We start from the raw sequence: 72,089 nt of genomic DNA, 5'->3' as shown, positions 1-72,089 counted from the left end.
CTAGACCTATTTCAATGAACAAGAAACTCGTTGACATATATTATAAAAATAATATTTCTGTTCTTGAATAAATACAAATATCAAAAGTACATTTATGAAGACCAAACCTAGTTACGTTTCCTTCAACACTCCCTCTTAACTAGGGAGGTATTCATACAATATTCCAAGGTGTTTGGCTATTATCAATCTTGAAGAATTCACATAAGAGAAACCGAATTTGCAATCCATCTGTTATAGCATCATATCCATCAGCATTGTCATAGTGCAAGGCCTTGACTAACAACTCCATCTCTTTACAAGACCATGAGCTACAATGCCGGCGAGACCTCTCAAGGTACACACTCACCTGGGTGTTCTCTGAGTATGACCTTCTAGGACTATTCTTATCTTGGGTTCCCAACCCTCAAAGAATATCGGTCCTCTTGCATAATCTTATCTTGGATGCCCTACACATCCTCAAAGAGTATCAGATACCAGATGATTACCTAATCCTCCCATTCTTTCTTCCCAAGTGAAGACAAGAATGTTGTGTCTATCTTGTGTCGACATTTCCATTCATGGTCTTCATATAGACTTACGATTGTTAGTCATGTTCTAATGCATGACTTATGAGATGGAAAACACAAATGTCACTCCTTTGTAATTAGGGGTGATCCAAAACTCCCTCTTGATCGGGGACTTGACAGAGCTCCCTCTTAAATAGGGGCTCGTTCATTCATCAACAACTTCTTCTTTGTGGGTCCTTCAGTTGCTTAATCTCCTTCCTTTCTTTGATGTCATGAAGTCTTTGTCCGAACTTCTTCTAGGTAGGGCACCATCCATCGATCACTTTCCTTCCTGGTTTGTCATGTCTTGCTTCCTTCGTGGAAAGTGGCTTTATTGTCATTCATCAGGTTTTCTTGTCATCTTGGCTACTCCTTTGTCATTGTGTCCATGCTTCAGAATATTCTTCTCATGGATGCTTCATTGTACTTACTTATTTACATGCTTTGACCTAATAGCCCATTATGACTTCATCTTGATATTACTTCAACATTGCCTTTTCTTTTGTTGGATGGCTTCTTGATCACGACATCTTTGTAGAGTAGAATCAATTATCTGCACCTTTTATATCTCCAAGGCCTTCATAGGTTTCAAGGGTCCTTTCTTCCTTTGTCAAAGTTGTCATGTCTTCTTTCAGGAGATATCTTCAAAGTATCTTGTCAGATAGTGATTCTCGGTGATCATGGTGTTCTTCACATGCTTGATCTATTTCTTCATTTGCTTCTCCTTAGATAGATAGGTCAACCATCTTGTGCTTCTTGTGAGAGCATTCCTTCATTTCTTGCTTCCTTGACTTGTCAACATTTCTTCTTGCTTGTTAGTCAACAATCTTATGCTCCTTATGTGAGCATATTCTTTTATTGACCTTCATTGCAATGTAGTGCATGCCTTCGAGCATGTCCTTGGTGAAAAAGATTCTTTCATACTTGATCATGTTATAGAACTATTCCCGTGACTTAATAATATACAAATGATAACATGACTTAAACTTTGATGCATACATACCTCATCTTGATTCTTCTTTGATCATCTTTTGGTGTGGCCCTTCTTGCTTCACCTTAGCTTGCCTGTATATCATCCTTTTCTTGAATCCCAGGAATGGGATTCCCAATGAGACATCTGCTTAGGTCCATGAACCTTCTTTTGAAGATTCTATCATAGGATCTTAAATATCCTTGTCTTGCAAATGTTTCTTTTCTTTTGATGATGGAGGTCTTTTAAGATTCTTAATCATGATCAATTTTCTTTCATCGTGGATGGGGTCCTATACTGGGTATGCTTCTTCTACATGAATATCTTGAGCTATATCTGCCATGCTCCTATATTCTAGAGGATATTTCTACCCATGCATTTTTATTTTTATTATAAATGCTACATCTTCATGAGTATCTGGAACTCTATGTACATCATGCTTCTAGATTCTAGAGGATGGTTCTAGCCATGCAATATTCCTACATGCTCCTATACTACTAAAAACTTTGAAAGAAGTCTATAAGTAAAGAGTTTGACCTAGTCATAGTAGAGATCCAGAGGATCTTCCTTCTTTTGCTTCTTTCCTTCTTCTTTCACTTCTTGAGTTATGTTGGACACCTAATCCTCTATGGGTTGGTGTGGAATGTGAATAGCCACTGGAGTCCAAGAGACCACTTGGAATATGAATCCAAGGGTCGCACCAATGTACTATATATATGTATCGATGTGAATAATAGATGCAATGAATGTTTATCATTCATATTCTGTCTTTGCCATTGTCATGTTTAACATGGTATTATAACAGGCATATTCATGCCCTGCACTAGTGTGAGCCACTGGTTTTGTGGCCTTTCCTTGCCTCTGGTTGTCAGTCCTCACCGTTCTTTGCCACACCTGCCACATTGTAAACCTTGGCATCGCTTCATGTCATTGAAATGCTCAATGCAATCCTTGCATTTGTCATAAGGTTAGTCTTCCTTCATTGTCAGCAGGTGCTAACCTCTCACATCGTCTCATTACTGTACTACAAATCATTCAAATGCTTCTCCAGTTTGCGTTATTTGCCAACCTGCATTGGTTACTCTATTCGTTGGTACACTTCAGTGATTTCTAGCCTGACATGCGTTTCATATTTTTCCTGTGCCCATTTCATCTAAGAGCCATTCTAAGAGGAGTCTTGCTCGTCATTGTTAGAAGAAAACCCCACACAGGTTTCACCATGACGGCCTTTTAAAATACCTCATCTTAGAAATATTTAGCATTCATCTCGTTATGTTGAACGTTTAGCTGTTTCCTTCCATTCAAATCCTTCAGTTTCAACAAATGCCTACTTATTGCATTTGGTGAAAGAGTGTCAACGCCTCCTCGACAAGTCCATGCCTGGCATAAAATGCAATCAAGACAGTCCATGAAAAGACATTAGGTGCAGGCATTTGATCGAAAGCTCTACGAGCATTTGCGAGATTCCCACATTTGGAATACATATTGAGAAGTGTGTTCCATAAATAAGTATCAGGAAGAATTCCCATTTCATTGATGTGGACATGAACTAATTTGGCATCCAATATTGCTTTCTTCTGAATGAAACCTTGCAAGAGAAATGCATATGTAGGGGAGTTCGGATTGAAATCCATGGCATTCAAAACGTGAAACACTTCTTTCAATCAACCCTGTTTGTAAAGCGTGGTGATATCGTGGTGTGAATTAGTACTGGCAATGGCTTGTATTTTAAAGCCAAAACTGGTAGTCCTTATGGGGCAAAGGCGAGCCGTCAATTCACGTAAGGAAGAGAATCAATATTTAAAAAAAGAAAGAATGGCTGGTCATATTATTGTTGTTCAACGAGCGTGTTAAAGAGTTGGGCAGGTGCCAATCACCAAGTTGAATCTTGTGCATTGGAATATGAGCCCAAGTTGTGTGATGTGCGTTTGATGACCGCACTATATGCTTGTAATGGACTAGCTTTGTTTGGAGGAGGTATCGATGTATTGAGGAACGAAATGTGTGTTGGTCCATGGAGTAATTATGTTGTTCATTGTTTAATTCCTGGTTGTGCGTTGGACATTCTTGTTGCCTTGCATTAATTCTGTCGCTCTTCACATATTTGAAGACAATTTGTGGGATTGTACATTGGTGTAGAATTCACAGTGTTGAAATTCTGTGTTGAAGCAGCGATGAACACTTCTGAAATTCTGCGTTGAGGTAAAATTGATCGTGAGCTTCTCTGTGCATTTATCTCTGGAGGTGCATTCTACATTTATCTGAGCATTGAATATTTTTGAAGAGCTGCTTTGTCTTGAAGTCAGTGAGCTAGTTGATGAGTTAATGACATACAATGAAGGTGATACACGCTGCTATTATGTGTATGCTTTTCGATGTCTTATGCTGGCACTAGTCAAGTCTTTGATAAGTCATTGAATGATGGTTGATATGGTGAATCGTATGTTGTTCAGTGCATTGTTGGAGAATCTGGACATGTATGATACTTATAAAGAGGAAGAAGCAGTGTGGCAATAGTGTAAGTGTTTTTTCTCCTCAAAATTAGGGGATTCGGTAAACCATAGTTTCGTCATGCTTGAAGTTTATTTTGCTAGACCATGGTTTCCACTTACTAGCGGATGGTTTCAACATCCAACATTATTTATATTCATATATTCCTTAGATCAAGAGCAACATTGTTTTTTAAGTTATTTTAAAGACAATTGAGCCAAGACTTGGTGTAGATTGGAACCGGAGCAACTTCTAATTTAGGTTAAATAGGTGCATTTACAAAGTTTGATTTGTTAATAAAATGGACATAATTTATGGAGTATTAGAGTTACTAGATAGTCTAATACATTCTAGTGTGGACAATACAATTAAGATTGACAAATTCATTCTCACAGACATCCAAACTTGCTTGCAAAATGCAAAAGAAAATATAGAATTTTTGTAGTTAGAGTCTCAACTTCAGTAAGAAGAATTACAACAGTGGAGTCATCATTCTGAACCTGTTTCTGTTCAGAACATTGAAATAGACTCCCATAAACAGCAAGTCAATCATGTTACAGTTGATTCAGATGTAATACCCATTTCAGGAGCAGATGTGCAAAAAGATGTAGAGGTTCAGTGTGCACTTCCGAAGCCAATTATCAGACCTTGGGAAGACCTTGTCCATAACAAGCACAAAAATGGTCTTGGATATGACAAGGATGTGTCCTTTCATATTCCAAATTACTCAAAGCCCATCCAGTTTCAAAGTGTTGGATTCCTTCATGACAGTTCACCTTCACCTGTTCCAGATTCTGCTCCTCCACATTTGTAGCCAAAAGTTGTTAAATGCCAACACTGTGACCGAGTTGGCCATATGAAAGATCATTGTTTTGATCTTCATCCATGTGAGCACTGTCATAAAACCACTCATTCTTCAAACAGATGCTTCAAAAACAAACCTCCTGCAAGAACAAAGATTCATCTTGGATGGATCGCTTCTTGGCAATGGACTTCAACAACCAAGAAGATATTTCAGTCATATGTCAAAACTTGTTCTAGAGTATTGAACAGTCTTGCAGTTGAGTTTTCTCCATCATCTCACCTTGTATCTGACAGGGGGGAGTGATGGTCATCTACAAGCTTCAAAGTTGCATCAAGTGAGCCTGAGCCACAACCTTCCATACTAGATTCAAAGTTGTATGCAAAGACAAAGATGCCCCTGAGCGTGCCTTCGATTGGTGATCAACCTTAAACCATCTATGCAGGGTTAAGACATCTCTTCAAAGAATTGGGGACACTTCCTCTAGAAAAATATTTCAGCTTCTTGCTAGTTTTGGAAGAGTTCCAGGAATTGCATTAAGCATTCCAGAGTTGGTGGTCATCCTTAAACCATCACAGGTTGAGACCTTCCTTTTCAGGTTGAGGTTCTCCCTTTTTATGCGGGGTGAGACCTCCCTTTCAAGGTTGAAGGTTTCCCTCTTCAAAACATTAGGAACACTTCCTCTAGCAGAAGACCTCAGCTTCATGCCAGATTTGGAAGAGTTTTGGGAACTGCACTAAGTGTTCTAGTGTTGGTGGTCATCCTTAAACCACCCCCTTATACCAACATTTCAGAGAGCACATTCAGCCTAGTGCTACCATGCATTTTTTGCACATTTTGTATTACAACTCTCTTCTTGGACTCATACATACCCCTTCGGATTAAGGGGGGAATGTTGGACACCTAATCCTATATGGGTTGGTGTGGAATGTGAACATCCACCGGAGTCCAAGAGACCACTTGGAATATGAATCCAAGGGTCGCACAAATGTACTATATATATGTATCATTATGAATAATAGATGCAGTAAATGTTTATCATTCATATTATGTCTCTTCCATTGTCATGTTTAACAAGTTATGTGAGCTTCTTCCCTCTTTCTTTCGTTGTTGTTGTCCTTATTAAGCTTAGACAATTCCTTTTGTAGTGTCCATATTATTGGCATCCAAAACATTGGATTTTGGACATGTCTTTGTTGTTTGTTCTTTGTGGACCAAACTTGCCAAATTTACCCTTTCTCTTGGCCATGGTAGCAAATGCTTGCTCCTTTGATCCCACATCTTCCTTTGCTTTAAGTCTGGTTTCCTCTGTCCTGCATAAAGACCACATTTCACTGAGAGTGGTTGCTTCCTTCTTGGCATATATACTTGATGTGAAGTTTCCCCACTCCTCAGGTAGATCATTGAGTACTACAGTTATCATCTCTCTGTCAGACATGACTTCCCCAAGCTCTTGAAGTTGATCTCTCATTTCAGAGATTTTCATGAAGCGGGGAGTTAATCCTTCCTTTGTTACCTTCATCTTGTATAATTCATTCCTCGTAGATATCGCTTCTTCGGTTGTGGATACCGAGAATAACTCTACTAGCTTATCATAAATTTCTTTCGATGTCTCAAATTTGGAGACATAGGGAATGAGAGAGTCTTTGATTTGTTCTATCAGAATCCTTTGAGTTCTTGTCTCATCCTTATTGTACTTAGCTAAGGCTTGAGTTTGTTCCTTAGCAGGGATAGTGATATTCCCTTTAACATGTTCTAGGAGTTCATTCTCCTTGAGAAGTAGAACAATCCTCTTCTTCCACGCAATAAAGTTATTGGTACCTACCAATTTATTGCTTTCTTTGCAAAAACACATTGATGTATATTCAGAAGGGGACATGTACTTACTTGATAGATTTTGAGATGTAGTGGATTTGCTTCCTCTTTGGAGACTTGATGGCTTGCCTTCTTTGGATCTTGATGTTCTTCAAGTTGCCTTCTCTAAGTGGACTTTCTTGATGATGAGATTTTCTTGATGACTTGTAGCTTGATGTAGGTCCTGCTTCAATCTGCTCTTCTTTGTAGGTGACTTTATGTAAGGCTCTTCTTCTAGCTTTGTAGACCTCCTTGATGAATGATGGATTGTGTACCCTTATTGTCCTTGAAGTGATTGAGACTTCTAGGCTTGATGCTTCAACTTTGTAAATGCTTCTCCTTGATGAGTGTTCTTGTCCTTGATGTGTCACCTTAGCTCTGATACCATGTTGAAGAATCTAGGGTAAAGTAGTGTAGTGTGATTCTTCGTTACTTGATAACAATTTGTGGAGTATTTTTACTTTTCCTTATTAGCTTAATCTTCTTCTTCTTATTATTAATGCATGTGTGTGTACTTCATCAAACTACTACCAAAACATAAGAACAAGAACACAAGATGTTGGCTCTCTGCCAGGGCCAAAACCTCTCTTCTCTTGAGAGGAAAACCCTTTAGTGAATTTCTCTTATTGAAGCTTCTATTGATTAATGCCAAACCCTAGACCCCTGACAAGAGTATCCTCCAAGCACAAATCAAGTCCTTCCTTCTTCCCGCACCTTATTTCTCGGCACTTCTTTCGACACTTTGTTCTCCGACACTTCGTCCTCCTTCTTCCGACACTTCGTTCTCTTACTATGATTCTTGTCTAGAGATAGACCTTCCTTGAGTGAGTCTTCTAGATGAGGTGTTCCTCTTCTATCCCTTGCTCAAGTATACTTCAACTTTGACCAACTAAGATCCTTCTTGAGTGTATGACTATTCGGTTGTTCTGTTGCCCTAGTTTTCCACGTGTGGAGAGTACCCTTAGTGAATTAGGGTCTTTCTTTCTTCGCTAGAGAGAGGGGCTTATTCGCTTGTCTTGGGAGGCCTTGTGAGCCTAGTGTCAAACCCAAACAACACAAAATTATGGAATACTTCTCCCTGCTATCATATCTACAGATTTCTCCTCCTCTTACTTGCACGTGTGACTGTTTCTAGCCCTAGCTGTCCTTCCTTCTTACTTCGTTGCACTTTTGGAGACCCTTTGGACTTCCCTTAACTTCCTTTTCTCGGCTTATCTCCTCATTGATTTCAAAGCTTACTTGGGTGCGTTATGAAGGAGTGGACAACCTCTATATATAGAAGTTTGTCCCTCCATTTAGGCCGAGTTGTCCACTGTTTGCAAGCCGACTTGTTAACTATTTGTAGGCTGACTTGAGGACTGCTAGGAGGTTGATTTGTTGAGCAAACTTCAGATAGTTTCCATGGTGGTGTAACATGCTTGAAGGAGCTTCTTGATGGTGCCATTGCATAGGAGTAGACTTGACTTTGCTTGGAGGTTTTCCCTTTGACTTTAATATATATTTATACAAGGTGTAACATGCCCTTAAGGTCTTCAACCTTTTCTTTTGACTATTTGACTCACCTATAGCACTTTAAATAGTGCTATACCTATTTTAATGAACAAGAAAATCATTGACATATATTATAAAAATAATACTTACTTTCTTGAATAAATACGAATATCAAAAGTACATTTATGAAGACCGAACCTAGTTACATTTCCTTCAACAAACCCATTCCATAATACATGTATGAATAAAATAGTTCATAACTCAACGTCCGCTTAACCAAATTGGGTGATCTTTAGGTCGATTTTGGTCCTCTCGAAAAGAGGAATCTAATGAAATCATCATCTCAGTTTTGAGTTGTCCAAGGTGGAATTTGACCGCATTTGCAAAATTAACATACGATACATACCTCAATAACTCCAGGAACTTAGTTGTGTTATCCTCATCTGTCATCGATCCCATATTTAGCTTAGAAAAATCCTTGGCATTTCCATCATACTACTTCTCTGATAAGTAATTGTTCCTGAAGAGTCTCTTGAACTCATGCCAACTCAACTCCTCTATCCTGATGCCTCTGACACATTTCACATCTTCCCACCAAATGTTTTCTTTCCCTTTGAGGCTAAAAATAACTATCTCGACCTTCATATTCTCTGTATAGTAATGCAACTCAAAGAACTTCTCCATTCCAAGAAATCATGCCTCTGCATCTTCAGTGTTCTTCAACTCTCCATCAAATGTAGGTGGCTTGGATTTTTGAACTCATTTGGCAAATATCCCTTGTCACTCCTCTTGTAAAGATGATAACGATGATGACCACGATACCTGTCTGAACCACAACTAGAGTAGAATCGGTAGCCACTGCCTCTCATATCAAGTGTATCCAAGAATCTACCATATCTGACTGTGTCATCCTTGTCCGACTGGTCCCCACCATGAGACTTGCTACCATATGCCCCATTAGTCCTGTCCTCCTGTCCATAACTGATCCATGGTTGTCCCTGTCTCTGCAAGTCTGACAAAATCTGAAGGATGAATGCATTGACCTCTACTTGTTTTTACTGTGCCCTGGCAAGTCTCTCTTGTGACTGAATGATTCTGTCATTATCTGCCTTGCAACTTCTAATCTCTGCCTTTAGACTTCTCAAGGTTTTTGCTATGTCAAAAGAGTACCCATCTCTTGGCTGCTCATTTGATTTGTAAGGAGAGTCTCGTGAACTATAATCCACCATTTTGCTAGTCAATTATGATCCTCTTCTTTCGGCAAACATACCATGTCAGATAAACTAAATATAAACATAATCAACATACCTCAGTGAAGTTTAGGGGAAGATATCTCGTCTGCAAAATCAGTCTAGATTAGCACGATACATGTGTATACACAATCATGTCAATATATCGACATCATGCATGATAACACCAATTGCATATCACGACCTCATGCAGACAACCATAACCATGACAATGCATGCATAACAACCACATAGACATTGACATGCATGCATGACGAACACATTCCGCCCATCCAATCCAAGTATTGAATCATGCTCTGATACCAATCTATAACCACCCATCCCACATTTACCCATTTTAACTGGCTTGTAGGGGTAAATGAGAGTTGAGGGCTACTATAACATGACCCAACCTCCTAAGTATAGTTAAGGAAATGGAGTTGACAAACTAAAATTGTAGTGACCTTCCCGAGGAGCTACAAGACACCCAGGAGCTAAACAACCACTCCAAGTGCCCAAAGCTTGAGTTGGATTTCCTTTTTAGTGATCTGTGCCCACAACCGAATGCATGACAAGGCCTCCATGCAGTTATAGGTTTCCAACTGCATGCATAATCCTGTAAGGGTATGGTTAACACCCAAAACTTCCAGTTCAGAGGGTGCGGTCCCGAATTTTGAGCCACCATTTCAGGCTAGCCTTTAGACCACTACCCATAACTTAATGAAACTTTCCAGAATGATAAATAACATCAGGACAAAGCCATCCATATAGAACTTGATCAAGGACTCGACCTAACCAGGCTTAACCATGATAGTCATTTCATCAAACATATGGTGAACATGTAATCTACAGGTCGTGAGTGCATATCTGAACATAAGAGTCTGAAACTTATCTGAGATTCACCAAGAAGGTCTAATGCCCTCTTATAATAGTTGCAATATCATTTGTTAGCTCATGCATTCATTAACCATTCATTAAATAATCAAAACATATCAAGAGGCATAGTTAGAACCTATTATGGAACCATGCTTATAAACAACATATAACCAGAATGATAACCATAATAGAACAACCATCAAAGCCATATAATAACAAGTACAAGTACTCATAAATTACAACAGGAAAAGAGCTCTTAATAACATATGCAAAAGCCAACCAAGTCAGGGACTTCCACATACCACCTGACCATAGATTGGGTCGAACCAAATATTTATTTCATCCAATCAACCCTGTGCCATATTCCAAGCATGAATGTGGGACTCAAGACATAAACAACTAGGGCTTCCTGGAGATTAAACCACCTCCACCCCCACGCTCCCGCGATCTCGCCAAAACCGACAAGAGATCACATAAGCAAACCAATGCATAAACAACCAAGGCTTCTCGGAGATTAAACCACCTCCATCCTCAGGCTACCGTGATCCCACCAAAACAAGTCAAGAGATCACAATGCCCAAAACAAGCTTGGATGTCTTAAATTTCTTCACCAATACCTTGAGGAATTTGCTTGTCTCCACCCACCCGTCGAGGGCTTCTCGGAGATTAAACCACCTCCACCCCAACCCTTGGGAATTTTCCTAAGACCACCTCACCTGGTTCCAAAACCACTTGACAATCCAAAGCTCAACCAAATAAAATAACCCCATCACACCATGGCTATCTGGAAATGGCAAGGCAAGGCTGAAACCACTGTCACACCCAACAAAACCCATGCCAATGACAATAAAAGGACCAAATTCACATATGCATGTACCATGCATTCACAAACCAGCTAGGAAATCACACATGCAACCTGTTACCTACAAGTCTTCATACTGAAGTTGCTTGATCCAACCTTCCTTGCTCATCCTTTGCTTTCCTTGTCCTTTCTTTTCCTTCCTTTGCTTGCTTGCTCCAATGCTAGAGTGCTCCAAGAATGCTCTAAGTGTGCACTAGTATGAGAGAATAGAGAGAGAGAGCTCTAAAACTAAACTGACAAAAAGTTGTGAACTGATCCTCATAAGCCTTTTTATTATTGAGGCCTCTTTTTTCTTTAATTTCCTCTAATTTTCCTTCAATTTTCCTCTCATGCAAACATGTGACCTTTCATCTCTCTTTTCTCCTATTTTCCTATATTTTCATAAATAAATGCAATTAATGCCTCTTTGCCTTTGCCAATTTCCTCAGCCATAATAAACCGAAAGTGACACCCACTAGGATGTTTTGCCTACCATTCAACTTGGAATACATGTCCCATGACCTTGGTCTTATTATTTTGCCTTTATTAACTTTATTACATGAACTTTTAACCCGAGGCTGTTACACATTGTTTGTGGGATAAGGAACTTGCCTCTACATATTGATTTCATTGCTAAACTTTACGAATGTGTACACACTCTATCTCACTCTGGTTTTGAACCTATGATCTCTTAAGAGGAAACACATGCTGTTAACCACTAGGTCCACTCAAATTGTACATATTTCCACATGCAACCTTTTCTAGTGCCCAATAATCTACTAAAGAGCTCCTCCTTGTTGGATAAACCCACTTAATGGTGTCATTCCAAGACAACACCTTGCCACATTTTAACTTCATACTAAGGAGAATAAAGTCATCACTATTATTGTGTTAATAGGTGCTCTATAGCCCAATATGAAGGAGATGTGGTCATGTACACAACATCACATTACGCTATATACATAGTGTTACATTAAAAAATAAAAATAATTAAAAAAACTAGTATATATCTATCTTAACCCCAAATCTATTAATTGCTAATAAAGATCAAATCTCTTGAAATGCAAACCTCTTTTAAAATGTCAAACATAAAAAAAATGTTTGCACCCAGAAACCATTAATCCTTATTGATAAATTTAAAGTTAAAATGCATGCTAATGGATTTAAATAAAATGACAACTCTCAATGACCACTCCGAAAAGATAACTCATAAGAAGGTGGAATTTAATTCATAGAAGAGGTTTAAAAATAATATCTAATTATTCAAGTGATAATACATAATGATTTTTTTAACAATAAAATAAAATTCCTCGCGGATTCCTAAAAATAACGTATTATTCTTCAAGCGATAGTACATTTAATTTAAAAAAATTAAAAAAATAATAACGACTAGAAGGAGCTGTCTACGCGAGAGGTTTTAGGTTTCTTACCCATTCCCTAAATTTAGCATTTTTTCCCGCTCCTGTTTACTGTTTGAAATTTTTTGTCCATTTGCCAATCAATGTCTGCTCCCTTGGATTCTGCTACTTCCCGTTAGACCGTTGAAAATATATACTCCTCTCCAGTCTTCCTGGTTTTGTATTTTCTTCAATTCTGCCAATCCTTTCTATGCTTTGGCTGCCGCATTATTAGCATAACACGATATATATGTTCTTATCAACATGAGGAACGGCGGTCTCAGACAATCTGTTCTACTGCAGGAGGGCAAGCGCCAACTAGAAATGGAGAGGCTCTGTTTAATTGACGTCTCTGCTGAGGACGATAGTCTCATACCCTCTGTCTCAGATGATCTTGGAGAAAAAGCGTTACCAGGTCCGTTAATTATTTCTTAAATCCATGCTTTTCATATTAGGTGATCTCGGGATCCATTTATGTTTTATTACATTTCCTCATCCTGTATTGGGTATTTAAGTATTATAGGGGTTCCTGCGAGGTTGCTGGCTCGATGCCCATAAGTGAATGGTCCACCCATCGATAAAACCCTTCTTAAACCCTGATCAAGAGGTTGAAGTTCTGAAAAAAACGATGGAGCTTTTCTGTAGCGGATTTATGAACTTGTATTCTTTTATCCTTTCATCTATGAGAGATGTGCGTTTTTCATCTAACAACAACATAATTTACCCTACTCGGCAAGACCTGGAAATATCCCCTGTAGGCTGTAGCTCAGCATGGATGAATTTAACCTCCTTTTAGATTGAATTGATCTATAGAATCTGAATATATAGTTCAAATCAATTAGTCTTTCTACCTAGTTACATTTTATATTCTAGGATTTCTATAATAACATCTGTCTAATTCTGGACTGTTTGCTTTTGGTAAGCAAAACATTACAGCAATTCATGTTAATTGTCTATGTTAGATTTACATAAAAAAGTCTATTTTGCCTTTATCTTGTTCTTTAGAATCTGGTTGCTGCTTGTCCCTGCCTCACTTACCTATGCGCACTATAATTTTGGTATAAGTCAGGCATTAATCTTCATCTTGGGTTGGCCTACATGGAAAACCCTAGTGTTGGCTGTGGCTTGTTTTTTATAATTTTCAATTGTTGTTTACACGTACACACTTTTTTATGCCCCATCTGGTATATCTTAAAACGCAACCATTTATCTTCGGGACTGTGCCTCATTGGGTGGGTGCTTTTTTCTGATCGAAGGAGAATACTGAAATTGGCATGGCATACGTTTGATAAAGAATATACACGATCAGAACATCATTGTAAGCAGAGAGGGAACTCCGTCAGCATGCAATGACAGTTATAAATTCAGAGTAAATGTTGTTCTGAAAATATGCATTATGATAGGACCGGCTTATTGCCCGGAGTCAATGTGGAGGGGGTGGTTATGTTACAAGAATATGGTTTGCAAATCATGTTCCCATGTATATTTAGGTTTTCTCTGCTGGACTTGCCCTTAGAGTTACTGCATTTTGTAATAGTGCCAATGCCACTCACTTTCATTGCCATTTTCGGGAAAGTAACTACAATTTGTATCAAGGCCATTGAAAGTTGCGTCATTGGTATTTTGGAAATTGTATTTTTAATGCAGGGGGAATTTCTCTGCTTGGTTGCAACTTTACATCTTGGCCTTTCTTGCTGAAATGAATTTTATTGGTTGCCTGCTACTAGACATTTTTGTGATTGTTAAAGGCCAACAAGATGCATCTACTCACCTTGTCACAAAACAGCTATCACTTAGTTTTTTATTAAGTCATTAGACTTCATCTTGGCTCGACTAGTTGAGGCCTTTGCTTAGGACTCATTTTGAAACTCGGCCTTTAACTTGAACTGGGCTGAGTTTATGGGCAGGTTGACGTGTCAGGTGACACAAACTTCATTGAGTCGCGTTTTGTTTTGTGCTGATTCGTCCGAGTCAGGCCAAGTCAACTGTTGACGCGGTCTCTTGCCAACTCAGAATCTGAGTCAAAACCAGTTTAGCCCAAAACATGGTCAGACTTGGGCAAATTGAGTTGATTCAGCCTATAAGTTTGCACAATTTTCTTTCCCAAATTGACATGACTGTCTCCCTTATGGTTGAAGATTCCAATTGTTGATGCCAAATCAAAATATCTGTACCCTTTTATCGATTTAACACAAATATTATGTCAAGAATCTACTTGGTGGGCATCCTAATAGAGCTTTTATCCATTGTTAATCATACTTGTGTCATTAATAATTACATAAACAAAATGGTAATATATACCTTTCTAGTGCGGAGTCCATAACACCTTTTCCAAGGGAATGGTTTAATTGTCCTTGTTAAGGAAATATAGTAAATGGTCCATATTCCTGTCCAGCAATCAAATCGGAATGCTTCTTAACTGTTATTCTTGTCCGTGAAATAAAATCTAGCGGTAAGCTGAAGGAAATTTCACCCTTTCCCCATCTTGAAATACTGAAACATGTTTCAAAACGTTCGAAAAAGGCCTTGAAATGTTTTGGGGCTTTTTCTAGGTTCAGAAATGCACCCAAAATGCAGGGCTACGTTTATATTGAATTACAACATAGGAAGGCTTCAAGCCTCCCAAAGCTCTACAACAGTGTGTGGGATCTGCAACAAGCAAACAAATGTCCAATGGCACTGAAACAATGATAAATTAACACTAATGGGAAATAATGTAGACACAATTTTATTCCTAAATTGTCATTCATGTGTGTATTATTAATTTTTTTTCATTTTTGTACGACCATATATATAGCATTTTTTATTTTTGAATTTCCAAATTTGGTTGGGAGTTTCATGTTTCCATGCCATCCTCCCAATTGAACCATGTACCCTCTCCCATGTTTTATGTAATTTAGGTTTAAATTTTAATCACTCCAACATTTCAGAATAATGGAATTGATTTTTTTATCGATTGATTAATTATACTTGTGTCATTAATAATTACATAAACAAAATGGTAATATATACCTTTATAGTATGGAGTCCATAACACCTTTTCCAAGGGAATGGTTTAATTGTCCTTGTTAAGGAAACGTAGTAAATGGTCCATATTGCTGTCCAGCAATCAATTCAGAATGCTTCTTAAGTGTTATTCTTGTCCGTGAAATAAAATCTAGCTGTAAGCCGAAGGAAATGTCACCCTTTCCCCAAAACACAGGGTTACGTTTATATTGAATTACAACATAGGAAGGGTGCACTTCAGGCCTACCAAAGCACTACAACAGTGTGTGGGATCTGAAACAAGCAAACATATGTCCAATGGCGCTGAAACAATGATAAATTAACACTAACACATAATGCTGCTTTTGGATATTACGTAATGTTCATCTATGGGAAATAATGTAGACACAATTTTATTCCTAAATTGTCATTCATGTGTGTATTATTATAATTATTTTCATTTTTGTACGACCATATATATAATATTTTTTTTTTTGAATTTCCAAATTTGGTTGGGAGTTTCATGTTTCCATGCCATCCTCCTAATTGAACCATGTACCCTTTCCCATGTTTTATGTAATTTAGGTTTAAATTTTAATCACTCCAACATTTCAGAATAATGGAATTGTTTTTTTTTCTCCTCTTTTTCAGATTTAATATATATATATAATTTTTTTTTTCTTCCCCTTGGAAAATTTGTAATTTTCATTAGATAAGGAAAATTACATATTGTAGATGCGATACGCATATGCTGTATGAAGGCTGAGTGCCTATCAGAAAGAGAAAAAAACAAAATAGCACAGTGGACTCCACGCAGGGAGGCTCTGTCTTCAATATTGTTCATGATAAAAGTAATAAAAAATCTCTTTGCATAGAGTTAGTATGTTTGTCATCTATATACATCTGATAATTTAAAAGCATAATACTATTAACATTAGCAAAAAAATAAAGCAGGCTCTTGCTGAGCCAGTTAATCTGTATAATCCATGTATGGACGGTGATAATAATGATAGTGTGCATCGTCCCTCTGCTCCTGGATCAGTCATGTGCCACGAGGTCGGATCGCTGCTTCCTTGGATAACAGGTCAGCAGCTGAGTTGCATTCCCTGTAGATATGACGACAAACAAATAGATCAAAATGTGTGATGAGTCTGTGGGCCTCGTCCAGAATAGGTCTCAGAGTGTAAGCAGAATAGATTGATGATTTGTTAATCCAGTTGCAGACTAGTTTTGAGTCCCCAAAAATTTGGAGATTCCTGCAATGTTTTTCCAAAGCAAATTGTATGAGATGTTTGGCAGTGATCAACTCAGCAAAGTTGTTGGTCCCCCTACCTAGGCCCATTTGGATTTGGAAGTGATGGGAATCAGACAAATATAAAGTGGCACCTCCCTCGCACCCGACTTCCTGTGCTGAGCCATCAAAATATGCCCAGGGATGAGTGTGGTTGATGTCTTCAGGAACAATGTGTCTAGGTGGAGGGTTGTCATCAGCTTCAGGAATGGAGTGATAGTCTGCCAGAAGGAGGGCAGTGATGGAGGGCCAATGAGGAACTATGTCCTGAAAGATGCAGTGATTTTGGGTAATCCAGATTGCCTAGCAAATGAGGAGAGGAAGATTTCTAGCCTTGGTTGGGGTTGCAGAGCTCCACCAAGTGTTCCAGGCTTGAATTATAGTCAAGCCCTGCCATATGCAATGGGTGGAAATTGTTGAAAGGATAGAATTCCAGAAGTCCATAGTGATCGAGCAGGTGAGGAAAAGGTGGTCTGTGGATTCAGAGTTGTTTTTACATAAGCAACACCAAAAGGGTCCATGCTGTGCTTGTTTGATTAGATTATCACTTGTGGGAGCCTTTTTTTTCAGAACTGTCCACATGAATAATCTCGATCTGGGAGGCGCTTTTAATTTCCACAAGTTTTTCCACCAGTGTTCGATAGTCTGTGGTCTATGAATAGATGCCAAACAGAGATATCCCTCCTTAGGGGAGTATATCCCGTTTTTAGCATGCGCCCAGATAATCTCATCATCCCCTTCAACAATTCTGATTTGTGAATCTATTAATGCTGTTATATAATTTGCCCAATGTTGTTGCTAGTTCCGAGGGATGTGCAGGTTGCGTGCAGTTTTCCAGGCCTGATATAAAAAGGTGGAGCGCTCCATGTTTGCAATGTGGCAGAGATGTGTAATACCAGAATTAGAAAGGTGGAGCATAAGATCGTCGGGCAACATGTGGGCGTTACCGCACTCGATCCATGGATCTAATCCGATGCACACTAAATTGCCCGATTGGATTCTCCAAATGAGCCCTTCTCGTATAATAGTCATGGAGTTTAGTACAACTTTCCATATGACTGAGATCCCTGTTCTGTTCCAGTTTGGCTGTCGGAGCCAGTCCATCAGATTTAGGGGGGCTATATATTTTGAATAGGCCTCCATAGTCCATAGGCTGTTCATAGAGATCAATTGCTAGCCTAGCTTGGCCGCTAGTGCAGAGGAGAAATCTTCCAGCTTTTTAATTCCCCAGCCTCCCCATTTCTTTGGGAGAGTGAGCGACTCCCACTTGGCCCAGGCAAATATTCTCCCTGACTGTTTCCCTTTCCAGAGGAACTTGTAATAGAGATTTTGAATTCTGGAGAGGATACCTCTGGGTATCCATGCCAGTGACATCCAATATACTGGGGTGGCTTCAAGAACTGCTTTGATGAGTACAAGTCTCCCAGCTCTGGAGAGGTACTTATGATACCAGATGTTGAGCCTTTTTTCCATCTTGGAGAGTAACCATGTCCAATCTGCTATCTTGTAACCATGTGGTTTCAGCGTGTATCCCAGGTATCTAAGCCCTTCCTCCAGACGAAGAAGGGTGAAGGGGAACCTATGGAGTGCATACTGAGTCTCATGAAGGGTGCATCCAGTGGCTGTAATGGTGGATTTATTGTTGTTGATGACCATTCCTGTAGCAGTTTGAAACAAAACAATGGTGTGCTATAAGATAGTCAGATCCCCAATATTACCATTGAGGAAGATCAACACATCATCCACAAATAGTAAGTTAGTCAGAGTGCATCTGTCTGTGATCTTAATTCCCTTGAGATGTCCCTTGCTATGATCTTCTTTAATAAGTCTGCTGAGCCCTTCCATGATAAGCAAAAATAATAATGGGGACAGAGGACAACCCTGTCTGAGGCCTCTTTTAGAGTGAAAGAAGGGCGATGTCGCTCCATTGACAAGGACACTGAAAGATATATTTGTTATACAACACATGATCCATTTTATATATTCATAAGGGAAACCTAGATGAGTTAGGAGCATCCTAATGTATAACCAACTTACGCGATCAAATGCTTTTGAGAGATCTACCTTTAAGATCATATCTTTCAACTTCTTTGTCTGAATAGAGTGCATCACTTCTTGTGCAGTTCCAACAACTTCATGGATTTGTCTATCTTGGAGAAAGGCAAATTGTTCAGAAGATATGTGGGTGGATAGGATGGGACGGAGGCGATTGGCTATGATTTTGGCAATAATTTTGTAGATACAGTTACATAGGGAAATGGGGCGGAAGTCATCAAAGGAGATGGGGTTGTCTGATTTGGGTATGAGGGCGATGAAGGTGGTATTGAATGCATCATACATTTTCCCAGTGATCCGACAATCTTCAATGACCTTAAGTAGATCTTCTCCAAGAATGTCGAAAAAGGCAGTATAGAACTCCACTGCCCAGCCATCAGGTCCTGGGCTCTTGTCTCGCTTGAACCATTTCAGGGTAGCCTCAAGTTCCCCCATTGTGACCTCCCTGTTCAGTTCCATGGCGGTCTCTTGGTCCACAAACTGAGGGAATAATTGTGCCACTTGGATGACTTCAGCAAGAGTGACATTGGGAGGTGCCTTGTAAATCTGTTTGAAGTGGGATGTGGCCAGGGAAGCTAATTGCTGGAAAGTGTTCACAGTATTCCCATGCTCATTTGTCAGTTGCTAAATGGAGTTGATTGCTTTTCAACCATTTGCATATTTGTGAATTTTTTTTGTGTTATCATCTCCCTCAAGCAGCCATATTGCTCTAATCCTCAGCCTCCAAGTTTCTTCCTGGTCCTTTAGGATTTTACTTCTCTTAGCAATTAAGGCAGTGAGTTTTTCCTTTTGTTCATTAGAGGTGAAGACCCCCCCTTGCTCAATTTCCAAGGCAACAATCTCTGCTTCAATGTCCCTTAGGGTTTGATCATCTTGTTCTCTCTTGTTGTGTGCCCAGATTTTAGATAATCTCTTCAGCTCCTTTAGATTGTGTGCAAAGCCTTCAGCTATATTCCCAATAGCAGTAGGAGGGTGAGTCTTCCAATATTCAGTTACCATTCGAATATAGGTTGCATCCTTCAACCAAGTAGAGTTGAATTTGAAAGGGGCTTTAGGTTTGTTCAATCCTCCTCTTATTTCAAGGTATATCGGCAAATGGTCTGATATGCCTCCTGATCCTACCCACTGCCTGTAGTTATGGTCCATGCCCAACAATCGTTCCTTGATGAGAAAGTGGTCTAGCCTTCTAGCGAGGTTGTCCTCTCCAATTCTTCTGTTCCTCCAAGTAGGTTGAAGTTTGGCTGATGGGATATCAATAAGGCTGTGATTCTCCAGTATATTCTCAAAGTAAACAGATAGGGGGTCAACTTGGGCGTGATGTCCCCATGACTCCGAGAATCCAATAGAGAAATTTAAGTCTCCTCCAAGGATTATGTTGTCCTTTTGCAGAAGATTGGAGTTAAATAATTGTTCCCAGAATTCTCCACGGTGTTGACATGGCCTGTATACATTGATTAGTCGAAAGTCGGTGCCCAATTCAAATGAGAAGATGTCTGCCCCGATGTGTCCAATGCCTCCCCAAATGTTACATAATTTGATGGTTCGGGAGTTGAAGCCCATAGCAATGCCTCTCGAACGACCATTGACATCAAGGGCTTGAAAAGACCATCCAGGGAGCATGGATTCTAGCAGGTGTGAAATTACTTCTTGTAGAAATATGACATCTACCAGTTCAGTCCTAAGAAGTCTATGTTAAGCTAGTTTTTTCTCAGGGCTAGCTAACCCTCGACAGTTAAAGGAAAGCAGCTTCATGGAGGAGATGAAACCAGGGTGTTCTGTGCTCTAAGAACCTGGTCAATAGCAAGTTGTCGGCCCGGGGCAATCTCCTCCCCTACCTGTTGCTTGGCTTTGGATAGGGAGGAAAGTCTGCCTCTTGGAGGCTTCGGAGGGATGCGGGGAGATACAAGTCCAATGCCAATGGAGTTTGGAGGCTGAGATCGGGATAGGGATCGAAGAGGGTATCTGTGGGATAGTGGCCCATGATCAGAGTCAGAGGATATAGAAGGGGTCTCCTCTGGGAAGGATGGGGGGTGTAAGAGAAAATGGGGGGGGGGAGCAGGGGGCATGCCAATGTGAAGGGGGGTGAGGGCATGAAAGCAGAGACCTGTTGATTCACCAAGGATGATGCAATGCTACCAGATGAAAAAGAGAGATGAGCAGAGCAGGGGTTAGAAGTGGACATACCCGAAGATAGCGCAACCTTCGCAGTCGCCCTTGCCCTGCTTAGAGGAGGAGAGGGAGGCCGGTATGGTGCTTTGCCGTGCTTCTTCAGAGTCTCCTTGGTTGAGGTTGCCGCTGCTACATCAGGGGAGGAGTGGTTTGCTACTGCTTCAGAAGAGGTGTGGTTCGCAGGTGCCTGTGTATCCTTTGTTGGGATTGTCTTTCCCTTATCCGTTGCTCTTGCTTTGCCATTTAGGGGACAATCCCTGAATAAGTGTCCCACCTTATGGCATCTCCTGCACCTAAAAGGGATCCCCTCATAATCAAGGATCTACGTCCGAGAGAAATTTCTCCATTGCAGTGTGATATGTTCCTGTAGCCCTTCCCTGGTGTCTAGATGGACCAGGATCCTCGCATATGCCATGATGCCTGTGGAGAGGTATGATTTATCATATTCCAGATATGTGCCCAGGGAGTTTCCAATGCGCATGAAGATGTCCTCAGACCAAAAAGGAAGAGGCAGGCCTGGAAGACGGACCCATAGTGGCCCAACACCTAATTGCTCCCTCTCAGGGTCGAAGAGAGGGTTCCATCGACGTAGAAGGACGGGGGCCTCTTCAATGTGCTAGAAAGAAGATAGGACCCAATTTGTATGCTCAGCTTTGACGAATCGCAGCGCAAACCATCCTCGGACAAAGGTTTGAACAAAGGGTAGCTCAACAAGATGTTGCCCCCAAACTTTTGCCGTCCATTGCTTTAGCCGTGCCACAGTGTAGCTTCTCCCATGAACCCTACCTACCAAGACACGGTTTGTGGTGTCCATAGTTTCACCCCACTGAATATCTTCGCCCAGATGGATGATTACGTCTTGAGTCCTGGATTTGACGCACTTTTGCTTTTTGCCCGTCCTGTGGGTCGCGTCGGTGGTATCCTCCTGAAATCCGCTGAGATGAGGGTTTGAAGGGTTTAGACTAGGCCCAGAGGGGAAAGCATCCGAGAGAGGAGGTATGCTCATAAAATTGTCGGAAAGGGGGGTTGACAATGGTGCTGAGAGAGGGCTACCTTGAGGGATAACCGAGGGTTCGCCGAGGGGAGTATATGAAGGGAAATGAGATCCGACGGATGGGGGGAAAGGTGGATAGCCCGAGGAGCTAGCGGTGAGGTCGGGACCTATGCAATGGGCCACAAATTGTAGGGAGGACAACGACGGAGGAGGGGTAGCAGAAACCGACCAAGGTAGGGTTACAATTGGACATGAGGGCCCCGAGATCGAGGGCAAGGGAGCGATGACTTTCGACAGCTCGCTGTTGAAGGGGAGCAGGTCGTCTGTGTTCGAGTGGGGGGATGTCTAGATGGAGACATCCTCAAAATAGTCTTCAGAATAATCCACCATGTCTAAATCCATAATTGCTCCGAGTGTTACGTGTCAACTGCCACCGAAAATGTAAAAACCGTCGCTGTGGAAGTAACAGTTTGCAGATATTGGGAACGATGCGGGCACGACAAAGTCACAGGGAGAATAAGTGTAAGTCTGTGAACGGGAAACGACGCAGAGGAAGAAACGACGTAAGGTGGGTACGACAACAGTATGGCGACAAAGCTGATCGAAACAGAATGGAGGTTCACTCACCGCAATCAAACCCTAGCCCGTGTTAGGCATTATTCGCGGGGGTTCCAGAGCTCCATCAATTGCCTCCTATCTTGGATGTTCTGCCTTATATATATATTTATATATATATGATGTAAGTTATTGTACTATTTAAAATTTTCCAGTGGTGTTAGATGTTTTATAGATATTAGAACACACTCATGTGATGGGTTTAGATTTTTTATGAATATTAGAACATAATTATATGATGGGCTCTAACTTCTATACTTATTTAGAGGAGATGAACCATCTTAGGAGTTATTATACTATTTAAAGTTTTCCAATGGTGTTAGGGTCATTTGAGTTAAGAAGAAAAATGTAATTGAGTTAAAGTCCATTTGGACTCTTTGTAAGAAAAAGAAAGAAATTTTTATTGAGTCAAAAGAGTCAAATTGTCCCCACAAGCCCAAGTCGGCCTTCCAGGACATGTCGGCCTAGAAGAGGCACCCTTTTGGCCATCTGGACAAATATATATACAAGAAACTTTGACCTCATTTGATCATCCATCATCCACTTTGATTTCTATGAAGAAGAAGAATTTCAGTGAAGTCAAAGAAGAGAGAGAGAAGTCAAAGGAGAGAGAAAGTTTGTTTTTTTGCCCTAGTTTTTTGTCCACATGTGCGAGTTTCTGAGGCAGCTTGTGTGGTATTACAAGCCCGAAATTACAAGGCCTAGATTTCAGGGAGGTCAAAAATTTAGGGATTGGCCAAAATTTTCAAAGGTTTGACTAGTGTTGACTTTGACCAACAAGAAGAAAGATTGAAGGAGGGCTGACTTGGGGCATTTGTAGAGGTCTTGGTCTTGATGTTGGGTCTTGAATATCTCACTTTGAGTTGATTCTATAAGAAGTAATTTTTTGGGTTTTCCCCCTTGTGGGGTTTTGGCCTTGGCTTGGAGAGCCTACCTCTTATGATTTTTTGTTTCTTTGTATCTTCATGTACATTTTAGTAATTGCTTGATGAAGAAGAACATAACATAATAATAAAAATCCAACAAACACTCGAGTAATTATCATGAAATAGAAATCAACCCTAATATGCCTACATCTTGGTTTCTCGACATGATATCAGAGCTAAGGTGAGGAAAAGACAATTTGAAGATCACTTTTCTTTGTTGGCATATTTAAAGAACTTCTACAACAGTGATAGCAACTACATTCACTATTTTCAACAGTCACACTTGAAGACATCATTACAATAGGCCAAAGATGTAATGTCCCAAACTAGGAAAATAGTGCTATGCAAAGCAAACATTAAAAACAACACCATAAAATTGTAACATTTAGTGCACGCCCATAAAAAATCTAGGAATAACCATCAGCTGAGCCATTTTATTATAATCTAGGAGCAAAGTACAATAATGTGGAATTGGTGCATCTGGGCTTGCCTTAATGGCAAGCGTGATCAAGCCTAGGCGGTAGTAATTTGTCAAGCCTAGATGGCGCAAATAGTTGCTGCAATGATGCCTTGTGCTGCCCTTGTGAAACTGTGCTGTTTGTTGCAAAGATGTTGCTGGAAACCCCACCTCCGGTGGCAGAAAATTATGGGAAATTGACTCCGGTGTCTCCACCAAATACCCAGAAGAACCCACGAAGGAATTGGCCAAATGTTGACCTTGGAATTTCAGCCCAAATTCCCTCAACGCCTCTAGCTGCTGACTGAGTTGGGACACTTGTTTGACCCCTCAAATCCGCCTAGAAAATTATGCAAAATTAGCCCAGCTCCTCAACCAAAACCGACCAAAACCCAGGAAGGCTTTGGCCTAGTTTTGACCCCCGAAATTCGGCCCCCAAATACCACGTCCTCCAAGTGCTGGGAAATACAACTTGCCTGTAGCATGTTGGAAAAGCCATGCCAATCACTCCCAAAGGCTGAGATACTCCCTCCAAGGTTTCCCTTATTTCTTCCAGCAATCTCCAACTCTTCAACTCATCCCTCAAGCTCCCACGTGTGCCTAGTGAAAGCCCTCTGCGTAGTCCTAGGAAACTACAAGTCGTGCTGCCCACTTTTGTTGATTTGGAGTAGCATTAGGTGTTCTCTAAGCCTCAAATTTGCAAGGATGCTTGGGCACATGTATTCCAAAGAACCCGGAAAGCATTTTGGGAAATTCCACCCAGAAGTGATTTTATTAAAATAATTAATATTTTTAATGAGGTTCCCAAGTCTAAACTTAGGAAAATTAAAATATTAATGGGTATTAATCTAATCAGGGGTGAAACTTCTAGAAAAAGCCACGGATCAAACCAAAACGATCTGAGCCTTTGATTATCTTTTAATCTAGGCCGTTGGTTGTCCAACAAGAAGATATAAGAAGAGGCTTGAGGGTCATTTGGAAAACACAGAGAGATTGAGAAAATTGATTTTCTGAAGTGAGAAGTTCTCAGGAGGAAAAATCAATTGAAGAAATCTCTTGCAGTTGAGGGGCAGGGACAACAGCTTCCGGAGAGAGAGATTCTCCCCTCCAAGGTTTCCCTTATTTCTTCTGGCAATCTCCAACTCTTCAACTCATCCCTCAAGCTCCCACGTGTGCCCAGTGAAAGCCCTCTGCGTAGTCCTAGGAAACTACAAGTCGTGCTGCCCACTTTTGTTGATTTGGAGTAGCATTAGATGTGCTCTAAGCCTCAAATTTTGCAAGGATGCTTGGGCACATGTATTCCAAAGAACCCAGAAAGCGTTTTGGGAAATTCCACCCAGAAGTGATTTTATTAAAATAATTAATATTTTTAATGAGGTTCCTAAGTCTAAACTTAGGAAAATTGAAATATTAATGGGTATTAATCTAATTAGGGGTGAAACTTCTAGAAAAAGCCACAGATCAAACCAAAACGATATGAGCCTTTGATTATGTTTTAATCTAGGCTGTTGGTTGTCCAACAAGAAGATATAAGAAGGGGCTTGAGGGTCATTTGGAAAACACAAAGAGATTGAGAAAATCGATTTTCTGAAGTGAGAAGTTCTTAGGAGGAAAAATCGATTGAAGAAATCTCTTGCAGTTGAGGGGCAGGGATAGCAGCTTTCGGAGAGAGAGATTCTCCCCTCCAAGGTTTCCCTTATTTCTTCCGGCAATCTCCAACTCTTCAACTCATCCCTCAAGCTCCCACGTGTGCCCAGTGAAAGCCCTTTGCGTAGTCCTAGGAAACTACAAGTCGTGCTGCCCACTTTTGTTGATTTGGAGTAGCATTAGATGTGCTCTAAGCCTCAAATTTTGCAAGGACGCTTGGGCACATGTATTCTAAAGAACCAAGAAAGCGTTTTGGGAAATTCCACCCAGAAGTGATTTTATTAAAATAATTAATATTTTTAATGAGGTTCCTAAGTCTAAACTTAGGAAAATTAAAATATTAATGGGTATTAATCTAATAAAGGGTGAAACTTCTAGAAAAAGCCACGGATCAAACCAAAACGATCTGAGCCTTTGGTTATGTTTTAATCTAGGCTGTTGGTTGCCCAACAAGAAGATATAAGAAGGGGCTTGAGGGTCATTTGGAAAACACAGAGAGATTGAGAAAATTGATTTTCTGAAGTGAGAAGTTCTCAGGAGGAAAAATCGATTGAAGAAATCTCTTGCAGTTGAGGGGCAAGGATAGCAGTGTCCGGAGAGAGAGATTCTTAGCCGGAGATACGTCAGCAGAGAGAGGTAGTTAGTGATCCAGAAGCATTGACGCAAGGCCAAAAGGGACACGTAGAAGCAGCGTAAAGGGAGAGAGAAGAGTCCAAAATATGCAGAGGAATTCGACTTTTCGAAGCCAGGGTGTGAGATCGGGAGGCAGAAATCGAATTTCCTGGGCAGCAAATCGACCAACCAAACAATTGATGTAGCACCCAGAGAGCTTGACGTTGGGCTGACGCAGACACTGCGCAGAGGCAGCGAAAGGCAACCAGAAAAGCCGGGGGGAGGGGGCTGTTAGTTTGGTGCTGGATTAGCCAAGATTTCTCAGTGATTGTGTGAGGTAAAACTCACAAAGCTTCTGCTAATATTTCTCTCTATAACTAAATAACCCTATGAGGTATTCAGTGATGTATTCAAAATTTGCTACTGCTTAATAATATAAAACCTTTAGAGCTGTTGCATCGGTTTTCCCACATTGGGTTTTTCCAAGGACTTTTATAAAAAATAACTGTGTCCTATGTGTTTCTATTTTCCTTGCTTTCTATTTTTCAGAATCATATTTAATTTGTGTAGGCTGCTTCAATAATTTACTTCAATGTTTCATGAAGAAATCTGAAATAAGCTTGTAATGTAATTTACAATCTAGGTGAAGTAGATTCAGTTGGTTGCAGTAGGATTCCAGAGATTGTTAGATCTAGGATTTTTCACAACTAGCAACAATTTTCTGCTTTGGAACTCCTTCGAAATGCTGATCCTCCACTGAAGTTCCAATGCCAAAATTCTCTCGGCAAATGTTGCCTGCAAGTTTCCTGAAACAACCGTTGCGTGCTCCCTGCGTTCTCCAGAAACATGCACTAGCTGAGCCAAAGGATGAAAGATGAGCTCTAAAATCCCTCTAGCTCTCCTCCAAGGTGGTATGATTTGCCTTCCTAGGGTGGCACTCGAAGTCCCCCGAAGAAAGGTTGAGTTCTCCGCTTGGAAAACTCGATGCTAAACAACAAGTAACCCGGCTAAGCAACTTAAGCAACTAAGATTGAGTTCACTATGTCAAGAGATGCCAAATGAGGTTGAGCCTCCTCTATTTATAATTCGTGGGCCTCTTTTACCATGTGGGCCCTTTCCAATTAGCAATTCGACTTTCCCTTCTTAGCCATTCAAACTTCCCTCTAAGGTGGTGCGTATTTCCTCATGTGGGTGGTCCCCACACTGTGCCAACAAAACATTTCGGTCCCCTTTTTCCTTCCTAAGTCTTTTCCAAAAATCACATGGGTCCCATGGCCTCCAAAGTTGTCAAAATTGTAGAATAAATAAACCTGTAACAATTTAATTTAGGAAGGGACATTACAATCCTCCCCTCCCAAATGTTGCTTGTCCCCAAGCAACTTCAGCTTTGGATGCTCACGTATGTGTTCACCCTCCTAGGTGGCATCCTCATCCAGGAAGTTCCTCTAATGCACCAAAAATCGCTTGTCCTCAAGCAATGCCTAAACAAGTGTTCTCTCTGACTGTGGATCCCTACTGTCACTGTAACTTCACCAGGGTCCCAAATGTGCCATTGGATCGTCCCTGATCGCTGTACTATCCTATAGTGAAGGAGTCTCTCGATACCAACATCCCAAGCCAACCCGATCAACATGAAGCACCCCTTGCTCCACTCACTACCCTGCCAGATATGGGCGTTAGAACCCCTCTGTTTGCCACCAATAAGTTGAGCATCCTGATGATTTAAAACTCTGTCAAAATCCTCATGAAGCTGCCCTACTGAATAGTCCACCCCATGCACTCTGATTTCTTGTCCCTGAAGATACAACTCAATCCCTATGCGAATGAAGCCTCTCGTGCATGAGCTCCTCTTGCTAGCCATCCTGCCATGCTGATGAAGTCTCCCACGCCATCAGTGAATCACTGAAACCTGATTGAAAATCTGGATGACCCTCTCCTGTAGAGACCAGCTCACCCCAATGGGTAGTTGAATTGCTAAGTACTGTGACGCTAGGGCCCCATGCCAGCATAGCAAGAAACTATGCTGTTGACCCCGCGACACCCTGGTCATCACTAACTATCTAGCATGCTTGTACCAGAGCCCCCTCTTGCATAACTCCTGACCACACTCTATGCGATGATCGAGGTTAGGCCCAGCCTGCCAAAGCGCCTCAATATTGCCAACTCTTATCACTCCATGGCTAGCCCCAATCCTGAGCAACAATCTGCCTCTCCCTATTGTGAGGGCTTTGGTGACTCCCCATGTGTCTGCCTGTGAATGAATCAGTTTGCCTGTTATATTGACTAGGCTCACTGAGGAGTGGAGTATCCCACCAATCCACAGGTTCCCTGGATCCCATAACAACTCTGGAGGTCCACAACTCCCAATCCTCTCTACTTGTTGTTGTGATATGCTGCTAGCTGTTGGGACCCCTCTATGCCCTGTCTCTGTCTCCTATAGGTATCCAATAGGTAGACACTGAGCATCAAGAACCTGTGTCGCAATTAACCAACTACTCTGCGCCTGCCAAATCACACAGAAAGATCTGTTATTCCAGCTCTTGATGATGTGCTCGGTCGCCTCCCCAAGTGTTAGCCCAGGGGTGGAACATATGCTACCTCGACAATCAACCACGCCATTCCTAAGCCTGTATTCGTCAACTCGTTCACCTACCAAGTGTCTCAACTGGAGAGTCTCCTCCTGGCTCATGATACGAGGTGTCTCATCCAACTGCCTAGGGTGAGCCTCCCATGCCTTGTTGCCTGAATGCAGAGTGTCAAGGGGATGATGGGTAGGTATGTCCCAAAGGGTATGATCAAGAGTCTGCGGGAATAATCAAGAGTAGTCCTGTGGACGACCCTCTCTCTGCCTCAGATTTGGTGATAAGCCCCTCGAAGCCCTGTATCCACTAAACATGGTGTCCCTAGATGCTCAACAATGTCCTCATTGATCCTAGGTGAGATGCATCCAATGGTACACCTAATGCCCCTGTCCATAGGTCTCCTTGGAGGCAACACTCCAAGAGCCTGCTGCGTTGCATGATGCGACATTACATACCCCCAAGTAGCACCACACTCCTCGACATGCCACTGTATGTTGCAACCTGTCCCTGTACATCGTTGGACACCCCAGGCTGCGGCTATACCATCTTGTGTCCCGCCTGTGTCACTGCACTTGTCACTCCCCACATGTACTCAATGCGATGTGAGGTACTCCTACTCCTTAACGTAGTCCAACATACTACGACACACCCACATGTGTCTCTAGGCCCATCCGCAGACCACTGCTCCAATCTAGATGCTCCTACCCATGCCTAGATGTGATGGCCTCAAGCTGTGTCCATGTGTGTTGACCCGTGCTCGACCAATGTCATCACCTCCATCGTCGTATCACCATACTTCTTGATGATTGGATCTCCCCTCCAAATCGTCCCTGAGAACCTGAGAAGTGAATCTCCCTAGGTACCAATAACGATGCCACCACTGCTTTGCTCCTCCATGTCCTCTGTGCCCCACACAAATGTGAAGAATCCCCAGCTCCATGCAAGGCACTATCTGGTGGCCTACTACCAGCGCCACCTCCTTCGACAAACTCCCGCCAAAGTATGATGATCATCCTGTGATCCCATGCACAATTGTCATACCAAAACAACTCAAGGAGTTTTCCCACAAATTGGTTGGCCGTTGGTACTGGACAAAACTCCCCTAGCGAATGCGCGTGTTTAGCTGCTAGGTCAACTATACCATCCAAGTCATAGACAACCAGTATAGCTGGGAAATAATAGGTGGTCCCTCATGGATCCCAATGCCAGTATGGGCTTCCGGCATCCTAGTGCCTAGAAGCTCTTGCTGAGCTACACCCGGGTCCACTACCATCTCCATAACCCACTCCACCGGGTACCAACTTAGAATCTCTCGCCATCCAACCCCAAGAGAGGGATTGAATGTATGAATTCTCATATGTAGGACAAGCCCTCCATCTTGCAAATGTTGCACCCTGCGTCGCTCATGTCGCCTCACCTCATCAGCCTGGTCAACACATAAAATATGTCGAAGTGGCTTTGCCTCTCTCTTTCCAAGGTGTAGAGGTAAACTACTGATGCTACAAGCCCCATATATGTATGTCTGAAGAGGGTTGCTCTGATGCTCTAAAGTGCACTCTAGTTGTACCAATAAGGAATCCAACCATTCCCCAACGCGAGTCAGTTTGGCCACTGACTCGGCACAAACCACTCTCATGCCCTCCAACTCCTCATTTTGCTGTAGAAAGGCCTTTTGTACTGTTGTGGCCTTCTCTCTCGATGCTAGAAGGCTAACCTGGAATTGATGAAATCGTCGTGGGTATCTATCACCTACAGACTCGGTCACAACTCTGGATACCTCAACAATTATCAACATCTCAACCATGGGTGGCACCTCCTCAACATGTGGTTCTATGTGTGTAGGCTCTATCCTCTCCACCAAGGTGTCAACTGGGGCTATCAAAGAGGTCTCGAATAATAGTGACTCCTGCGCCACACTGGGTAGATCAATGTGTGTCGACCTGTGCCCGACTAGTGTCATCACCTCCATTGTCGTATCACCATACTCCCTGATGAGTGGATCTCCTCTCCAAATCCTCCCTGAGAACTTGAGAAGTGAATCTCCCTAGTTACCAATGACGATGGCACCACTACTCTGCTCCTCCATGTTCTCTGTGCCCCACACAAATGTGAAGAATCCCCAGCTCCATAGAAGGCACTGTCTAGTGGCCTACTACCAGTGCCACCTCCTCCAACAAACTCCCGCCAGAGTATGATGATCATCCTGTGATCCCATGCACAACTGTCATACCAAAACAACCCAAGGAGTCTGCCCACAAACTGGTTGGCCGTTGGTACTGGCCAGAACTCCCCTAGCGAATGCACGTGTTCAGCTGCTAAGTCAACTATACCATACAGGTCGTAGACAACCGGTATAGCTGGGAAATGATATGTGGTCTCTCATGGATCCCAATGCCAGTATGGGCTTCCGGCATCCCCAGTGCCTAGAAGCTCTTGCTGAGCTACACCTGCGTCCACTACCATCTCCATAACCCACTCCACCGGGTACCAACTTAGAATCTCTCGCCATCCAACCCCAAGAGAGGGATTGAATGTATGAACTCTCATATGCAGGACGAGCCCTCCATCTTGCAAATGGTGCACCCTGCACCGCTCATGTCGCCTCACCTCATTAGCGTGGTCAACACATAAAATATGTCGAAGTGGCTTTGCCTCTCTCTCTTCAAGGTGTAGAGGTAAACTACTGATGATACATGCCCCATCTATGTATGTCTGAAGAGGGCTGCTCTGATGCTCTAATGTGCACTCTAGTTGTACTAATAAGGAATCCAACCATTCCCCAACGCGAGTTAGTTTGGTCGTTGACTCGGCACAAACCACTCTCATGCCCTCCAACTCCTCGTTTTGCTGTAGAATGGCCTCTCGTACTGTCGTGGCCTTCTCTCTCAATGCTAGAAGGTCGGCCTGGAACTGATGAAACTGTCGTGGGTATCTATCACCTACAGACTCGGTCACAGCTCTGGATACCTCAACAATTATCAACATCTCAACCATGGGTGGCACCTCCTCAACAGATGGCTCTATGTGTGTAGGCTCTATCCTCTCCACCAAGGTGTCAACTGGGGCTATCAAAGAGGTCTCGAATAATGGTGACTCCTGCGCCACACCGGGTAGATCGATGTGCTCCTCACCATCCTGTGGGCTCTCAGCATCATGCTCAACCTACTCCTCAGGCTTATGATATCTAAATCCAGGTCTCCACCATCAAAAGCGCCCCTTGGTCTCACCCTCTAACTGTCCCTGTCTTGCTTGCTCCTTTTCAGGAGATCTGGTGTCTTGATTTTGTCGACTTTCCCCACATGATGTAGATGGCTGCGCCCCATGACCTGCTTACCTCTAGTGTCTCTTTTGCAAGGGTGAGGATGGGTCTGGTCTGTCACCCTTCTCAACTAGGCCAACTTCTCATCGTCCCAATGGATTCCACCCCAAAATTTTTGCATACTCGATTTCTCTTGAGCCATGGGTTTGTCTCCAGTTTCACCTGTCACTGGGCACTCATACCCAAATCTCCTATGCTCTTGTTGGCTACCCACAATTGGGCCAAGATCAAGGCTCTGATACCACTGTAATGTCCCAAACTAGGAAAATAGTGCCATGCAAAGCAAACAATAAAAACAACACCATAAAATTGAAACATTCAGTGCACACCCATAAAAAATCTAGTAATAACCATCGGCTGAGCCATTTTATTATAATCTAGGAGCAAAGTACAATAATGTGGAAGTGGTGCACTTGGGCTTGCCTCAATGGCAAGCGTGATTAAGCTCAGATGGCACAAATAGCTGCTGCAATGATGCCCTGCATTGCCCTTGTGACACTGTGCTGTCTGCTACAAAGATGCTATTGGAAACCCCGCCTCCGGTGCTCAGAAAACTCCAGGAAATTAACCTCGACCTCTCCACCAAATACCCATAATAACCCACGAAGGAATTGGCCTAATGTTGACCTCGGAATTTCAGCCCAAATTCTCCTAACTCCTCTAGCTGTTGGCTGAGTTGGGACCTCTATTTGACCCCTCAGATCTGCCCATAAATTTTGCAAAATTAGCCCCAAGATCCTCAACTTTAACCCACCAAAACCTAGGAAGAGTTTGGCCTAGTTTTGACCCCCGAAATTCAGCCCCCAAATACCATGTCTTCCTCCAAATGCTGGTAAATACGGCCTGTGTGTAGCGCGCTGGAAAAGCCCCGCCAATCACTCCCAAAGGCTAAGATACTCCCCTATAAGGTTTCCCTTGTTTCTTCTGGAAATCTCTAGCTCTTCAACTCATCCCCCAAGCTCCCACGTGTGCCCTGTGAAAGCCCTCTGCGCAGGCCCATGAAGCTGCAAATCGTGCTGCCCACTAGCAGCAATTTCCTACTCTGAAACTCCTCCAAAATGCTGATCCTCCACTGAAGCTCCAATGCCAAAATTCTCTCGGCAAATGCTGCTTGGAAGATTCTTGAAACAACCCCTGCGCGCTCCCTTCTTGCGTCCTCTAGAAACATGCACTAGTTGAGCAAAAGGCTGAAAGATGAGCTCTGAAATCCCTCCAGCACTCGAAGTCCCTCGAAGGAAGGTTGAGTTCTCCGCTTGAAAAACTTGGTGCTAAACATGTAACCCGGCTAAGCAGCTCGAGCAACTAAGATTGAGTTCAATATGTCAAAAGATGCCAAATGAGGCTGAGCCTCCTCTATTTATAATTCATCGACCTCTTTTCCCATGTGGCCCCCTTCCTCAGCCATCAAACTTCCCTCTAAGGTGGTGCGTATTTCCTCATGTGGGTGGCCCCCATGCAATGCCAACAAAATATTTCGGCCCCCTTTTTCCTTGCTAAGTCTTTTCCAATAATCACATGGGTCCCATGTCCTCCAGTATTGTCAAAATTGTAGAATAGATAAACTGTAATAATTCAATTTAGGAAGGGACATTACAAAAGAAGAAGACTCTGTGGAGTATTCCGAATTGAGACTACTACAAGAGGTTTGTACTCTTACTGCCATCCAAAATACATCTCCAGGTAAAAAGGTTATGGTTTATAAGAATGTTTACCAGGATCTAGAAGAAAAAGTCCATAATCCCTGTTATAAAAGTCTGAGACTGTGATACATTGAATTGAGGTTTGCATTCGAACTCGCATTGGAGCACATCAACTCATTCATATCTAAAGTTAAATCTTTATAGAATCCTTGGAAGAGTGAAGTAAGGACAATGTTTTATCTCCATACAAAAGGAACTGTGATCAAACGAACCCAAAGTCTGCACTTGTGATCAAAGGTGAACTTGTGATAACAGTTGTGAAACAATCCAAATCTCTATGGTGAACTTTGTGGCATATTTCTTGTGAAGTCTCTATGGCAAAACTAAATGTGATAAACATGAATTTCAGAGGTGGACTAGAAGGCTGAACCATCCTACTATGTGAAAATACATGTTTCTATTTCACGCAAAGGAAAAAATCTATATAAAGGTCTGAAGTATACTTTCTGGGGAAAAGCAAAAGAAGAAGTTCATTAAATCTCTGAGACAACATCATTATACACGTTAAGGATCAAGCATCCGAATTTATAAAAATCAAAGACTACGGCATATGGCTAATCCGAGTAATATCCAATATTCTTTGTGGTACTATGATTATATGTAAGTTCTGAAGTTACACATCTGATGGATGAAAGGCAAATTTACATGAAAGACAAAAGTATCTAATGATCATCAATTTTTGAGGCAAACAAACAAGCGTCAATAATACATCCGAGCTGTCTACAAAATTCTTTGTGACAATACTTCTTTGAGGCACTCTAAATGATGAAGAACTTGAAATCTGAGGCACTGTATACAAGAAACTATGGGATATTTATGATATTCTGGTTTGATTCATTGAAAGAAGAAACATAATCATAAAATAAGACCTTGAGAAATCTGTTGTGGCATTAGTATATGAAGCAACCACACTACCAAATGGAAGAATGAATGACATTTTGAAGCTAACCTATTGAAGACTTGTTTGCAGAAGCAAACTATCTCTTTGTAGTCAGTAGTTAAGTGGCAAAATATCTCTTTGTAGTCAGTGGTTAAGTGGCCAAATCATTGAAGATATTTTCATGTGAAAGAAAGAGACAATCTAGCAGTATAGATGTGAATAGGAATTTGAAGCTAGGTGAAGAGTATATCTATACCTCTACAATATGAAGAAGCAACTCTACCAAGATTTCATCCTATACTTTTTTTTTTTTTAGATTTGAAGCATCTTGTTGAAGGAAGTTGACACTTGTCATCTAAAGAAAGGGTCAAGAGATAAAATCTTTGCAAGAAGAGATAAGGTAAGGTTGCAAAGGTGTGTATAATTTCCATGTGCATTTCATGATATATGTCAAGTTCACTAGATCATGATGGTCATTTGAAAGATAGTAAAAGGGTCTTCATAGATATAGTTTAGAGACAATGACATATAACTGTTGATATGGTAGCATTCCAAGTATTTAGTTGAATGTGAAAGGTTAGGAAATGAAATAGTGTCACTAGGGTTTTGCAGCTGATCCTTTTGCATGCTTTGAAGACCTTGAGAACCTAGGGTTTGTAGAACTTGCAGTTTGTGAGACTTTTGACATTTAGGGTTTGTGAAACCTGCATAGTTTGGATCAAGAAGAACCCTAGGAGAAAAGCCCTACCTAATCATGTTCACTATTAAAGATAGGTCTAACCTTTGATGTTTAATGTGAGAACAAGGTTGGTGAACATGTCCAAGATTAAGAGGGAGCTAATCCTTCTCAAAAGACAAGTAATTTATATCTTCTTGTTTAGTATCTTTGTGCCTTGTTCTTTTTTTTCTTCCATGGTCTTCTAATAAAGGTTGCAGGTCAAGGCAAGTTCTATCTAAAGCTTGACTAGTAGATAAAATATTTTAAAGAACGTGGCATAGCATGAAGAATATGAAGGAAGGAGCAGCTTGATGCATGCATTAGAGAAGACAACAAGATGGCAAGAAGTTCACTTACCTTAGATGGATAGAGGGAGTTGTAAAAATCTTGATGGACACAATATTTATTGAAGTTTGGCAAAAAGCCCAAAGAAGCTTGTGACCAAAAGAAACAATGATTGATTTAGGGTTAGAAGTTGAAGAGTTCTGATGTTGTTGTACCAACAGTTGATTGGTTCGTTCCAATAACACATTAATTGATGATTTGAAGGGCATGAATTGCAATATGAAGATAGACCATACAAAGGAATGTTGACCTCAGAGGGAGCAAGCAACACTAATTTGATATGAAGAATCCAACACCTTGACTTGCAGTTTGTGAGACTTTTGGCATTTAGGGTTTGTGAACCCTTGCGTAGTTTGGATCAAGAAGAACCCTAGGAGCAAAACCCTATCTAATCATGTTCACTATTAAAGATAGATCTAACTTTTGATGTTTAATGTGAGAACAAGGTTGGTGAACAGGTCCAAGATTAAGAGGGAGCTAATCCTTCTCAAAAGGTAAGTAATCTATATCTCCTTGTTTATTATCTTTGTGCCTTGTTCTTTTTGTTCTTTCATGGTCTTCTAATAAAGGTTGCAAGTCAAGGCGAGTTTTATCTATTTATTGAAGTTTGGCAAAAATCCCAGAGAAGCTTGTGACCAAAAGAGACGATGATTGATCTAGGGCTAGAAGTTGAAGAGTTATGATGTTGTTGTACCAATTGCTGATTGGTTCGTTTCAAGAACACATTAATTGATGATTGGAAGAGCATAAATTGCAATATGAAGATAGACCATGCAAAGGAATGTTGAACTTAGAGGGAGCAATCAACAAGAATTTGATATGAAGAATCCAACACCTTGACTAGAGACTATTGTGATTTGGTAACTCTGATAATGATGGGATATGGTTTGGCTCCCCCAAAGGACATATTGTAGAAGTATGTGAAGAAGAGGTTGGAAAGATAATAATTGAAGATGATATTGTACCGACAATATCAAGAAGAACCCTAGGAGCAAAACCCTATCTAATCATGTTCACTATTAAAGATAGATCTAACTTTCGATGTTTAATATGAGAACAAGGTTGGTGAATAGGTCCAAGATTAAGAGGGAGCTAATCCTTCTCAAAATGTAAGTAATTTATATCTCCTTGTTTATTATCTTTGTGCCTTGTTCTTTTTGTTCTTTCATGGTCTTCTAATAAAGGTTGCAAGTCAAGGCGAGTTCTATCTATTTATTGAAGTTTGGAAGCTTGTGACCAAAAGAGATGATGATTGATCTAGGGCTAGAAGTTGAAGAGTTATGATGTTGTTGTACCAGTTGCTGATTGGTTCGTTTCAAGAACACATTAATTGATGATTGGAAGAGCATGAATTGCAATATGAAGATAGACCATGCAAAGGAATGTTGAACTCAGAGGGAGCAATCAACAAGAATTTGATATGAAGAATCCAACACCTTGACTAGAGACTATTGTGATTTGGTAACTCTGATAATGATGGGATATGGTTTGGCTCCCTAAAAGGAAATATTGCAGAAGTATGTGAAGAGGTTGGAGAGATAATAATTGAAGATGATATTGTACCGACAATTGTTTAATTCGATTTGGGAGCACATGGAATGAGTGGACAACATTGATGGATGGTTTGGAAGAGCATAGGGGCAAAATTTTGAAGGCATGTGTTAGCAGCTGTGAGGAAGTTTAGCTCCTTGAAGATGATAGATGAACCATTTTATGACAAAGTTGCATGAAGTTTGTCAAGATCCAAGAAGGTCGGAGTTCAATATGATGTGATGCTATTAGGAGATGAGAAGCCTTGCAAGCTACTACTAAGATCTCCACAGAGGAATAAGTAGCCGATGAATGAGACAAGCTGAAGCTTATGGTTATGTTTCCCAGGTTGAGAGGGAGTGATGGTGGACATCCTATTCTCCATGTACCATGCACTAGGCTAGGACTAACAACCATATGTCTAGTGAAGGCATTGGTAGGGAGAATGGAGGGTTGGATAAGCATCTGGGAACAGTGCTCCTTGAGGATTGGGAATCCAAGATAGGAGCACTCCCAAGGACCAATACTCTTTGAGTATAGTGTAGGGTATCCAAGACAAGAGTAGTCCCAAGGAGGACCGATATTCTTTGAGGATTGGGAATCCAAGATAAGAATATAGTCTTGTAAGGACATACCCGGTGAACATCTGGATGGGGTATGTGCCTTGAGAGGCAATTGTGGTGGTGTCCAGACTCCAAATGTATGCCTCCCATCATTATGCTCTAATCTAGTGGAGAGTTAGAGCTTGTCAGTCAAGGCCTTGCTATTTTGTAATTGATAATGCTGGTTATGATTATGATGCTTATCAATCCGAACTCTTCTTATGAGAATATTGTAGTTTGAGAGTATCCTTGTATCTTGTTGTGTAATTGTGAATACCTCCCTAGTTAAGAGGGAGTGTTGAAAAATGTAACTAGGTATGGTCTTCAAAATTATCATTGTACTTGTATCATTATGTATTTCATGAAAAAACAAAAAGAAGAAAAAATTATTAGGTTGATTACTATTTCCTAGTCAAAGCATGTTCTTCATGCTCTTAGGGTCATTTGAGTCAAGAAGAAAAATGTAATTGAGGGACTCTTCGTAAGAAAAACAAAGAAAATTTTTATTGAGTCAAAAGAGTAAAATTTTCCCCACAAGCCCAAGTTGGCCCTCCAGGACATGTCAACCTAGAAGAGACACCCATTTGGCCATCTGGACAGCTATATAGGCAAGAAACTTCGATGTCATTTGATCATCCATCATCCACTTTGATTTCTGTGCAGCAGAAAGAGAATTTCAATGAAGTCAAAGGAGAGAAAGAGAGAAATCAAAGGAGAGAGAGTCTGTTTTTCTGCCCTAGTTTTTTGTACACACGTGCGGGTTTCTAAGGTAGCTTGTGTGATATTACAGGTTGAAATTACAGAGCTAAGATTTCAGGGAGGCCAAAAATTATGGGTTTGGCCAAAATGTAGATGTTTGACCAGTGTTGACTTTGACCAACAAGAAGAAAGATTGAAGGAGGGCTGACTTGGGGCACCTGTGGATGTCTTGGTCTTCATGTCGGGTCTTGGATATCTCACTTTGATCTGATTCTATAAGAAGAGGAAATTTTCTGGGTTTTCGCCAATGTTTTAAAAACGGTCGAATCGATTCAGAATTGACCGAGCCAACTGAGCCGGACCCCCGCCCGGGCAATTTGTAATTGATTACCATTGATGGATGGTTTCCATCATGTGGCTAAAGCTCTCGATCTTTCTTCAGCACCTGAAACAAAAAAGTGCCAACGTGGTCGCATGTTGTTCAAAGCCGCCCTTAATATTTCTTCCTTTTGCATAGTTTCCTGTTAAAAATATTTGGTTTGTAGATTTGGTAAAATATACCAAAAGAAAATTGCTGATACTTTTACAATATCTCTGAGCAAAATTAAATATTTAAAATTTAGAGAAATGCATGTAAAGGCCAACTAAATGGTCAGTGGGAGGGTTTTTAGAATTATGACCATTTAGTACTACGTTTACCGTTTTATGGTTTAATTGTGATTAATGTAATGTAATGAGCTAGGGCATTGATGATTGATGTGATGTAATGAAGTTAGGTTAGACCAGCAGTTAGGACAGCTACCACAATAAGTAGTCGAGTATAAGTTTGCATCTCCTTTGTGGTTGATAATTGATGATATCATTCAATGATCCAAATATAACATTGCATTCTTTTATCCATTCCTTTAGTCGCTTTTTAAAATTGCACTCTTTGTCAAGGATAAACGGGGAGAGTAGCAGGTGCTTCCAGGCCTCCAAATAGTAATTGTTGGAAATTATTATGTTTCTTGCAGCCCAAGTTAATCTCATAATTTTTTTTTGGGGACTGAATGCTTCTGGTTCACATGAGCAAGTGGCAAGTTGCAACTGCTTTATTTTGATATTCAATGAACGGAAACATCCTGCCATGCTGCAGAGTCATCCTTCTGCTAAAAAGCCATAAATGGGGTGCATTTATTCAAGTCGTCCAGGACTTGTACCTTGCCCCACCTGTTTGTCGCAAGTACAGGCCGACACAAGCATGAACACGAGAGACTTTGGAACCCTGATGGGGGAATAACAACACCCCGCTTTCACCAACCTGGCAAGCCACTGCTGACATATAGTTATAAATTCATTTAGACATGGATGATATTTCATATTTTGTTTATTTTTCTCTATGTGGTTCATGGAACCCCGGAGATCAGTGACCACTACATCCATGGAATATTTGTACCAGGCAGATCTACCTGAAGGGATCACTTCCTGCCAGCTAAACCACAGAGCCTGACCTTGAGAGTGTCGAGAGTGTTGAACTTGTGACCTCTCAATAGCAAAGGTGCTTTAACAATGACGGGGACTTGACCAATTGAGCTAACCGTTGAAGCTGATATCTCATATTTTATTATTTTGATATCATAATATTTAATATACTTATTGTTCTCTTTATTTTTATCGATTTTGGGACTGAAATATTATGAGATTTTATGCTTTTATCGATTTTGAGACTGAAATATTATGATATTTTATGCTTGCTGTACGTTAACTGAGGTGTAGCTACATATCAAGAGCTAGAAATTCTGTTTGAGGATATGCTACAGTGTGGTCATATACGTTTTCTGTTGGGAAAACTTCCCTAATAGATATAAATAAATATGTTTAGAACTCAAAAGATATATTATTAAACGTGACAAGATCTGTAAGGGTTAGGGATTGATTCTCAATTTTTGCTGTTCTGTGCGTGCGTATAATATAAAAGACCAATATGAACGTAAATACATAATACTCTTATTTTGCAGGTTTTGACTTTTCTTATCTTAAGGAAATTATCGTTGTACAAATCTAATGTGATGGATTTCCTTTTTCAGAGTTAGTTGAGAATGATGATTTACTGGAGACCCATTTGTCACCATTTGGAGATGATGCAAATGAGAGGCATGACAGTACCACAAGCTCCGGTATGAATAAGGAGCAATCAACTCTTTCAAAAGAACCCTCTCCTTCAAAGAGGGCAGGAATAGGACCAGTTAAGAGTAGCTTGCGGAAGAGTTTAGCCTGGGACAAGGCCTTCTTCACTGATGAAGGTGGATTACAGTATTTTGTTTTTATTTTTATTTTTTTATGTTTTTGTAGATTTTCTACTTTCAGTTAATGTACTTCTAGTTCTTATTGTACTGTATCTCTGACGTTTTCACAAAATGCCTTTAGGAGTTCTTAATTCTGAAGAGTTGGCACTAGTAAATAAAACTTTCAAGATGCCAAAAGAAGAGTTATTACCTGGCATTAAAGAGGAAACGAGGATTTCTGTTGAATCAAATGGCAGCCTTGTTTCCTCTGATTTGACTTTACAGGATTTGGAAGAAAAACTATTTGAACAAAAACAACAAAATTCGGATGAACAAATTGATTTGACGACCACTGGCAACAAACTAGTTGCCATCAAGAACAACAGTGAAGGTGACATTTATGGGATTCATGATATGGCAATTATTAGCAATAGAAAGGGCAGAAGCAAGCTTCATTCTGAAAATGAACCTACCAAGAGACAGGGTATTATATCCATTAGCAATAGAACAGGTGGAACCAATGAAACGAATAGAGTGCAGCCAAATCCTGAAGATCAAATTAACATGACAACTGGTAACAAATTGCTTGTCAGCAAGAAGAATAGTGATGGTGAAATTTATGCGTGTCATGATGTTGCAATTATTAACAATAGAACAGGTGGAAGCAAGCTGCATTCTGAAAATGAAGCTGACAAGAGACAGGGCTTTGTATCCACTGGCAGCAGAACAGGTGGAACCAGGCATGAAATGGACAAAGTGCGAAAGAAATGTGAGAAGCTTGCACTATTTCACAGTTTATAATTGAAACCCTGTAACTTCAAAGAAAATTGCTTCTTCTAAATAGAAAAATAGAAAGTTTCTGTTCTTGATGCCACAGCATCTGTATTTCTTGATTTTGTTTTCCTAAATAGCTTCTTAACCATGATATTACTGAGTTGACAACAAATAATTCTAATGCATTGCCGATTGTTTATTACAGCAATTGTTGAGCAACGTCATTCTCCACCAAAGGCAAGCTCCTCTTATATACTCCCACACTGGATACACTGGTCACTTGTTGGACTTAAGAAACTGATTTTATCTAATGGAGTTTGCTTCTATACTGTATATTATAATTCTTCATTTCAACTGAAAGTTATCTTCACCCTTTTAAGAAGTTTAAATATTTTCTGTCTCAGGCAAAATCATCTGTCAGAGAAAATAGAAACTCCACAAAGCCACCACCTGTTGACAGCAGCAATAAAAAAGGGCCGCGTTGTCAAGCTCCATGCCCAATGACATATCCTTTATCAAAATTATTGACTTTTGTTTGTTACTTGTGACATAGAACCACATTAGATGGTTCAAAACTTTGACTTAAAACTAATGATGTGATTAATCTGAAAGACATTCTGAATAGAAAACAAGTTCTTGTAAAATTTGTTATACTTGACTTAAAACACTGCAAAAAAATCTAACATGAAAACTAAAGAGTTCCAGAAGTCCCATGTAAAGCAGCCAATGAGTCTCTCTGCAAACGATGGCTCTTCCACATCTGGGTCTTTCACAAAAAGGATCTCTTCAGTCTCTAAATGTGTGAAGGATACACTTGGAAAAGTGTTACCAGGTTGGTGCTTCCATACATGTTTTGAGGATTGAACCTTTATTGAACAATCTACTTTCTCACCTCTTGAGTTTTAATTTTCTTAAAGTTGCATTCCAATTTTGACACCATTTGCATTTTCTTGAGCATTTGTTCTACCGACCATTTTAATGTAGATATGGCTTTTACTGCAGCTAACATGGGCAAGATTTCGGGTCATAAGTTCTCCCCTCGAAATGCACAAGATGACTTCCGTATCAGTGCTAAATCCACTTCGGCACCCAATTCATCTGCATCAGAGTCTCCTTCTCCAAAATTGTCACGTTGCCACTCTTACTCATTTGAAAGGTTTGCAAAGCCGGTTTCTGAGAGGGCAATGGAGGCTGCCTCTGGAATTCAATTTACCAATTCTGATTCATTGGCATATTTTACAGATGATTCTAGTTCTATATTTCATTCTAGTTTATCTCCTGGAAGTTCTTTTGATGGGATGTCTTCTGTGAGCTCTCCAACACATTCAACCAGCTCAACGATCAGCCCTTCAAAGTTAAACATAAACGATGTTTCTTGTGACAATCAGAATGCATCTGTTATAGATGTGGGCTTTTCTGTAGATGAACATGTTTCAAAAGGTAGACCACAAAAACAAGGACTCCAGAGTAAAGTACCGGTAGCTGATGAGGCAACTTCAACTAATATTATGCATAGACCAGCTGTGGATGACTTGAATATGGCTTGCAGTACTCCTGGAGATTCACTTATCAAAGATAATTCATGTAGTAGTGGAAGCAGTCAATTAAGAGCTAATCTATCTAGGCCATCAGGGTTAAGAATGCCATCACCGAAAATTGGCTTTTTTGATACGGTTAGTTTACTTAAACGTTCTTGTTTCTACTCTAATCAAGTGAATATTGAAGTGAAGCTTGCTACAATTTGATAGATTGATGAGTTTTAACTTCTGGGTATCTGCAGGGAAATGCTTCCTTTGTACGGGATCTTTCTACTTCGTATGAAAAGTCCACTGGCTATGTCCTTGAGAAAAAAACATTGCCTCCAGGAATCCCTGCTTGTCCACCTAGGTTTTCTCCTGGAGGACAAGGTGATATCCATCGGGATTCAAAACTGAAGCCCCATGGGTTTTATTCTACAAGACCACCATTCACATCCGTAAATCTATCTATCCGGCCAAGCTATGGTTGTGCTCTACCATGTACCATTCCTTCACCTTTCCATAATAAATCTGGTACTGTCTTTAAAAGTCGTATCCCATCCAGTCTATCTCAAGCATGTCAACCAAGGCTGAATTCAAACCCTGGACTTTCTTCAGATCTGCCATTGCTAGTACCGCAGAAGGATGAATCCTCTGTTAAACCTCATCAGAATTATTGCAACCAAAAAAGTGATGTGGATCAACTTTCTTTGGCAATTCATCAAAAAGTTGTAAACGCTGAAGAAAATAAAGAAGACTTTGTCACTGAAGATATTCAAAGTAAACTGCACTTACAGTTATCTAATGGTGAGGTATGCCAGCCAAAAGGCACCTCTGGTCCAGTTGCTAAAAGGAATTCATATCAGTTGGACTTTTCGGGTGAGATTTCTCCTTTACAGGTTGGATCAGAAACTTTGGGTTGTGAAGCAATCTCTGCAAAATGTTTAGAGACCACAAGATCAATAATGCCTGATAAAGCTGCTGACGGTAATACAGTTGTTGCCGCTCAACCTCTTGATCACAAAGAATTGTCCTTTTCATCTGATAAGAAAATTAGGTGTGAGTTTGACTGTGCAAAAGGACAATTGTCACCCTCAGCAAATCAAGTGGAAACTCAGAATGCAACAGAAAAGGACGTGTCTAATTTTCCCCTAGATTCAACCTCCAAAATCGACCTTGAGACTGAACAGTCATATTCATTTCAAAATGAACAAAAAGTTGATGCTTCTGAAGGGTGTCGACCAGTTGACAAAAGTGCAGAAAATAGAATATCCAATTCAGTCTGTGGTTCTAAGTCTAGCAATGAGGACAAGCTATTAAGTACCATCGAATGGCCTGTCTATGAAGACGTTAAGCCAGTCTCTCCAGTTGAGTTGAACTTGAAGGGTGATTCTTCTCCAACTTCTATGAAACTTCAGAAACAGCATTGTCTTCCTATTAATGAAAGTAAAACTATTGGAAGAATCCCTCTATCTGATAACTGTACTCTACCAATTACTAGCGATCACCAAGAACTACAGAAGCAACTGAAAAAGGAGAAGGGTTCAATTTTTTCATTTGCAGTGAAAGCTGCAAGGAGACTTACAACCTCACCTGTATCTTCTCCTGTATTTGCAGAGATATCAGAGCAAGAGAACTATATGCCCGAGGAACAATATTTAGATTCCCCATTAAATAAGAACAGGAGGAGAAAATCAGTGCAGGGTCAATGTGAAAGGAAAGAGGAAATAAAGAATTCTGTGGATGCATCTACTATTATGGAGAAGAGCTCTCTTGAATTTCTAAGCGAGGTGAGTTCTCATTGATGTTATGCTAGAAATGATAGAACGTGTTCTATTGTGCACATAACTGAGGTTATCTTGTATAGGCTTAAATTTTGCTTCTAACAGTAATTATTTGAACTCTCTCACCAGGAGTCGCTTATTCTGGGCAAAGGATCAGTGCAAAACTCAATTTCAAGTACATAAATATTGAAACTAGGCTCATGGTCATTGGTATTTCTTCTCTTCTCACATTGATGTGCATGCATTCTTTCATTTTTCAAATAGCCCAGGGACAAGTTTCAAAGATATAGGTTTTATAAGGTGAGCAACTAAAAAACATAAACGTCTAAAGTTTGGACAAAGTTATTTCACTTAATGCTGTAGTGGTCTTATAGAGAATTCTGTTGTGTCCTGTTAGAATTTCATGGTTTTTCTATATTTCTACTTTTTCTATATGTCATGCGTTTGTAATTTCAGTCCGACTGATTGCTTCTTAGTCACGTGTGGACTATATTTCCTTCCTTCTTTGCCTTTGGTGGATCTCTAACGTTTTATCGTCACACTGTTTCGGGGCTTGCTTTATTTTATAGGATCTATTTGGGGCATGTATAATAAGATAGCATGGATGCGTGATGTATATATATGTATAGATCTGTATGCATTTATGATATCTGGAGTGATTGAATCAACATTCTTCTGAACTGAAATTTAACAAGAATTAGAAATGATTTTAAATGTTAATGATGATATGACATAATATTTCTGAATATGAGTCAACATTTATGCTATCGGCATATACATTCTGATAAGCTGGGTTCTTGAAGACATTCAAACCTATGTGGAGGCTCATCACATCCTTATGGAATGCTACCCCTAACCAGAATTCCCTTATCACCATGGCCCATAAATATTTCAAGCTTGGGTTGTTCCTGGATCTCTTATCCATTATCCTCATTTTCCTCCCGTTTCTTGCCTTCTAGAGTATCCTTCTGCCTAGGTTTTCTCACTCCCCAATTCTACAGTTAGTTGTTTGACCAGAGAAATATATGCTTTTCTCATCCAATGTTTGATGATCCTTAGTTAGCTTTTTTGTGGAGAATTGAACGTTTCTTCTTTGCTGGAGCTCCTTTAGAGCTCCCCTCCTTGGCAATGCCCTTCTCTCAGCTCAAATTGAGTTGAATTTATGCAGGTAATAAAAAAGTTGTTTTCAAGTACATAAATATTGAAACTGGGCTTATGGTCATTGGTATATCTTCTCTTCTCACATTGATGTGCATGCATTCTTTCATTTTTCAAATAGCCCAGGAACAAGTTTCAAAGATATATGTTTTATAAGGCGAGCAACTAAAAGCATAAACGTCTAAAGTTCCATATAGCCATCAAGTTTGGACAAAAGTTATTTCACTTAACGCTGTAGTGGTCTTATAGAGAATTTTGTTGTGTCCTGTTAGAATTTCATGGTTTTTCTATATTTCTACTTTTTCTATATGTCACGAGTTTGTAATTTCAGTCTGATTGATTGTTTCTTAGTCACGTGTGGACTATATTTCCTTCTTTCTTTGCCTTTGGTGGATCTCTAACAATTTTATCGTCACATTGTTTCGGGGCTTGCTTTATTTTATAGGATTTATTTGGGGCATGTATAATAAGATAGCATGGATGTGTGATGTATAAATATGTATGCATTTATGATATCTGCAGTGATTGAATCAACATTCTTCTGAAGTGAAATTTAACAAGAATTAGAAGTGATTTTAAATATTAATGAAGATATGGCATAATATTTCTGAATATGAGTCAATATTTATGCTATCGGCATATACATTCTGATAAGCTGGGTTCGTGAAGACATTCAAAACCTATGTGGAGGCTCATCACATCCTTATGGAATGCTACCCCTAACCAGAATTCCCTTATCACCATGGCCCATAAATATTTCAAGCTTGGGTTGTTCCTGGATCTCTTATCCATTATCCTCATTTTCCTCCCGTTTCTCGCCTTCTAGAATATCCTTCTGCCTAGGTTTTCCCACTCTCCAATTCTACAGTTAGTTGTTTGACCAGAGAAATATTTACTTTTCTCATCCAATGTTTGGTGCTCCTTAGCTTTTTTGTGGAGAATTGAACCTTTCTTCTTTGCTGGAGCTCCTTTAGAGCTCCCCTCCTTGGCAATGCCCTTCCCTCAGCTCAAATTGAGTTGAAATTTATGCAGGTAAGAAAAAAGTCGTTTTGGCCTCAACCTTCTTCAAATTCCCACTTTTTCTCTTGAATTTAATTTCCTAATAACTTGTTTTATTTCCCTTCCGTGACATATATTTGTCACCTTTGCTCACGACATCTCTTCACATCCTACCTCAGTATAACTTGTGGGTTGTTGAGGATTCCATCCTTATGTACGGTTCTAGGCTATCTCCTTCATTATATGCCACCTCCTGATCTTTAGTATTCCTCTCTGCTTTAAGTATTTTCTTGCTTGTTGATTTAACCTTCCCTTGTCAAAGTTCGATGAAAAGGTTTGCTCCTTGTTATTTACTCCCAGCAAGACCTCTAACTGGCAATACTTACATGTTCTGTATGCTAAATCCACAGCCATACTATTTAATCTTTTCTGATGCTTTATTCTTCTATGTTTGTTATTTTAGATCTTTAATTTCTCAAAGTAATTGTATTGCATATTTAATGTTTTACATCCGAAAATTTGATGGCATCATTTTGCTTTAGTTGCTTCCCTGTGTAGTGGCAATTTTATTTGTACGGTTCTAGGCTATCTCCTTCATTATATGCCACCTCCTGATCTTTAGTATTCCTCTCCGCTTTAAGTATTTTCTTGCTTGTTGATTCAACCTTCCCTTGTCAAAGTTCGATGAAAAGGTTTGCTCGTTATTTACTCCCAGCAAGACCTCTAGCTGGCAATACTTACATGTTCTGTATGCTAAATCCACAGCCATACTATTTAATCTTTTCTGATGCTTTATTCTTCTATGTTTGTTGTTTTAGATCTTTAATTTTCTAAAAGTAATTGTATTGCATATTTAATGTTTTACATCCGAAAATTTGATGGCATCATTTTGCTTTAGTTGCTTCCCTGTGTAGTGGCAATTTTATTTGTACGGTTCTAGGCTATCTCCTTCATTATATGCCACCTCCTGATCTTTAGTATTCCTCTCCGCTTTAAGTATTTTCTTGCTTGTTGATTTAACCTTCCCTTGTCAAAGTTCGATGAAAAAGTTTGCTCCTTGTTGTTTACTCCCAGCAAGACCTCTAACCGGCAATACTTACATGTTCTGTATGCTAAATCCACAGCCATACTATTTAATCTTTTCTGATGCTTTATTCTTTAATGTTTTTTTATTTTAGATCTTTAATTTCTAAAAGTAATTGTATTGCATATTTAATGTTTTACATCCGAAAATTGGATGGCATCATTTTGCTTTAGTTTCTTCCCTGTGTAGTGGCAATTTTATTTGTAAAGATGTATTATACTCTTGATTTGAGTATCAATACAGTAGTTGATGTTCCACTATTTCATGCTTTCATTGTGCTTTGTTTGCCACCCTGTTTGTAGTGGCAAATTCATTTGTAAAGATGTATTATACTCTTTTGATTTGAGTATAATGAATACAGTAGTTGGTGTTCAGTTATTTCATGTGCATTCCCACCTTAGGTTTTTTAAAATTTAATATTGATTTAGTGATGAAAATTTATTAACATTTTAAAGGATACCTCGAAAAGGTCCCGTTGACAATCATAGCTTGCTTAAGTATTATTTCTGTTTTATGAATATCATGTGTTTGTAGCTGGAAATTCTGTTCATCTGCGTTTCTTTTATTAATCTTTGATATACTTTATCAGGTTTCCTGTCTCGCGGTGACTGGCTTCACTTGTATCAATTATGTGGCTCCATCAACCAAAACTGATTTTCCCGAATAGCGATAGATATGATGCTTGGGATTGGAGGGTTAAATGATTAGTTGTCATCTTGTGTGTACAGAATTGGCGGTGTCATTGCCTCCAGGACGTGATTTGTTAAACTTGGCCCTATGTTGATAGTAAATTGCCAATGAATGCAAGAAGCATTGAGGCAGTAGGTACAGTTTTGGAAGGTACAAACCCTTTCAGGAATCATGATATTTTACTTCTATACGGGTTAGAACTTAGAATACTGGGCGAATAGAATCAAATCAACATTAGAGGTTGTTTAAGGTGCCGTAAATATGGGATGTTATTGTTCCGTCCATCTTGTGACAGATGTCGATGGAAAGTGTATACAAGCTTTTGATGCGGGATTTATTAACGAGTCTCGTATGAGAAATTGTAGATCCCATAATATTCTTTTATGTATTGTGGTTTCAATTTTCCGCTCAGAAATTTTGCTGCAGGCAAATAGGGATCCCTGTATGGTAAATCTATGCTGGGCAAAGTGCCTACAATAGAACTTTTGGCCGATTGTTATGATATATATATAGTGTATTTTTAATTTATAGAGAAGGTCGTCGTTATGATAATGCAACAATAAAATATCTTTGTGTGTTTGTTTGGCAGCAGGAATTGGAATTTCCATTTGATCCATGCTATGTTTTATCCTCTCACAGAGAGAATATGAGGAACCTTACGTTTTCTTTTTAAATGCAGAAAGCTTGGCACCCTCAAAAAGATTTGGGAAATTTTTATGAAAGTCTGAAAAATTTCTTATACTTTTATAAAAAGGTAGATATTTTTGCTAGTATATGTTATTGATTGATAAATTATTTGAGTATACGGGTGGGATTATGCAAATTGATTCCAAACACCAAAATTCTAGAGGTTGGAGTTGGTGATGGGACTTGCTTTCATATTGCTTGTACCCTCTTACAGTACGAGCGTATGGGTGATGCCTCCAGAGATTTGAACACGCGTGAGACTACTGCAAATCGATTCCAAACACCAAAACTCCAGAGACCGGAGTTGGTGATGAGACTTGCTTTCAGATTGCTTGAGAGGAAATTAAAAAAATAGTCAAATGGAAAAATATTAGCTACTTAAAATTACCTTTTTCTTATTCATGGGGCAAGATTTCTTTTCACAAGATCTACTACAAACAAATGCAAAGGAGAGTGATGTTTCTGAACCTTCCATTAGTTAACATCATTATTTTCAAGTATATGGAAAGTCCAAGTGGGAAATTCACAGTAAAGTTACTAGTCAATTTTGGTGAACAACTACACTAATTTGCATTATCTACAGCTTAAGTGGGCTTAATGGTTAAGAACATGTGATTCCTCTTATGAGATCATATGTTCAAATCCAAGAGGGGGTTCTTTAATATACCAATTTGGTGTTTGGCTTGGTCATGACCTTAAAATTACATTAAATTATTATTATATAAACTACTTTTGCATATTGAAACCATAAAATGCAGGTTTTAAAAGTGAATTCTGCTTGTCTAAGAATTTGTTTCTCGGCTTAAAACATACAGATTGTAGTTTTATGTTTGAGCTTTAAGTATTGACACTTAAGGTGTTTCTAAGTCATCTAAAGTTCTGATAACCTACTTTAAAAAACTTTGGTGTAATTGGATAAAACATAAAAAAATATGTAACTTGTCTTGCATTAGCTTTTTCCAAAGATCTCTTTATGATCGGACTTTTAGAACAATGTGTCTCTTTATGATCTTCAAACTTTTAGAACAATGTGTCTGTTTATGATCTTTAAACTTTTACAACAATGTGTTTCTTTATGATCTTTGAACTTGTCTTGCATTAGCTTTTTCCAAAGATAGGTCTCTTTATGATCAAACTTTTAGAACAATGTGTCTCTTTATGATCTTTGAACTTGTCTTGCATTAGCTTTTTCCAAAGATAGGTCTCTTTATGATCAAACTTTTAGAACAATGTGTCTCTTTATGATCTTCAAACTTTTACAACAATGTGTTTCTTTATGATCTTCAAACTTTTACAACAATGTGGCCCATGTGAATAAATTATATTGAAACATGAGTATTAATCTAGTTGTACAAGCTGGGGATGGGGGATGAGTGCTCGGAATGGCTAGAGAACAATTCTAAGTTTTTCAAAGGATGGTAGGTTGGGGTTGGGATGTGCACACACAAATATATAAAAAATGCAATGCAAACTAGAAGGAAATAAATTGCAACATGCACTTATACAATTCCAATTGGCAAGTCTTAGGTGTTTACACTTTGAAGCTAGAATCAAATCAAGGTTGAGGTTTCCAATGTGATAAGTTACAACATTGATTGAATATTCCATACTAAGTCCATGAGAAACTATTGCAAACTTATCTACAAGATTCACATTTAAACTCTTGGTTAACACCACTGATTGCATCTAGCCTTGAATTCCTTCCCATCAAATATTCAAACCTAATTTAGTTGGTATCACCATTAATCTAACTATAAATGTTAAGCAAAATGTACACAACATTTAGGACTAGGTGAGCTTTGTGGGATATTAATATGAGTTTTATAACATAGTGTCAAAGTACTGTTACTATAAGGTGTAGTCTAATTATTCGATGTTTTGACTATTTTTGGTGGAATTCGAGATAAATTTTTGGGTGAGATTGTGATTTTTTGTTGTTTAAAATGCATTTTTGAGTTAGATTAAAATGCATTATAGATTATATTATTGTTATTATATAAACTACTTTTGCAGATTGAAATAATAAAATGTAGGTTTTAGAGGTGAATTATGTTTGTCTAAGAATTTTGTTTCTCACCTTCAAACATACCAATTGCAATTTTATATTTTAACTATTGACAACTAAGGTGTCTCTCAAGTCATCCAAAGTTTTGATAACCTATATTAAAAAACTCTTGTAATTGGTAAAACATAAAAAATTACATAATTTATCTTGCATTAGATTTTTCCAAATACAAGTCTCTTTATGATCAAACTTTTACAACAATGTGGCCTATATGAATAGTAGCTAATGACAATAAATTATATTGAAACAACATTTATTGTGCTTTGTTGAGTATTAATCTAGTTGCACAAGTTAGGGGTGGGGGATGAGTGCCCGAAATGGCTAGAGAACAATTCCAAGTTTTTCAAAGGATGGTAGGTTGGGGCTAGGGTGCACACACACACACACACACACACACACACACACACACACACCAATATATAAAAGATACAATGCAAGCTATAAGGACACAAATTACAACTTGCACTTATACAATTCCAATTTACAAGTCTTAGAGGCTTACATTTTGAAGTTAGAATCAAATCAAGGTTGAGATTTGTAAATGTGATAAGCTAGAACATTGATTGAACATTCCATTCTAAGTCCATGAGAAACTATTGCAAACTTATTTACATGATTCACATTTAAACTCTTGGTCATGGCCATTGATTGCATTTAGCCTTGAATTCCTTCCCATCAAATCATTCAAAACAAATCTAGTTGGTATCACCATTAATCTAACTGTAAATGTCAAGTAAAGTGTACACACCTCTTAGGACTGGGTGAGTTTTGTTGGATATTAATATGAATTCTATAACCTAGTGTCAAAATAGTGTTACTATTGGGTTAGTTTAATTATTCGATGTTTTGACTATTTCTGGTGGAATTTGATGATAAATTTTGGGTCAGATTATGATTTTTTGTTGTTTAAAACGCATTTTTGAATGCAATGGATTCAACGTATTGAAAAACCTTTGAGGCACTCAAATTGTGTAGATTACATAGCTCAAACTTACGATTCCAACAATTCTTTATTGGATTTCAGGGAAAATTGATAAAAAAATATGCTTGGAAAAGGGCGACAGTGTTGAAGAGTTAAACTATGCTTTATTATATTGTAGAGATGGTTACATTGTTGCGACTAACCTTAAGTAGTGTTGTCTTATGTGGTTCCACCCCTAACCATACAAACTTCTCAACTAGTTTTTAACCCAATTGGAAAGCTATTGTGTGGGTTACATGTTGGGGTCCTTGAAAAATCAAGGGATGTGGGGATGGTCACGTAAATTTTGCTCAAAATGTAGGAATGGTCCTATATTTCTTCAAGTCTTGAAAAACCTTTGAGGCATTCAAATTGTGTAGATTACATAGCTCAAACTTACGATTCCAACAATTCTTAATTGGGTTTCAGGGAAAATTGATTGAAAAATATGCTCGGAAAAGGGTGGCAATGTTGAAAAGTTAGACTATATTATATTGTAGAGATGGTTACATTGTTGCAACTAACCTTAAGCAGTGTTGTATAAAGTGGTTCCACCCCTAGCCATACAAACTTCTCAACTAGTTTTTAACCCAATTACAAAGCTATTGTGTGGGTTACATGTAGGGGTCCTTGAAAAATCAAGGGATGTGGGGATGGTCACCAAAATTTTGCTCAGAATGTGGGAATGGTCCTATATTTCTTCAAGTCTTGATGGAGTTTGTGAGCATTTCAAAATGTTGAAAACTTCCAAAGTCCTTAAAGCACTTGAACGGATTTTCGAGGCGGGGATGTTCCCCATGCAATATAGGTATTAATGTTTTCTTCCTAAATTCTCACAAAACAATATATAATTATGTAAAAAAAACATTATTTAAAGCTAATGAGTGCAAAACAACCATTAGTTTGGTGAATGATGCAAAGTTATTTTTACAAATAAGTAACTATAATTTTGATTTGTATTATTAGTATCTTTCATTGTCCATTGCAGTGCAAAATGGATGTTTTGAAATCTATAAATGGTTTGAAACATCTTATTATGAAATTGTCCATGAGGTAATGTAAATTGAAGATACTTTTGTGAATATTACACTTATAATATTTTGTTGTGTTTATTTCAGGAGAGTTTGGATGTGTACCACTACTAATATCAACCATCATGATATGTTGATTTTATGCTTAATTTAGAAGTACTAATTAAAAATGTTGGAATTGGAAGTATAAATTAGTAGGTTGAAATTATGATTGATTTAGAAGCTTTGATTAGATACCATAGATGGTATTAGGATTGCAACCTAACTATGAATTAGGATTGAAGCTTGTTTTGTGATTATCCACTTCTTTTTGTTTGGAAAAAAATGCAATTTCATTATAAGATAGAAATAGATTACATCTTGTAGATGCATTTAGCATTTAAACACCCATATTTAGAGCTATATGACTATTTTATTAAAGATTGTTCATATCACTTTATATAATGATTTGCTTAAGCACACACACACACACACACACAAAACTAAAATTGTTGTTGACCAATCCTTCAAAAACTAATAAAAACAAAGCTTAAAGGGTGGTCTAGGATAAAAGACTTGATAATATTAAGATACCATCCTTACCTTTGATCTACTTCGAGTATCCTTGAGCTTGATCATAGGGGACTACACCTGGCCAATAATCACATAATGATTTAGTTTACCATTATACCATTTGTAAGAGCATAATTATATTATATGGACGCATCTAATAATAATAATAGTAGATATAATATATATGTAAAAATAAATAATAAACATTATATTCATTGTCTATTAAGGATTTAACATCATGATCTTCTTGGCCATTATCGCATGGCAAGTCAAACCACTTAAGCTAACCCTTGTGAATAGACTAGATTAGGTTCTCTCTCTCTCTCTTGGCCATTACGACGTTGGCATGGCAAGACAAACCACTTTTAGCTAACCTCGGGGTTGAATTAGACACACACTCTCTCTTTATACCTTGCAAAAAATGCGGGAACTAGTTGGATGCAGCTTCATGATCTCCTTGGCCTCGCTTATTTCTTACCACTTTATATAATCGTTGTACTAGCTATCACTATAAATATCCTTAAGGAGATAGGAAAGATTCTTTGTACCTTTATTTTGCACAAGAGTTAGACAACAATGTTAAGAATTGGCAAGAGTGAGACAAGGCAAGTGAACTGGTGGGAAAGGCTTAATGTCGTTCCATTATATTGTATTGATATCAATATGCAAATTCACAAACTTCAATTGACCTTCTAGATATTCTAGATCTCATTGACAACTCATCTGTGGATCATGATAACACCTCATTAAGATAAAAATTACAACTCATGGTCTCGGACTTAGTGATTATCTAGGGACTTACATTCTAATATTCCCCTCCTCAATCACAAGTCTGAATAATTGTAGAACACTTGTACCAATAACTTTTGTCATCTTCAATATGACATTGTTGAACTAAGATTTAATGAAGATTTGCTTGAAAAATCGCCAATATCTAAATATTTGGAAGTGAATGGCTGCTATGTCTAAACATTTTCGTTGAATAATTGAAATAATTTTATGATGAGGAGAGTAGTTGCTATGTTGGAATTCTCAATTGTTGATTTAATTCTGATTGATACAACTTTGAAACTTGAATCCCGATTATTTGATATTCTCCCTTGTCAGGCACAAGGTAAGAAGTTTTGTAATTGTTAATTATGGAAAGGATCCATGCTAGGGTTTTGGATTCTTTAAGTGGTGTTTTTTTGGTTGACCACTAACCATCATCCATGGATATCGGTGGTTTACATTTTACCACTAACCAGTCTAGTTTGAATAATTTGGTGGTTTCTGGATGACCATTAGCCAACTTGACATCATCAATTTACTCCCTGTCTTAAAGGTGTAGGCTAGGTTCTTTTTATCATTGTGCTCCCCACCTTTAGGTGTGGAGAGTATCATCTTTTGTTGTTGTTGTTGTTGGAATATCATATTGAAAACCTTTTTTGTTTATTTCTTCAGGTAGTTTTGTCTTTACCTCTACCTTGACTAGATTGTATGACTTATGCAACTTCTTTACTTGCTTGATTCCATCTCTAAGGATTTATCCATCCATAATGGACTGTTTTTTAAGTTTTCTTTTGCTTTAGACATATTTTTGATAGGTGATTTTTCTTCTCACAATGAAGACAATGACAAAGATCAAAACATTGACTCTCCATATGACCATCTCTTTGACAATGCTGATACTTTGAATAATGTGGTGGTTTCTGGATGACCATTAGCCAGCTTGACATCATCAATTTACTCCCTGTCTTAAAGGTGTAGGCTAGGTTCTTTTTATCATTGTGCTCCCCACCTTTAGGTGTGGAGAGTATCATCTTTTTTTTTTTGGAATAACAGATTGAAAACCTTTTTTGTTCATTTCTTCAGGTAGTTTTGTCTTTACCTCTGCATTGACTAGATTGTAGGACTTATGCAACTTCTTTACTTGCTTGATTCCATCTCCAAGGATTTATCCATCCATAATGGATTGTTTTTTAAGTTTTCTTTTGCTTTAGACATATTTTTGACAGGTGATTTTTCTTCTCACAATGAAGACAATGACAAAGATCAAAACATTGACTCTCCATATGACCATCTCTTTGAAAATGCTGATACTTTTTATCAATACTATTAACTTTATTAAGAAATATTACACTCACAAATTGAACTGGTTTGGAGAAAATTAGAATATGGATGCTGTTTTCTTTGGTGTATTCCTATCCATGCCAATTTCTATTAAATGATATTTCTTCCCAAGGTTTCAAAACCATCTTGGAAACATCTTGATGTTGTTTTTCACATTTATTGTTGTTGCTACTGTCATTCTCTCCTAGTGACACATCTGCAATCATTTGGTCTTTTGTATCACAAGAAGCATCGATCATCTGCATTATTTCATTTGTGTTACATATTGCATAACACTTTTGAATACGATATTTTGTACAACATGTTGCATCACTTTGCTTTATTATCTCTTCTGTGCCACATGTATCAACTACATGGATGAATTCATTTGTATCACAATATGCATTATCCTTTTGTATTAAATCTTCTATATAAGAAATTGCATCAACCTTCATTGTAGATGCGGCATCAATCATATCATAAATCTTAATTTAGTTTGAAATGTATCAAGCAAGTGATTCTTCATAATTATTTTTCTTTGAAGATCTTTTGTAGATGCTAGTGTGTCAACCATTTGATCAATTATGGTTTGGTTTTGCTGTAATTTCCACTCAATTACTTTTAATTTTATTGTGCAATTCATAGTTGGACCCCTGCAAATCTTTAATTTCCCAGGAGGCATTTAATAGGCACTTTCCTCTTCTACACATTTGTATTTAACACACTCTCTTTCTAACTTGCACTCGATCGCTTTCACTCATTCCCTTGATTAGGCTTGCTTAATTTTTATGTCACCTTAGGGTGTCAGGTACTGCCAATCATGCACCTTAAAGCAGTTATTATAATGTCCTGACTTTGATGACTTGGTTGACCCCCTTATTCAATTTCAGGCATGTTGCTTTACAACAATACATAACTCCTTTTACAAAAATAACTACTTCTTCAATCTTGTCAACAAATCATCTAACTTCTCATTTTGTATTAACCAACCTCCTCTTCACTTTCCTTGTTTTTTTTCCAAACAATAATTTGGAAAAAAATTACCATAAGCCACCACACTAATTAATAACTTAACCCATAAATAGTTAATTATAATGAAAACAATTTGTATACAGAACTCCATCTACAACAAGCAATGCAATGTTAAAACCAAATGTTTATCAAATGTTCAAACGATTTTCTTACTCTCCATACCCTTCTTTCTAGATCTCTCGGGAGATTCACTAGTCATTATCCCTCTATGCCCTCTATGCGTGTTCTTTTTTGCACAAGCCACAATCTAAGCCTTTTCAATGTTGACACCATTCGTTTTTATCCAACACATGGTATGATACTATTGAAATCCAACAATAGTTTCAAACTAACATCAGTAGAGGTAACTTCCTTTACAAATGCTTGACCAATTTCATTCTTTGGGCGGATTGCTTATGGGGAGTCTAAGTCATGGCTATAAATACCCGGGCAAGTTGTTGCATTTTCACTCATCCAGTGCAAAAACAAGCATGTAAACTTGTAGTGAGCTAGGATCCAAGGGATTTATTGTTACCCTAACCAATACACTTCACAAAATAGCTATCTGTAGCCACAAACTAATTTGAAATGAACTTTTTATGGCTCCAATTTGTAATTTTTGCCTAAGCCTATTGGCCTGAAGGATCTGAGATGAGGGATGAATAGGTCTTATAGATCAGTGCACATGTTTGTGGAGCCAAATAACATGACAAAAATATATGTTTCTATCCTAACCCACCATATGAGGAATCCAAGAAGAAATTAATTATAGGCATAGAAGAGGCAATGAATTGTCCATAAATTGGAACGAATGTCGCTTTGTCCTTTTATACCGATGCCATCAACAACGTCCCCAATTTTCAACATAGCCTCCTCATTGATAGACTTGCAACTTTTGCTTTGAATAAATTCAATAAGCAACATAATGCACAACTTTCAAAAGTGGTGAGAGAACGATAACAAATGGTGGCGGGGATGGCATATTACTTGAAAATGGAGGCATGGGATGGTTACCAGACCACTACATTGTACTTGGATAAAGTATGGGTGGTGCCATGGAAACAATTTCATGCTACTAGAGGAGTTCAAGCCGCTTTCTGTTCAAAATCCAACTTTCCCCTTCCCCTATGCGGGAAAGCATGAAAACCCTTCAAGAAAGATCTATTTCAATAAATGTTAGTTCATGTAGTTTTCCTTACATATTATCATTGTCAATGACTTCAAACATAAAGTATTGATTGTTGTTGTCTATATCTTAACGACTGGTAAAAGAAGGACTGAAGCTTTGAAATATGGTGTAAGTAGTGTCTCTGAGACAATAAAGGTAAATCACTTAAATGATATTTGAATATTGATGCTAATACCTATTGTTAATTATTCTCAGTGACCTGTACCCATTCTCCATTCTAGGCTCTCTCTGTTGATACATAGCTTGATGCGGATCACATATATGTGAAAGTTGCTGGTGCTGAAACTGGAATTGGAAACAGAGAAAATTGCTGAGACACGGGTCTACCCAATGCACCAAGCTTATTGGCTGCATTTTTAACATCTATTGCAATGGGTTTGAAAGTCTTAAAACTATTATGTGACACTACTGAGAGATAGATGACCAATGTATGCATTTTCAAACATATGGAATGCAAATATTTGGGTGACAATGGGTGGACAGGTGAAAACCTATTAGTCCAAGGCATATCTGATCTAAGAAAGAGATTGGTAGGGATCTAAGCAAGAGATTTGGCTTGGGAGCTTTCATATGCATTTCCAAGAGACTTTTAAACAAATAATACATGAAACCACAAGGATTTCCCTTCATATGGCGAAGAGCATCATGTGAGCTAGTTGAAAAACAATTGGCTTCAAATTATTATATGACAAATATTTCATTCAAGGTGAACCATAGGTTTCTTGCAAGAATTTATGTTTAGGAAATAGTGGGTTGAGTCAATAAGAATGAGTGGAATTAGAGCACACGCAGGGCAATGATGGAATTGAGTCGATCAATGTTTCAAACTCGCCCATGCTTTCTTAAAAGACTAGATTTGTTTGACCCATAGGTAAATCTATCAAATCAAGAATGTCTCATGAATCACTCCCATAGATCTTTGATACAAATCTCATAATTTTCTAATGTAAATTCAAACATTTGCAGATTTTGATACAATGTAAATTATAGAAAATCAACAACTTATAGTGATGGTCATACTTCTTTGCCAGATATTTGATGGTTGAAAAAAAATTATAGTGTCCTTAGTGATAGATTATTCCAAATCATGCTAAGGTGCAATGGATCGAATGAATCTTTCTCTGATAATATCAAGATTTCATATCTTCGTTGCCTGTGGATCCGATACTGTGTTAACAATTGGCAAGAGCGAGACAAGACAAGCAAATTGGTGAAAAAAGATTAATGTTGTTCTATTGTATTGTATTGATCTCAATATGTGAATTTATAATACATGAATTGACCTTGTATATCTCCTAGATCTCACTAAGAACTCATTAGTGGATCATGATAATACCACATCAAGATAAGAATTATAACTCATGGTCTTGGACTTTGTGATTGTCTATGGACTCACAATCTAACAAACAAGAATTTCTTTTTGGTTTCTATTTCTTGGAAAGGGAAATATGCATCAACCCCTCTCTTGCCAATGTCACTTGGTCTTTGATATGGGAAGACACAATTTTGCACCAAGAAGCCTTAATTCATAAGGTTGTTTGTGGTGATTAGAATGGATGGATATAAATGAACTCAAAACTTTAGTTGATGTACCCTTTTAGGGAGGTTGAGGGATACGATGTTGGGAACACTAAAAACATGTAAGAGATTAATGTTCTAGGTAAATTGGTTGAGACTAGGTTGTATAGAGGAAAAATATTATAGGGAAAGCCTCATTGAATTAGAGCTTCCTTTCTAGAACTAGCTTTACGGGGGATTCTACTTGTGACTAAACAAAGCCAAGGGAAAAGGTTCATGTTTGGATGGAGATATGAGGGAGTGTTATTACTCAAATTTGCATTAGTCAAACATAAGATAAAACTACGAGTAACTAAATGAATGTCATTGCTAATCACTCATTTGTTTGGATTAGTGCTTTTCCAATCATAGGGGGACCCATAGTGTTCATGCATTGTAAATTACTTATAAAAATCCACATGTTAGTATGAAAAATCAACATATGAAATAATGATCTTTGGTATGTGTGCAAGCAACCAAATACATAAGAATATTAATACTTAAAAAATGTGAGAGAATTCCAATTTGCAACAATTAGATATGAGAGAAATAAATAAAATGAATATGTGCTTTACATGATTGATACAATTGAAGTAAAGGCACTTAAACCACCCACACTGTTGCACAAAACAAGACTATTGCACCAATAGATTCAAAGAGCTATGTAGAAATTGCATAGTCAAACTCTATCAATGTATTTTCCAAAAGATTGTTTTCATGATAGAGAGAATACAAGACCGTCTACAATAAGTTGCATTGAAAAGAGTGAAGGAAGAAATAAGAGAAAAAGAGAAGATAGAAGAAAGAAGATTCTCGACTGGTCACTGAATAAACCTTGTTGAAATAAAGCCACTTTCCCTGCTTATAACTATATAAAATCCTCAAACTTGGCGGTTGTGTTCATGCAAAATAATGTTATCATATTATAGTTGTTTTAAATAAGTTATTTTTTGTAATGTAACACATTCCCTTACTATCCCTAGCCCCTTCTAAGGGTAGAAAGAGGTCACTTACTCAGTTGACTTGACCTCCAAGGTTCCAATTATGGAATTGGGATCCAAATCTTCGATCGTTATCAAAATCTTCAAAACTCAAAATGGATAACATCGTTGCATTCGTCTTGTCGAGACCTTTCCAACGATATAAAATTTACCTCAATCCGACTCCCAGATTGAAAGATATAAACATTTAAATATTTGTCAACTAACTTCTGCGAAGTGTTTTGGGAAGTTTTAGTGTCTACGGATAAACGCTTAAACCCCTAGACTAGTAGCTAAGTCTAGAACAACAGTGCAAAGAATTCTCTAATTTTTCTATGACCAACAGATTAAATAAGAGGCAAAGAAGCCTACTTGTGGCTTTCACTTACTCCTTATCTCCCTTGATCAATTTTGTCGCTCCTCTCCGTACTTAATCCGCTTGAAGAGTACCTGCACACAGACAAAAGACAACAACCGATCAAAGCATATGATAATGATCTATTGATTAAACATAGCATGGAATCAAGTACATGATACACATATGAAAACATAAATGAATAACACAAACATATGGAAAAATATTTGAACACTTTATTAGTAAAAGGAAGAGTTACAACCCATTGCTCGATTCAGCATCACTCCTCCAGTTCAATCCCATCCTTTCCTCATAACAAGCAAGACATTTTGACATCATTACAATACTTGAAATCAACTCAAGTCTCATACTAACAATATCTCCCTATAATTCAATAATTTCTAGCCTCTGATCACTTGAATGAGTGGTCTTTTTATAGGTGAATGAAGGAAGTTATGCCATAAATGGTGATAATGAATGCCCTCCCAAACTTAGAATTTAGTTCCATGGAGGAAGGCATAAAGGGACTGATGTTCCTTAACTCCCTTCCTCATCCAAATACGAGCTTAAAGGAGTAGATAAACTTGGGAAAGTTCTAGATGCATCTCATGGATAAGAATATTCCCAAACCCCAATGTACCTGCACACAGACAAAAGACAACAACCGATCAAAGCATATGATAATGATCTATTGATTAAACATAGCATGGAATCAAGTACATGATACACATATGAAAACATAAATGAATAACACAAACATATGGAAAAAGATTTGAACACTTTATTAGTAAAAGGAAGAGTTACAACCCATTGCTCGATTCAGCATCACTCCTCCAGTTCAATCCCATCCTTTCCTCATAACAAGCAAGACATTTTGACATCATTACAATACTTGAATTCAACTCAAGTCTCATACTAACAATATCTCCCTATAATTCAATAATTTCTAGCCTCTGATCACTTGAATGAATGGTCTTTTTATAGGTGAATGAAGGAAGTTATGCCATAAATGGTGATAATGAATGCCCTCCCAAACTTAGAATTTAGTTCCATGGAGGAAGGCATAAAGGGATTGATGTTCCTTAACTCCCTTCCTCATCCAAATACGAGCTTAAAGGAGTAGATAAACTTGGGAAAGTTCTAGATGCATCTCATGGATAAGAATATTCCCAAACCCCAATGTACTTTCGCTCAAATTCGCCCAGCGCAGGCCAAAGAGGGACCAAGTGCATTGCATAGCACTCTATCAGTGTATGGTATGCATTGCAGTGCACCCTAATGAAGGCTTTCTTGCGCTGATATTCTTAAAGGTAGTTTCTAGATGATTTTGGTCATGGAGCTTATTGGGAAGCTAGGCATTTTGATGGTTGACTTCTTTAGGGCATGTAACAACTGAATTAGGGGTTGATGGGCCCTAATAGTACTGATGTGTAAGTTGGGGTTGATGGGCCCTAATAGTACTGATGTCTAAGTTGGGGTTGATGTGCCCAAATGGATCTGTAACACCAAGTCATTTTGGCCTACCACGTGGCACCTACATAGCCTCCCACGTGGCATTCAAATCATAGTCCGCATGTCAATTTCTGACTCATTCATGACAATGGATACTCATGGAATCCCTGTTCCATAGACTATTATACATATCATACATACATATTATAATTACACCCCGTCGTATGCAATACAAATTGGCACTATAATAAGTTGAGCTTGGCCCTCAAGGCCACATCGTATCAGGGATAAAATCTTGGGAGTTTCCCTTCAAGACCTTTTACGAAAGCATCATAGTGCCTTCGTTGAAAATAATACATAGTTACTGATCAAACGAAAAAGTGAACTGGTACCCCTTTTTTTGAGGTAGCAAAAAATTACCCAATTTTGAAAAGTGGTGATGTCAGAATACACTTTTTTTTTGAGCATATTCTTGACACTTTAAATTTTCTTATGTATCAAGTATGAACATTTTTTTTTTTCGATGTTAGTGATTTTCATGCTGATTTTGAAAAGTGTTGATGCAACATCAACACATTTTTTTAGAGGCTTGTTTTTGACACTTTTAAATTTTTTTATGTATCAAGTGTGAACATTTTTTTTTGTTAGTGATTTTCATCTTGATTTTGAAAAGCGCTGATTAGCATCAACCATTCTTGTTTGGAGGGCTTAGTTTTTACACTTTAAATTTTCTAATGAATTAAGAGTGGATAATTTTTTTTAAATGTTGGTGATTTTCATGTTGGTAATAAAACATAAAAAATAAAATAAAAACATGACAAAAAAAATCAAATACAAAAAATATATAAAAAAAAGAAAAAAGAAACAAAAAACCTATAAAAATTTAAAAAACAACATAAAACATAAAAATAAAACGTAAAGCATGACAAAAATACAAATAATAAAAACATGTTAGTAAAAAAAAAAAATCATAAAACATGTTAGTAATAAAACAAAGAAATAAAAATAAAAAAAACATAAAAAAAAAACAAATACAAAAAAATATATAAAAAAAGAAAAAAAAAAAAAAAAAACCTATAAAAATGTAAAAAAAACCAAAATTAACTCGTAAAAATAAAAAAAATTGAATAAAAAATTAATGAAAAAAACAAAAAAAAAACAAAAAATGATTTTTTTTTTTTTTTCAAAAAGAAAAAAAATTAAAGAAAAACAAATTGGTCCACAAAAAAAAATCTAAAAACATTTTATTTATTTATTATTTTTTTTTTATAAGTTAAAAAAAAACCTAATTACAAAAAAAAAACTTAAAATAATTACCAAAAACAATTAAAATTAAAAAAAATTAAGAAAAAAGAAATTTAATTAAAATAAAAAATATTTAAATTAAATAATTTAAATAAACAAAATAAAAAATAAAAAATAAAATTAAAAAAATTTAAGAATTATTATTTTTAAATTAAAATTATAAAAATAAAGAAATAACATAAAAAAACCAATTTTTTTTTTTATAAAAATTTAAAAACAAAATTAAAAAAAAAACATTAAAAAAAATCAAAACAATTAGAAAATAAAACATCTTGTCCTGATGATGAACCACATTGGTTGGTTCGAAATGCGTCGGTCTCATTCTACCAATGTGATTTCTTCCAATAATGTCTTCAAATAATCAAAATAAAAACAATAAAAATAAAATAAAAATAAAAACAATTAAAAAAACAATTAAAAAAAAAACATTTAAAAAAACAATATAATAAAAAAAATTAATTTAAAAAAAAGACAATTTAAAAAATAAAAACAATTTAAAAAAATCACAATTAAAAAAAAATAAAAATAATTAATTTAAAAAATAAGCAATATTAAAAAAACTATTAAAAATTAATTTAAAAAACACGATCCAAAATAAACCCCGCCCATCGTTACCCCCCTTCCGACCCCTCCCCTCTCTCCTCCCTCACCCCCGTCCCCTCTCCCCGCTTCGTCACCCCCCTCGCCTCCCCACCCTCGGGCCTCCCCTCTCCCCTCCTCACCCTTAGCCCTACCCCTACCTTTCCTCCCCTCTCCCCTCCCCAACCTGACCGCCACTCCAACCTCCTCCCCTCTCCACCCTCGGCCCTCCCCTACACCCCTCCTTCCCCCCCCACTCGGGCTCGGGTGGGGGGCGCAGGGGGAGGGTTGAGGGTGGGGAGGCGAGGAGGGTGGGGGTGGCGGTCGGGTGGATGAGGGGAGAGGAGAGAGGGGGAGAACGGAGGGTGGCCTGAGTATTGTGGCTGAGGGTGGAGAGGGGAGGGGTGTCGGGTGTGGGAGGAGAGAGGAGGGAGGCGGAGGATGGGCTGAGGGTGGAGAGGGGAGGGGGGTAGAGTGGGGGTCGGGTGGCGGAGGGGAGAGGAGGGAGAGGAAGGGTGGAGGCAGGGTCGAGTGTTGTTATTTATTTTAAATTGTTTATTTTTATTATTTAATTGTTTTTATTTTTTATTTTTTTTAATCGTTTTTTGTTTAATTGCTTTTTTTAAAATTGTTTAATCTTATATATTTTTTAATTGTTTATTATATATATATATATCTCTCTTTTTTTTTTCCTTGTAATTTTTTATTTTAATTTTTAAATTTAAATATTTTTTGTTTTAATTTTTTTATAATTTAAAAAAAAATTTAAAATTTTTATAATTTAAATATTTTTTTTTTTTTTTTTTTTAAAATTTAAATTTAATTAAATTATTATTATTTTTTTTTAACATTTTTTTAAATGATGTTTTTATGTTTCAATTTTTTTTATTACTTAAAAATCGTCTTTTTGAAAGTTTTATTTATTTTTTCTTATATTATATTTTTATTTTTGCTTATTTATTTATTTATTTATTTTTAATTTTAAAATTTCATTTTTACAAGTTATTATTATTATTATTATTTTTTGACATTTTTAGGGTGTTTTTTGTTTTGTTTTTTTATATGAAATTTAATTTATTTTTTGTCATGAATCGTTCCCTTGCCACCCCTAGCCAATTGAGCCTTGGGGTCGCTCGGGATTTTTTTTTTGTTGTTGTTGTAAGTTTTTAATTTTTTTTTTTTTTTTAATGTTGTATTTTATTTTTGTAATATTTTATTTATTTTTGGTTTTTATTTTATTTTACCTTTATTATTATTATTATTATTTTTTTTAAATTTTACATGCTATGGTTATTTTTATTTTACATTTTATAGTTTTTTTTTTAATGTCATTACTATATTATTTTTTATATTGATTTTTTTTGTTATGTTTTTTTTTTACTTGTTATTATTATTATTATTTTTTTCAATATTTGAATTTTTGTTTTCTTTTGATTTTTGTATTTTCTATTATTATTATTATTATTTTTCAATATTTGAATTTTTGCATTTCTATATTTTTTTATATTTGATTTTTTTGTCATGTTTTGTTTTGTTTTTTGTTTTTGTTTTTTCAATATTTGTTTTTTTGTTTTCTTATGTATCTTATATATATACATATATATAATTTTTTTTTTGGTAGGGTATGCATCGATGCTTGTCTAGCAGTTCGATCCCATTATGTGTAATTTGATAGTTGATTTTAAATTTTTCGTTATAATGAATCGAGTCTGCCCCACAATGTGTTAATTTCATGGTTGATTTCTAAGTTTTCATTACAATGGGTTGAGCTCACCTACACTATGTGTCAATTTGATAGTTGATTTTTAATTTTTTTTCGCAGTGTATCAATTTGTCTTAGGCTAAGATTTCAAAATCGCTATACATTTAACATTAAAAAAAATTACTCCTGGTATAATAACTCTTTCATTCAGGTGTTCATTTAAATTTTTTTTTTGTCATAATTTTTATTTTTTATTTTTTATGTTATTTATTTATTTATTATTTATTATTTATTTATAAATGTCATGCTTAAAATATTTTGAAAATTTAAGATTATTTTGTAGTCATAATCTTTGGTTTTAATTCCATGGTTGTCAAGATTTTTGGTTTTTGATTTTTGATTTTTTTTTTGCATGTCGAAAACCAGATTGCCACCCAAAATCTAAAACAAGACTTGGAGGGATGTACAAAGTTACAAACAGTGCCAGGTTACACAAACTTTTCATAGTAGGTACATATGTATGGAGAATCTTGTTCTTCAGATGTTACTTTCAAAAGAGGTTTCAAATTTTTTATGCAGGTCCCCATAGCTATGCTCCTTCTCCGAGGGTCCGTTTGGAAGTACTAATGTATAGAACGTTATTTCCTCTAATAAAAGCATCGCCGTACTTGTTCTTTAGTTGGCCATTGACATATTCTTCTGTCTGTTCCATTGCTATATTCATATACCCATCTAAACAAGCCAGTATGCTTCTGTAATCTACGCCAGAGTTGAGTTTGACGACCACTGGGCGCCCTCTTATGGATTTGAGAAAATCTGCCGGGGTTTTTGCAGATGTTCCGCCCCCGCTACCTCCTCCGCTCATTTTCGCTCTGAAAAAAGTTCTAACCACTAGCTCGAAACTCCGCTCTAAAATTGGCGTGCGAAACTACAACGACCAGCCCCGGACAACGACATAAATAGTCACACACGTACTTACGACCCCCGCTCTCGAGAGCTGGAACTGGCAACTGCAAACAAGTAGCCCTCCGCTAAAGGCGTAGAAATTTTCCTCAAAGGCCTGGAAAGGTTGTAATTAGGGAGGGGCAGGGTTTGACCACCCAACCCTTCCCCTGCTATTTTAGACAAATACCAACTGCGCCAACAAATTTCATTGGTTGTCAAGATTTTTAATGTTTTTCTAAGTTGTGATATTTTATCTTTAATGTTATCGCTGAAAAAAGTTATAAATATGTTTTCTTAGCACCATGCTTGAAAATTGTTGGAATTTTAAGGTTTTTCAAAGAAGTGATATTTTAAATTTAATGTCATGCTTAAAAATTGTTGGAATTTTAAGGGTTTTTAAAGATGTGATATTTTATCGTTAATGTCATGCTTAAAAATCATTGGAAATTTAAAGTTTTTCAGAGTCACGATATTTTGTTTTTAACATCATTAATAAAAAAATATTGAAAATGTACCCTAAAAAAAAAAATAAATTTGGCATCAACACTTTTCGATTTCAAGGTGTTTTTTGCACCAAACAAAATGGATTTTATTGTTTTTTACTGTTATTTTTAAAAAATATTGAAAATTTACTCTGAAAAAAAAAACCTTATTCCGACATCAACAATTTTCGATTTCAAGGTGGTTTTTCATGTTTTTTTGGGATTTTTGGGCTCAAGTACCTGTTTTGAGGTAATAGTTCCCATTTGATCGGTAACTATGTTTAACTATGGGGGTGACATGGGAGCGCATACATGTAATATTTTACCCATTGGTTGTCACATGTACTGCGTGCACAAGTTGACTTTGATCAACATTCCAACAGGCCCACGAGATCCATGTAATCCCAGGAATAAAATATCAGAGGAAATGCACCAAGTGCTTCAAGGAATCTCCAAGGTGGGAATCACTGGGGTGATGTCACATGTTATATACATCGGGGTGACGCGGGAGTTCCTATGTGTCGAGGTATTAATTTTATTGCACAAGTCATAAATGATCTGGTCCAAATGCCAGGTCATCCTAGGAATATAATCCCGAGAGCTATAAGTAGAGCCTCCTTTTGAAACCTCTAGGTTACCATACTTTCGGGATCATCTAATGATGAAAACTCATCGAGGAGATTGACGAACCTGGTAAGATGTCACTCTCACCTTCAGTCATGGTGCTCGACCACATGGGCATATGAGGCTGATCTGTTTTTGATTGTTAGTTTATGCTGTGCTAATATCAATTACAGATTTCTAAACACGTGCTTGCATATTACTTCTTGTACTGAGGTTTCATTAGCTGTTTATGTATGTAAACAGGTAAATTTCCCTAAGTTTAATATGACATTCATGAGAAAAATAGCTTCAAAAACAAGTACTGAACAATAGACATTCAAAGTATAGCAAACCATCAAAGAGATACTTTAACACAATGTTTTGATGGAGTTCAACTCTCATGGGCTACATCTCCTTGGTCCAACTTCCATTGCTTGGGTCTCTGTATTAGCTCAATATAGAAAAATGCTATTTCACAAAGCTCTATGGTTTCTGATACCTACACCAATGTGTTTAGAATGTCCAAATTAGCCAAGAACACCTCTTCTTGAGCTCAAATTGGTCGAAAATTGCCTTCTCTATGACTCAGACACTCTTTTCCTAGAAAAGCTCCTCTAATTATGGAATAATTCCAGTTAGAGCTGCTAAATGTGGAAGCGGGCTCGAAATTAGTGGCATCGCCAAAATTCTGCCATTTAAAACTCGGGCTTAATTAATGGTTAACCAAGATTAGTTGCCCACTAATCCGCAATTAGCACGATGACTGCGGAGTTAGTGCTGACCACAACCGTCGGAGTTTTATGCGACTCACATGTTATGGTTACTGCACAGTTTTGGAGCCCCCACACTGACCGTTTGGTGTAACATCCTTTGTGTTCACATGGCGAGCACTAACCGTCGTGGAGTAATGGTCTATGCTGGAGCCGCTGGGTAACATAACCTTAATCGCCAACATTTGGGTGTTCACACGTGGAGACAGTATATGTTAACGGTTATGGAACTATTCTTCGGGGTTAACATCATCGTAACCGTGTTGTTGTGGGTTGGTGTTCACATGTGGAGGGCTGACCCTCCTAACCACCCATCCAAACCATGTTAAACTTTAAATATATGTCGCGAACTTATGGGGTAAGAAACACCCGGTAGTGGAGATGGTATGTGGCTTGGATTGCGAAGGGGAGGTCGCGGGGTCGAGCCTCGGTGCCTCCATAATAATTTTTCTCCACTATCGAGATTGTCTAGGTCGTTAGGAGGTGTCACGTGGTGGCCTCCAGGCTTGCCATGTGGCATTCTTTCATTGGCCCAAAAACAAACCAATAAGATTGCGCCAACACACCACCTGTGTAACCCAATGAAATGATGCCACTTGTCCATATGTGATTCATTGTTGACCATCATTGAACCTTCCTAGTCACTTGCCACGTCAGCAGTATAGACTGCTGATTGTGCATTGACTGCACATTTTTCTTTGCAAAATTTCGCCTGTTTAACAAAGCGATCAGAACACAATAACTTTCTCATATGAACTCGGTTTTCAGTGAAACGAGTTGCATTAAGATCATTTTTCCGAGACGAACGCAGTAGTTTAGGTTTTGAGCCATTATGAGAACTTTGATTTTTGAGCTAAAAACTGAGCGCCTGATCATTCCTCCCCAATAGAAGCCTTTTGGACCCCAAAAGATACTATCAATTGTTCAAAATGTGAGGGTACAACTTCCACACCTTCTCGATCTGCAAACATTTGGCTTGAGAAGGCTTTTGTCCCTTGAGTCCCACTCTAAGGTATTCAACATCCCCTCTCTTCGAAGTTCTGATTCTTCTGTCAAGTATGAGATCTTGCTGAAGCTCATCTAGATATTCTGGCAAGAAATCATCTATTGATGGCAGCTAAACATGCTCTCCTTGATCATCAATTAAAGGAGTCTCAAATAATCTCAAATTCTCAACGTTAACAACATAGTATATTTGCATATAAGGAGGCAAATCAAGCTTAAATGCATTGTTACCAATCTTTTCTAGAATTTTAAAAGGACCATAACGGATTGGTTTAAGCTTTTTACCTTCCCCTTGAAGTCCTTCTTTGGTAATATGTAACCAAACTTCGTTGCCAACTTGAAATTTGTGATCAACTTGGTGTTTGTCATGCCTTTCTTTGACTTTTCTCAAGCTGTTCTTGCACTGTATGATGTATCAACTGAATTTGCTCTATGAAATTCCTTGCCTTATTAATGTCACTGTGACCATCGATGGCGACATATTTCCCAAAGATGAAGTCCGATGGCAATCTTGGCAAGTACCCATAACATGCCTCAAATGGCGATGTGTTTGTGGAAGAATGCTTTGCACTGTTGTATGCATGCTGTATGTAATGCAACTGTTCATCCCACAAATTGGGATGTTTGTTGCAATATCCTCTAAGAAGATGAATGACTATTCGATTGACCACCTCGATTTGTCCATCTGTTTGTGGATGAAAGGCTGTACTCTTTTTCAATTTTGTATCCATCATGTCCCACAAATTTGACCAAAAATTCCCAACAAATCGAGAATCTCGACCACTTACACTAGAAGCAGGAAGACCAAAATGAACCAAAATGTTTTGGAAGAAAAGATGAGCTGTTTGTTTAGCTGTAATTTGATTTTTACATGGTGTTAGTATACACATTTTGCTGAACCTATCTACAACTACATACAAGTAATCATGACCTTTCCTTGACAATGGAAGACCTCCTACAAAATCCATTGAGATACTCTCCCATGGACGTGAAGGTACCGGAAGTGGAGTGTATAAACCAAGTTTCCTATTTCTAGGCTTACTTGTAGCACATAAAGAACATCCTCTTATGAAACGAGAAACATTATCCAACATGCGTGGCCAATAACAATACCTTTGAAGATTCACTACTGTCTTGCCTACACCAAAGTGTCTAGCAATCAATGAAGTGTGCGCCTCCCTTATGATATTGTTTCTTTCTCCCTGTGGAATACACAACTTGCCCAAGTGATACAACAAACTGTTATGTACATGATAATCCAACTCTTCAATTTGATTTCCTTGACTCAAGCTTGCATATACTTCTTGAAAGTCACTATCATTTGCATATTGTTCTATGTAACTTTCATGCAAAACATAATTATGCTCGAGTATAACAGATGAATTTACAATAGGCCTTGAAAGCATATCAACTACCTTATTGTAGATTCCCCTTTTATACTTGATAACCAAATGAAATTGTTGTATAAAACCCATCCATCTGTAATGTCGTGATTTCTGCAAATTTGACTGTGACTGTAAGTACTGCAATGGTTGATGGTCGATATGGATGATGGTCTCCTTCCCCGTCAAATAGTGCTTCCATTTCTTAACACTTTGTACCAATGCATAAAGTTATTTGTCATAGGTGGGATAGTTAGTTACAACTCCATCAAATATTTCAGAATGCAGTGAAATGAGCTTACCATGCTGCAATAGAACTGCTCCCATGGCATAATCACTTGCATCCGTTTGAATTTCGAATGGATGTCTAAGATTCGGAAGAGACAATACCAGTGCTGAACTTATCTTTTGCTTCAAAGCATCAAATGATTTCCGCTGTACATCTCCCCAATGGAAGACTTTTTTGACACTTGTCAATGCATGTAATGGAGCTT

The 72,089-nt window shown here is 38.2% G+C and overlaps 1 protein-coding gene and 1 pseudogene across 4 annotated transcripts; one reads left to right on the top strand and one right to left on the bottom strand.

Annotated features, from left to right (window-relative positions):
• The first annotated feature begins 12,516 nt into the window (after window positions 1-12,516).
• On the top strand, window positions 12,517-49,443 carry LOC149206648 (uncharacterized). 4 transcript variants are annotated; one of them, XM_089395522.1, is made up of 10 exons: window positions 12,517-12,671; window positions 12,799-12,910; window positions 40,688-40,903; window positions 41,028-41,654; window positions 41,865-41,896; window positions 42,064-42,164; window positions 42,328-42,491; window positions 42,662-43,332; window positions 43,440-44,966; window positions 48,791-49,443. In XM_089395522.1, exons 2-10 carry the CDS (start codon window positions 12,820-12,822, stop codon window positions 48,866-48,868), a joined length of 3,507 nt encoding a protein of 1,168 aa, XP_089251648.1. In that variant the 5' UTR covers window positions 12,517-12,671; window positions 12,799-12,819; the 3' UTR covers window positions 48,869-49,443. The 4 variants fall into 4 exon arrangements, 3 of the variants coding, with proteins under 3 accessions (XP_089251648.1, XP_089251646.1, XP_089251647.1); XR_016252585.1 differs by adding an exon at window positions 45,090-45,260 and having other exon boundaries at window positions 12,519-12,910; XM_089395521.1 differs by adding an exon at window positions 45,090-45,170 and having other exon boundaries at window positions 12,519-12,910.
• Window positions 49,444-66,938: 17,495 nt separating this feature from the next.
• Window positions 66,939-67,367, bottom strand: LOC149206647 (uncharacterized; annotated as a pseudogene).
• Window positions 67,368-72,089: the final 4,722 nt, after the last annotated feature.

The sequence above is a fragment of the Pinus tabuliformis genome, chromosome 1_2, assembly GCF_031772625.1.
Source record: "Pinus tabuliformis cultivar Carrire ecotype Pingquan chromosome 1_2, CPIR1, whole genome shotgun sequence".
In the NCBI taxonomy this organism is placed as follows: Eukaryota; Viridiplantae; Streptophyta; class Pinopsida; order Pinales; family Pinaceae; genus Pinus; species Pinus tabuliformis.
The sequence above is the reverse complement of the archived record's forward strand: the minus strand, read 5'-3'. Positions and strand labels throughout refer to the sequence as shown.

What these genes read in the sequence shown, in the direction of transcription:
- LOC149206648 (XM_089395520.1), top strand. Translation starts at nt 12,760, where the DNA reads ATGAGGAACGGCGGTCTCAGACAATCTGTTCTACTGCAGGAGGGCAAG. An exon ending in TGGAGAAAAAGCGTTACCAG is followed by an intron (nt 12,911 to 40,687) that starts GTCCGTTAATTA and finishes TTCCTTTTTCAG; the next exon opens with AGTTAGTTGAGAATGATGAT. An exon ending in CAAGCTCCATGCCCAATGAC is followed by an intron (nt 42,165 to 42,327) that starts ATATCCTTTATC and finishes GACTTAAAACAC; the next exon opens with TGCAAAAAAATCTAACATGA.